This window comes from Ictidomys tridecemlineatus, chromosome 5, assembly GCF_052094955.1.
Source record: "Ictidomys tridecemlineatus isolate mIctTri1 chromosome 5, mIctTri1.hap1, whole genome shotgun sequence".
NCBI classification, from domain to species: domain Eukaryota; kingdom Metazoa; phylum Chordata; class Mammalia; order Rodentia; family Sciuridae; genus Ictidomys; species Ictidomys tridecemlineatus.
In genome coordinates, this window is record NC_135481.1 from 108048482 (window position 1) to 108120570 (window position 72089).

General features: G+C 36.2%; 1 long non-coding RNA gene across 1 annotated transcript; it reads left to right on the forward strand.

Moving 5' to 3' along the window:
• The first annotated feature begins 26562 nt into the window (after positions 1-26562).
• Positions 26563-32106, forward strand: LOC120886552 (uncharacterized). Its single transcript, XR_005729571.2, has 3 exons — positions 26563-26929; positions 29334-29372; positions 31815-32106. It is a non-coding gene; the product is annotated as an uncharacterized LOC120886552 (long non-coding RNA).
• Positions 32107-72089: the final 39983 nt, after the last annotated feature.

Genomic DNA, 72089 nt, shown 5'->3' on the forward strand with positions numbered 1-72089 from the left:
TGCCCAGCACTATATAAGAAAAAAAAAAAGAAAGAAATTTGCCGCCAGGTAATGTAGCTCATGCCTATAATCCCAGTGGATCAGAGACTGAGGCAGGAGGATCAAGAGTTCTAAGGCAGCCTTTTTAAAAGTGAGGCACTGAGCAAGTCAGTGAGAGCCTGTCTCTAAATAAAATACAAAATAGGTCTAAGGATGTGGCTCAGTGGTCGAGTACCCCTGAATTCAATCTCAGGTACCCCTCGCCTGAAAAAAGAAGATTTCTAATAATTATAATAAAATTAGTTAGCCATCCTGTTAATGAATATACATGACTCTAACATGAATTGTGTTTTCTTTTTCTATTACAATAGTAAAAAACAAATAAACAGAACAATAATCATTCAAGAAAACCCATGGATATAGAATGCCATTTTTAGACTCAGAAACCATGTTTTCTTTCTGCTTAAATTTCCTGAAATAATATGAAATGAAATCTGAACCATCCGTTGCAATCATGCCTGGATAGTTAATTCAGACCAATGTCTTCAACTTTTCCATTTATAGAGGCAAGGAAGGCTGCAGGAAAGAAAAGAAGCACAATTGCCCCAGAGAGATTATCCCATCTACAGATACTGACCAAGAGATAACACAGCATTGTTTTTTAAACCTTTGCTATCTAGGTCCTGTCTAACTGTATCACAAGTAGATAGAGCTAATAGATTCAAGGCTAATAGGCCTCTGATTTTCAGAAAGTATGCCCCAAGGATGATGAGAGATAAGTGCATTGTAGGGACATTCTAAATCATTTTAGTGCAGATGCATCTTCACTCTACAGGTCTATTTTTAAAAGTAGCATATGCTACTATGAGCATTCATTCTTGCAAAGGATGCCTCCTGAGATTTGGCTCTGTGTCTGCAAGAGAATTCACATTCTTTTCAATCTTGAGTATTTCTTTGACTTTCCTTGGCCTGTGAGAAGGAACCAAAATTTTCCAACACAAGAATAAACACCTTCAAGAAAAAAGGGTCTAGGTCCTAGGACAGATTGTCAAGCTGAGCTGCATATTAGGAAAGATGGAGAAAACTTTAAAACCTGTGAATGCCCACTTCTAAATCATGACCAGTTAAATTGGATTGTCAGGAGATGAAGTTTTAAAGATGTAAATTTTCATCAATGATTTTAATGTGCACCAATTTAGGAGGCTAATTTGGAGACAATCAAGGTATATAATTAAAAAATAAAAATAAATTCAAAATAAATTGGCAACAGAATTTGGATGACTCCTTTCTAATCAAGTCCTATTTTTGTTCCAATAAGGATTATTTCATGTAAATTTAGAAGATATTACAAATTAAATGACTATTTAGCAAATTGCATCTGAAAAAGACACGGGTATATGTTTCAGTAAGGAAGGGCAATAGAAATCAAATTTAAACCCCCAAGGGGAGGAAATCACCAGGGTCAGTGAAAGTTTGTAGCCAGGGGAGATTATGTCACATATTTACATTATTATTTAATTGTATGTTAAACAGGATTTGTAAAATGAACTCCAAATCCAAATACCCCCACAGAGGCAGAGTGCTAACATCCTTCATCTCGGGTTGACACGGATTAGAGATTTGAAAGCCCACTTCTCCTTTTACCATGTCAAATTGTAAAAGGAAAAATAAAATGCTGATTTGAGTCTCTAATGAAAGGTAACTGTGCAGTTATTGGAAACACACTTTCAAGGCAGGGGCAGATCTGGTTACAGCACAGAGCGAGGTCTGCCTCTTCCTACCTATAGGTTTTGATGGAGAGATGGCTGTTTACTTTCATCTGGTTTTCATTTGAAAAATCCCATCTGTGCTGAGCCTGAAAGAATTGTAAAAATACTAAAGTTACAAGCATTTAAGTAAGGTGAACAGAATTTCCTGGGTTTACTTTGCTAAAATGATGTTTAAAGAAGATTTGGTAATGCAGGCTGTGAGACCACTATAATATACCTGCTACAACTAATTATGTGTCTGGGATGAGATGCAAAGCAGAGCTTCAACCTCAGAGAGGAGGGGGGAAAATATCCTGGCAACATTATGCATTTAAACTAAGTATGGACATTTTCAAAAGTGAATGTATTATACTTAAACTAATTATGCAAATCTTTGGATAATAGCATATTTACGTGCCCTTTTATATTGTAATCTAAATATTGCTAAACACATAAAAGATGGAAATGATGGAGTGAAAGAATGTTTTCATATTTCAAAAAAGCTAAAAGTAAATAAAATAAAACAGAAAGTTCCCCTTTTAGACATACTCACAAAGATCATGTTAACTATAAAAAACAATGTGTAACTTCACTGCGCTGGCATGAGCAAAGAAACGGTGTCTCAAAGAAAAGAGGACATAAGAAAGAAGTTAAAACGTTTGTAAGGTAGATGGAAATGTTTTAAAACATATCTTTAGACTAGGCACTATAGAAGTAAAATTGAGCTTTTGGATCCCACATGACCTCCGGGCAAGCAGTATTCAGTGTTATCTCAGACACACCATGTATATTAATGGAAATCATTTAAGTCTGGATATTTGAAAGGATTACTGAGATATCTCTAAGGTGCCCATTCTGGGGTTCAAAGAAGTCAGGAGGTAACCGCTGGCCTCGGTCCAGCTTTTAAGAGGTCATTCATTCATATAAAGAATCTAAAACCAGCTACTGGTCCAAGAGACCATCTATGTTAGGAAATTTTAACCCAATTATTTTAAGTTACTTGCAAGTTTGATGTATGAGTTGTTCTCACCACTTGTGTCTCTAAAGATGCAAATACAATTCAATCTTCTAATAGAGACCAAACTCAATCTCATACTATTATCCCAGTACAGAATTTACAAAAGTTCCTCATTTCCCTTCTCGTTTCTTAGCTAGTCATTATTCTGAAAGTTTTTTTAAAAAATCAAATGACAACAACAACAAACTAATATTGTAGAAAAGTAGAATTCAGATTTATATCAGAGGTCTTTGCTAGCTGAGTGTCTCTTACTCAGAGCAATGTGGGAATATCTATTCAGAGATGACATTCATTGAAAGTTAAATTCTATAGACACTTTTTTTTAATAGTCACTACTCAGCTGCATCATAGCCTCTAGGTAAACTGCCCTGACCTCCAGATTCTGATAAATTATAATCTGCATATTTTCCAGTAAACTTGAATAATGACATAAGCATTAAAAATGAAACATAAACTCCTTTATGATTATTTAATGGCTACTTTCTACACTAGGACCATAGGATCCTTGAGGGAAGAGATGATATCTTACTTGATTATTCAAGAGTAGGCATCAATAAATATTTTGTGAATAAATAAGAATGAGAATGAATATTTAAATTGTATTGATCTAGACTACTTTTAGAACCTTTAGGTTCATGGTAAAATTGAGCTGAAAACACAGAGAATTTCCATATGCCCCCTACTCCCACACATGAATACTCCCCATTATCGATATCCCTCACCAGACAGGTATACTTGTAACAATCCATGAACCTATAATGACACATTATTTTCACTCAAAGTCCCTCGTTCACATTTGGATTCATTCTTGACGTGAATGAATACAACTTTATGTCCCCCAAAGCCCACATGTGAAAGGTTTATTTCCCAACATGTTGCCATTGATAAATGGTGGGATCTTTAAGAGTGGGGTCCAGGTGGAGGTCTTTATATCATGGGGTCTTGCCCTGGTAGGGAATTGTAGGGCCCCAGTATCTCTCTGTTCTTTCCTTTGCTTCCTGACTCATTATGGAAGTGGGTTTGCTCTGCCACATGTTTCCATCATGATACCATGCCTTCTCATAGGCCCAAAGCCATGTGGCTGACCAACCCTGAAACAGAAACTACAAAGCTGTAAGCCAAAATAAACTCTCTTTCTTTATAGGTTGATTATCTCAGGATTTGTTATAGCAAAAAAAAAAAAAAATCTCACTAATGGTACATCTTAGAGGCTTTGGAAAATGTCTATTGCCATATATATATATACTGTGGCACTATCATAAAGAATATTTCACTGCCCTAAAATTCTTATGTGCACTTCCTGTCCATCACTCCATCTCCTTAACTTCTGGCAACCACCGATTGTTTTACTGTCTCCATAGTTTTGCCTTTTCCTGATAGACACACATGAAATCATACCATATCCAGCCTTTTCAGATTGGTTTCTTTCACTTGGTAATATGCATTGAATTTCTTTTGTGTTTTTTTCATGGCATCTGATTTCATTTCCTTTTTTAACACTGAAAAATATCTCATGAATGGATGTTCCACAGTTTATTTATCCATTTCCTTACTGAAAGATATCTTCGTTGCTTCCAAGTTTTTGCAATTATCAATAGAGCTGATATAGACATCTGAATGAAGGTTTTTGTGTGAAAATACATTTTCAGCTCCTTTGGATAAATACCAAGGAGTAGGATCGCTGTATCATACTAAGAATATTTTTAACTCTTCCAGAGTCATCCAAAATGCCTATACTATTTTTCATTCTCACTAACAATGAATGGGAGATCCTGTCATCCCATTCTTTCGCCAATATTTGTTGTTGTTAGAATTTGTCATTTGAGTCATTTGAGCCATTCTAATAGATATTTAATGTTGTTTCCATTGTTTGCTTTTTTGATTTGCAATTTTCTAATGGCAGAATCTTAAGCATCATTTTAGATACTTGCTTACCATCTGTATATCTCAGTGAGATGTTTTCGGGTCTTCTGCCCATTCTACCCATTTTAAAAAAAAAAAATCACACTCTATATCTTATTATTGTTGCACTATATTTTTAAACTTGGAATATTTATCTGAAAAATACCATAGTTTTAAAATAATGTCAAATCTGTAGTCAATGAATTGCTCAAACAGTTCTCAGAGATACTGATCAATAGTTATATTTAATTTTCAGTTTAAATGTTTATAATCTGTGCCTATTATACTGTTGAAACTCACATTTCAGTGCAAAACATTAGAGAGTAACCAAACTGCATAGAGACTACAATTATGTTCATCCTGAGTTGTAAAATTATATAGAAAGCAAGGGTTTTAGAAAAAAGTGATTCAACAGATCATTGAAAAAAAATACTATAGAATTGTTTAATTTGCTTTGCTAAAAATTAAATAAGTGGTAATGTGGATTTAATTGTAAGAGCCAAATCCAAAAATTGTATAATAAAATCAGGTGGCACAGAAGCCACATGTCCCAGCATTACAATCTCCCAAGCAATATCCAGAAGGGGAAAATGTTGGCAATATTTGGTACTCTTATTCAATGATGCTTCCATGCTTATAAATGCTATTTTGGGAAAATTTAATAAAACAAAATAAAATCAGTGAACTTTACTTACAGTTTTCTACTTGACATCTTATATCCTTGCTCCTAGATTTCCAAATAAATTTTCTGGAGGATAAACAAGGCCTTCCTGCCATGACTCACTTTCTGAAATAACAGCTTGTTAGAAAATGAAAATGGAATTCTCAATTAGAAATATATACATAATGCTCAAGTTATGTCCAGCTCTGCAAATGAAAGGGATAAAAAATAGCAAATGCATTCCATTTACATAAAACAAACAGATTTTCCTCGGTAGAAGGCATCTATTAAAATACAACTCTGCCCAGCCAATTAGAGCTTCATGCAAATCTAAATAAGCCAAATGTCAGGGATTTCTGGAAACCAATCTTGACTTCCACAACATAGAATTTAATATTTTAAAGGAAAGAGGGAGAACAAAATATACCATTACTATCTGTTGTTTATACTACCTGAAGCTTAGGGAATTATTTGATAACTAAAACAAGTTTTATTGGTCAATAGTGGAAATATTAATACCTCTAGGGAAATTTTCAGGATATTTGAATCATAATTCGAACATTGTTGCAAATTTACAGCTATTGGGGGGGGGAAGAGGCATTTTGTAGCACACTGGAATTTATACTTAACATTAATCCTAACAAAGGGAAGTGGGTTTTTTCCTGCGAATAAAATTGAATGACTCTAGTCTTCAAATCTGATATTACTCAGTCAAGATCCAGGTTTCATGAAATATCCGGTACATTCAGTTGATTCATTCTGGAATCTTTTTGGAAGCAGATGTTTGCTTTGCCTTCCAATCAATGATATTTTACTGGATGTACAGTGTGTTTGGTGGAGTACATGGTACTGTCCTCCTGAGCCTCATACTGTGTGATTGAATGTCTTGATTTGTTTATCAGCTATACAAATGAAGAATTCTTTTTGTCTGTGTGCTAATCCCTATACTAAGCAGCTCTTCCTCCCTTCAGTACTCCCATGTGTTGTATGTCTTTATTGCCATTTCACAGATGGGGAAATAAGAACTCAAAATCCAAGTTCCTAAGATTAGCAGTGCTAGCATTCAATACCAGAATGCCTTGTTCCAAAAGCCAATATGATGAATTTCACTACTTTCCCGATATTGGGTTCCCTTAAACTTCTTCAAGAGGCTTCTTGTTCACTTTCCCTTTTGTTATCACATTAAATCACTTCGTATTGTAAATTTCTTTATATTTGTCAACAAAAATCTTAGTGTATTTTTAGGCAATAATATTGTTAGTAGAAACCAAAAAAAAGTGAGGGAATTATCAAATATGTTTAAATGCTCAATATGCAGACAAAGGCAATTTTTGTTGGGTGAATGTTTTGGGAACCTTAAAATTTTATGATGGAAATAGACTCTCGAGTGAATAAATGTCCATCACAATGACAACAGCAGTCACACAAGTCATTTTACAACCTCTTTCTTCTATAAACGCTGTTCCCAAGGAGCAGATGCATTAGAATGATGTTTTGTTCCTGGAGAATTAAAAATAATTTATTTATGGCAATATCAATATTATATTTCATGCCATTAGATTTTATTGAATCATTGACTATAGATTTGAAAAGAAGAAGAAGAAGAAGAAGAAGAAGAAGAAGAAGAAGAAGAGGAGGAGGAGGAGGAGGAGGAGGAGGAGGAGGAGGAGGAGGAGGAGGAGGAGGAGGAGGAGGAGGAGGAGGAGAAGAAGCTAAGTAGGCATTATCATACTGCTCATACTCTGGTCTTGGAGGAAATCCTCTCAGCCAGACATAACTCCAAAGGTTCTTGCCTCTTTGTGTGTGGTTCAGTGAGTTGTTCTCTGTCAAGGATAGTATGAGTGAAAACATATTCTATGATTGGTATATTCTAGGACATATTTTATTTCATCTAGATTTTATTATATTTTTTAGTAAGAATATTTATTTTTAAAAGTATACAATTTAGCCACCCATGAATATTTATTAACATACTCTTAAATAATTAGGCAGGAACTTTTGTAACACCTTTTATTTGAGAAGCATGGCCCAAAAGTATTCACAAATAATGAATTATGTATTCTTCTTAATAACCCATATCCCCCCTTAGTTCTTAGTGATATTAAGTCCTGTTAATATCAATTTCAAATGTGATGAAATTGAGACACTACAAGGCTAAAAACTCAGGCAAATCTTGTGAGGATACTGATTATGAGGAAAGCCATGCTTATATGGGATAAGGAGTGTATGGGGAAAATCTCTACCTTCCTCACTGGTTTTGTGAACTTAAAACTGCTATACAATATTAAGAAAAGAAAAGGAAAAAAAAAAACACCTAGCCAAGAAAATTTAGCACTTAGCCAAAGTGTATTAGCAAGTAGCAGAAATCTGACCCTGGAATCCATGTTATTAATCATTATGCTACATGACTCTCGCTTTGTAGGGAGATTATTCAGAGTATTCAATTTAAAGAAATATAGTGGAATGACAATTTCATTGTAAAGATTTGATGCAAAAGTATATTTCTAGCAGCATTTTTAAAATTCATGATAAAAGTAATTTATTGGGTCACATAAAAAATTAAAGATTTAATAAATTTAGGGTCAGACTTATGCTTAGAGAAATAATTGTGAGAAAACCTGCCCTGGTTTTTAGCCACTGAAACGTTAATATTGAAACATGTTTGGGAATAGAAGTAATTTGCATTGTATTCTGTCTTTTATTTTTGAAATTAATATATGTGCATTTTTCAAAGCTCAACATCGACATTCTGCCCACCGGTGTATAATATTTATCACCCCAGATCTCAAAAGAGGGAAATCTTGCCTGCCTAACCCATGTGTGGGATTGTCTCAGTTCTCCACTTTTCTGAGAATCAACTTGGCTGGAAACTCACAGAAGACATTCCAGTCAAAGTTGTGTGCCATTTCCTGCTGCCCTCATATGAAAGCACAGGTACAGTTGAAGGAAATTGCTTTATAAACCTGGGGAAGGCAGCATAGTTTCCAGTGTATTGGAAGGTCACAGCAGCAATGTTCGTGTCAGATGGGCCTTCTCAAGGGTTTGTTCATGCTTGACTAAAGTCATGGGTTTAGTTTGAGACCCCTGTGTATGAAAAGTAATTTGTAATTTATAATTCGCTATTGAATTAGCCAGAATTATTGATTTTCACGATGTCCTTCCAGTTGAACCAGTCTACATAGATTATGTGATTTACAGACAAATCAAATTGGTTATTCTTAGTCTACTTTTTTTCTTTGGTTCTCCCAAACCTGGGGTTAAGTTACTTAATAGTAAAGAGAAGTTGGTTCAACAGAAAGAATGGTATCCAGTTTTATTTACATAAATAAGCCTGTTCCTTATAAGAAATTCTGTAACACTTGTGATGGGAAATGACTACTTTCTCACCCAATATACTTTCAAAAATTATATCAAGGGGCTAGGTTTCTAGGACTGGGATTTTGAATAATGCAGAGCATATGTACGAACATAAGCAAAAATATATTGGAAGTACAGGACCAATATTTTAGTTTTTTATTGTTTTCTTACTTTTTTAGGAGAGAACCAATAAAATAAGTCATATGTTTCAATTTGAGAGAATAAACTGTCTCTTCAGAAAATATATTATCTAGCTAATCATATGTAATCATGTATTCATGTGTGAAGGCTGACATATTTTTTTTCTGTGGAGAGCAACAAGTGGTGTGGAAATGTCCTGTAAGCATGATGTGTTACTATATGTTACACACATATACCCTGTGATTATTTGACTGTCCACTGCCTGCTGACTGGAGACGACAATCAGACATCTTTGAAGTACTTACTTACTGCCTACTAATTTCTGAAGCTCCCCTGCTGTCTTTCCTTCTACTTTCCTCTTCTCACTTGCTAGTGATAGAGGACAGGCCAGATTTTTGACATGAATGTAAAACAAAAAAATGTATTATTAAATACACCCTTTCAAGACATTCCAGCAGTAAATGCAATCACATTGTGGTGAAAGACCTCTTTCTCAACAGTTTCTAATTTATTTAATAGCAATTGGCATGTTCACTTTCTCTCCCCTCCACCCCTCCACCACACCCCCCGGAGCCCTGACTTTTTTCAAACTGGTTTGCAAAGGAGAAAGATACAAACGTTTTGGACTCAAATAAAACTGAGAAAGATGGTGGAAAGTGCTCAGCTGTGAATTCTTTAAACGTTATAATAGGAATCAGATGAGCCAGTGACATCACTATGGCTCAGTCGCTGCTTGGCAAAAATCTGTTCTTAATTTTTGAGTTGCCTAGAAGCAAAAATAATATTTAAGCAGAATGGGTTATAAAACCAGTATGTTAGCCAGTATCATGTAAGTCAGTCACGTTATCACTTTAAATATCTAAAAACATTCATGTATGTTAATGAAACATTAGGATTTTGAGGAAGAAAAAGGACAGTGGAACATCAAAATAAATAGTTGATGTCCCCATTACTCATGCACCCTGAGGGGTCAAGACCATAGTTAGCTCTTAATATAGTAGTTTATTATGTGCCCTGGACACCGGGGGCAGAAGCTTGGGATACTTTCATTTTTCTTGAACTTCAAGTCTCCAAACTATGAGACTGTCCCTCTTCCCTGGTTTGTTTGTTTAATTGCTATAAATTTCTTAAGCCAATCTCATGGATTTCCTACGTTGCTGTGCGACTACAGTTCCAATAAAGTCGAGTTCATTATTCACATCTCCCTTTGGACCTTCCTCAGGACTAAGGCCACCATTGTCTTGGTGAACTGAGGATGGGTGTTTTCTAAGCAAGTTCTTAGGCAGGACTCCTTAAAACAGCGTTCCCCTAACTAGAACCAGACCCTCAGTTTCTGTTTTTCACTGTGATCAACCACATTGGTGATGTGGTCACCTCACCAGGTAGCTGACCTCATGGATCAGTTGGCAGCCCAGGAGCAGATTCTTGCTAGGTTCTCATGTGGCAGAAGCCAGAGGCATAAGCTAAGCTAATGGTTGGTGACACTTCTTTTCAGAGGGTCTTAATCTTATTACTAAAGCGGGTAGCCCTCTGGACCTGATCACCTCTCAAAGGTCCCATCACCTGTGGGTACTATCATATCGACTGACTGTACCTATAATTTTCAAAGAACTGATACATTTATAAGAAAAGGAATAGAGCTATAGCAGAGCCTTTTGGGGGGAGCGCAGGGCACCAGGGATTGAACCCAGGGGAAACATGCTAGACAAAAACTCATTCAAGCTACCTCTGCAGCCCTTTTTTAAATGTTATTTTGAGACAGGGTATCTCTACATTGCCCACTCCAGCTCAGACTGCCGTCAAATTGAATATTATTGCATTGATTACCTCTTAATGGTGATCTAATGGTAATACTAATACTATTGTATTGGCCATATCATTCTGGAGGGAAAACACCCCACCATCTCTGTAAAACCAAAGGTAGAAGTATTTCTTCCTTCCCCACTGGACCCTCCCTGTGCTCAGGAAAATCTCCCACATTTGTTCTCCCTAGATGAGCTAAGCGCAGAAAAATTAAACAAGGTTACTACCTACACTTATATCTCATGAGAAAAAGAGCACTCTTCCCTTCTCACAAAGCATCTCCCTGTTTGTAAGCCACTGTCTGGTTCCATCCATTAGATATGGCAGTAGTTGTCACTCCTTCCAGGAGGCATCAGATGGAGAGAGGAGAGATGTAGCTCTCCTCAGTTCAACGTCTCCCACACCTGCAGGCTCACTCTCCTTCTCTCCTATTCCCTTGTAAAGCCTGGGAGGGCAGAAGTTGGAGTGAGCATGAAGGCATCAGAGTCGTTCCATCAAGCCTCGAGGAAAGACTCTCAATTGGGGCATCTCCCTTTTAAGAATGTGGGCCATTTTATGCCTATATATCCATATATTTAGCCATTTCACCATAGCATCACCTGGAATGCTTGCTCTTATGACGTCAACACTTTCAGCAGTGGAAGTAACCAAAAGTACTATTTATCGTTGCATATAAATGGAATGTGAATGAATACAAAATTTGTTCTCATACTATCATTTCTTCCCACCAATGTCCCAAGTGGGCCAAAGAAATGGGGTTCCCCTTAGTGGAATGGGCTATCTGAGAAATAAAAGCTAAGAGAAATAAAACAGCCAGAAAACCACAGAAAGTAGTTTCAAAAATAGGGGCAGGACGGGCAAGCCAATCAGAGGGATTGAGCTTCTGGCAAAATGGTACCCGTGCCTACTTTATTTATATGAGGAAACATCAAAGTCTTCCATAGAATGTTCTTTTCCAAAAAAGGTTAAAGGTGGGCTGTTCACTTCCTAATGGGTTACATCCATCTCCGGAGCTAGTATGAGGAAACTTCCTAGCAGAGATGATGGAAAGGAAACATGCATTGGGCAATCTATTGCCACGAGAGAGCCACGGAAGGTTCCCAGTGCCAGGCCTATCTCTCCCTGGCTTCCATGCGGAGAGAAGGTTCTCATGTATTTCACGGATGGCTTCCTGCAATTTCTATCATCCTTCCTGTTCCTCCTGCTCAGTTTCACTCTGAATTAAAGAGAAGGAAAGTTGTATTTTTTCAGTTGAAGTATTTCCTATCCATTCTGAGTTCACAGGGCAGTTAAAACAAACAAACAAAGTGAAGTCTAATCATGGGACATCAGGTATTCTAAAACTCATAGAATGTTTATCGACTCCCCTGTTATAGAAATAACCAGAAGACGGAAGAATCAGAATCTGTACTTACCAATTCATTTTCTAGAATCAGAGAAAGATGACAGCATTAAAAAGTGATACAGAAGAATGAAAACAGAGGGACTGGGGTTGTGGCTCTGCAGTTGCGTGCTCACCAAGCACATGCGAGGTGCTGGGTTCGATCCTTAGCACCATATAAAAATAAATAAATAAAATAAAAGTACTGTGTCCAACTACAACAAAAAAAAAAAAGAAAGAAAGAAAGAATGAATGAAAACAGAGATGCCTTTCCCTCCAAAGACTAAATAGCTTTGTGACAGCTAGTATTATGTTGGCATACCCTATTTCCTATGGAATATTTTGTTGAAATAAGTACTTTTCATTTTCATATTTTGTGGATTTCAGATTTGACAAATTGATGCCCACAGTGGCTTATCCCCCTGCTTATATTGTCAGTGGCTGAGGGAACCAGCTTCAGGATTTGTTTGGAATTTCAGCTCCAAAAGGCGAAGCCACGAGAACTCAGTTTGAAGGTGAATATCTTGGTTTATTTCTGCTCCAGCTTAATGTCAGATTCCTTTAACCTAGAGCGACCTGGCACATTGAAGAACCTCAAATTGCATGAAAATGATTGAGGATGTCTTGTTGTGATCAGTCACTTCATACCCAAACCTTACCAGGTTGGTGAGCTATGGGAAACAGCACCACCGAATCCTAGCCACTGTGATTATCTGTATGGCTAGTTGATTGTATTACTTCAAACCTCAAAAATGTGTAATGCAGATTTTATGCAAGGCATATGTGTTCAGAATTTTTCAACACAGCACCAAGTTAGTGTGAAAGTCGAAGCTATGCAAAAATTCCACACTCTGCCTATTACGAAGCATCCTCAGGAATTTTTCACCTGTACATGCAGATTCTTCTGAAGACAGCATCTGGGTTTTCTTTGTCTTGTTTATGAGACGGGATACTGAGATGAACCATGTCTCAAAACCCTGGAGTAAGTTCTGACAGGACACATATTTTCTTCTGCCAGGTTTATTTTGAGGATTTTTAAACTTGGCTTCTGAAAAAGAGTAGCTGAATGTACACCACATAACAGAGAAGTAACAGTTTCTGAACAAGAGGAAACTTGTCTTTCAGGCACAAAACTGTACATCATGCAGACAGGTTTATACAGAAGCACCCATGCATGTGCTGATAATAAGATTTATTTTTTTGCTTTCATTTTAATGCTAGAATAGAATTTGGCTGATACTTTAGAAACATTTTATTTGCTTTCAAAATACACATGTATACACACACACATACACACACACACACACACATAAACTCTTAATGCTATCAGGTAAGAGTAAATCAGGATATGATATTTTTTCATGTCATGTTTTTAAAATTCCCACATTCTACTTTCATTTTAGTGAATATAAGTAGATTCTACATTTTTGAATTATATGAGCTATCCCACTGTGAAAGGCAACTCCCTGCTATCTGAGAATAAAAACAGCATCCATTTTTTGCTATTGGTTCTGGGTATACTGGTAACTTAAACTCTGAGAAAGAGATTTCTCTGTACTGATGAAGCCAGTGTTCTACTTGGAGTTGAACAAATTGTCTTTCTTGCTGGTACTGATTTCTTCAACAATTCCTGCAACTTGTCAAGGACAAGGAGGGTCAAGAATAACTTTCCCATTTTAAGCTACATGACAAAACAGCAGAGAGTGTCCCATTTCAGCAAGCCTGCCATGAAGTTTATTCCTATCATTGGTGCAATCAAATCAAATCTGTTCACCAGAAATCAAATGCATTAGCTCCCTTCTCCTTTATAATTCAGGAATTAGAGAGCCATCTACTGGTCTAATCTTTCCAAGTAGTTTTCAAAAACAACTAGGAAACACTCCTACATAATTGGCCAAAATTTTAAGGGATCATATTTGGGGGAATGAAGTAAATATTTTTCTTTTCTGAGACTGAAGAATGTAATAGAAATTAGAGCTTCTACTGGGAAAATTAGAGAAAATAGAGAATACACAATAAAAGCAAAATGAAATGATAATTTATATTAATTAACCAGTTAGTTAATAAGCATGCAGTTATGGAAAATCTGCCAAGCGTTTAGTTTTTTTTTCCTACAATAATTATTATAGCTGCTAAATTCAGTCAGATAACTTATGTGTTAATTTTGAAATGAAAGAAAAAAACAACAGAAAACACTGAATAAATGGTACAGAACACTGAATAAATGGTACAAAACACTGAATAAATGGTACATCCTCATAGAAAGGATATGGGACTTAGAGTTAGAACATCTGAGTTAAAATGTTGCCTATCTCACTTATTAACCCATGAGTTGGGGCAGCTCATTTAGCCTCAGTTTTTAATGTCTGAAAATTAAAGAAAACAATATCTGCTTCATAAAAATTGGTAATAATAATATACAATAATTTAATAAAAGTTATATATACATGTCATATGTGTAGTATATGCAAAGTATAAAATGTTGAAATCACAAACTCTAATAGAGATTCATGAAGTGCATAAGTCTAAACACTTTGGGAGGCACAATGAAGGCCAGAATATTTAGGAGTCAGTTTACAAAGGAGGTTTGAATGATGGATCATATTTTTTTAGGTGAACGTAAGGTGGGAGGATATTTTATAGAGTGCTTAAGTATTCTAAAAATAATGACACATCATTCTGAGGGAATAAAAGCATTAATAATTTGATTTCCTTATAGCCAGTAGCATTTAGTTTATATCCAAGTTGAAGGTTGGGAAGGACAAACTCAGCTGAAATTTTTATCTCTGGCTATCTGAATATTGGTTTTAAAATTTCAGCAAGGAAAAGAATAGGAAAACAAGTATTGGGTAAAATGAAAAAGGGAAGGAAGTTGAGATAAAGAGTTTCAGAGAGCATCACATCCAGTAGGGAGAAAACAAAATATGTGAGAAAAATTTGAGAGTAAAAATAGCTGAAAAAAACATTAGTAATGATGAATATCTTTTGGATTTGTGGACATTTTGTGCTAGCCTTAGTTAAGACTATAAGGTGAAGGTCTTAGCTTAAGAGTGAGACAAGGCAAAAAAAAATTGTATTATGAGAGCCTAAACATAATCAGTGCATTAATCCACTGAGAGATTAACAGGGTGGTGACTGTAGGTAGGTTGGGTGTGGCTAGAGGAGGTGGGTCATTGGCAATGTGACTTTGGGGAATATATTTTGTTCCTGGAGAATGGAGCTGTCTCTCCGTTTCTTGATGGCTACTTTCTTCCACCACACTTTTCCACCATGATGTTCTGCCATACCCTGGGCACAGAGCAATGGGGTTGGCCTTCTATGGACTGAGGTTTCAGAAAACGTAAGACCCAAATAACTTTTCCTCCTCCAAAATTGTTCTTTTTAGGTATTTTGGTCACAGGGGAAAAAAGCTGATAAAACAATGTGTCCACTGCAGGGTTTTAGCAGTCTTCTGTGACAGCTAATTAAGGAAAGAGACTCCTAAAAGAATAGCACTTCTTTGTCCAAAGCCCACTGCAGATTTGAACTTAGTAGCTCACTTAGACCAAAAGTTCTGAGATTCCTGAGGAGCTCAGCTGAAGTTCAGTTAGTCAAAATATGAGTGGTTTCTCCTTCTCTGTCATCTTTAACGGAATGTAATTATCAGAAAGAAATGAAACAAGAAAAATCAGACACCACCATTCCATGTCTTTTTTAAGCATTGCACAATGAAAATGAGCAATATAACTATTGTTGATTTTTAGACAATGAAGGTAAATTAATACTGGATAATCTTATGTATTTTCCAAAGCCTTTCATATTTCAATATTAAATTACATATTGTAGTATATAATTAAGAATTATATTCTCCCCTGCAGTTTTTCTATTTATTTAAATCTCATTAACCACGATTTATATTAACAATTTAATGGACAATTTAGGTTGCCTAAATTTTTTAATTCTATTTTCTGATTCTTTATAAGATTGGTTATTTTACTTTAGATAACATATTTAACCATACACAGTCAATGTGTTTGTAATTCAGAATTTAAATAAAAACCTCATTGTTTCTCATGGGTATACCTTGGAAGGCCAGAATTTCACCGGTACCTCCTTCCTGAAGCAAGTTGATTTCCAGGACGGTAAAAGCCTGAAGGCAAAGGGCACCTTGTCTTCTTAAAGCACAACCCCACTCATTTATTGGAGCATTGTCTCCTACAAAGAGCTAAATGCATCTCTCTCCCTCCCCGACTCTCTCTATTTCCTTCTTAACTGCACTACAAAATGTCTTTTCCACATGAAATGTATGTCTCTCCAATGAAAATCATTTCTTTGTCCTGCAATCCCTAAAGTTTAATAGATTCCTCACTTTAGAACATTTCCATTTCTTCTGCATCTTAATTATTTTTGTCATTATAACTCATTGTGTTGCTCAAAACTGGTGTCACTCTCTGTGAGGAGTCGATAGATAGATGGGCTATCACCCCTGCCCCCAACACAATACACACATCTCTTATCCCCTATTAGGGAGGGAGCATGGGTAAGAACAAGATATGCCAGGCAGTTAGAACCCTGCTATGTGGATCAGGTCAAACAGGCTAGGAAGGGGGTCACTTGGTGATTAAGGTTCTGGACTATAGTTGACAAAAGTAGCCAGATATCAAAGTAAGTGGGAGATATAAAATTTTAACCCTATTTTAAAATAAAAGTTTATTTAGGTCCTAATGCAGAATTTCTAAATTATCTTCCACAAGATTGAACCCTATAAGTCTCATACCTGTGAACCAGCGATTGTTATGTAATCAAGCTGAAGCTGGTTTCTGGGAATCAATGAAATAGCTAGATCTTGAGATACAGATTATATTAAAGTTAGTTTGAAGGTATTTAAGCTTTACCTACAACCTTGTAATCTGGCATTCTTTATTGTACTTAGAGCTCAAATATGAAAATCTTTTTGTTTTCCTTCCTTTGTATCATTTCGTGTATTTCTACCTCAAAGACCTTCTGAAGTAGAATTGTATTCTCAAGTAGAATTCTATTCACTGTGCTAGAATTCAGGGCATCTTGGTGTGATCCAAATTCTCCTTTCCTATCCCATCTCCTCATTATTGCTAATACTTATAACCTGATATTGGTTTAATGAACTGAGCTTAATTGATATAAAAATAAGTTTAGAATTTGAGGTATAGATATGAAATCATCAAGGTACACTAATGATTAATACATTAATATACTGAGTGTAAAATCATAATTCAATCCATATTTTTCACTCTTGGGAATCTTTGGAAAGCGATGGAATGCTGTGTCAATTTTCACATCAAATCCTGGGAATGCAAAACACATCTTCTATTTACTTGCCTGAAATCATGGCCCATATTGTTTAACCTAAAATTCAGCTTCCTTATCCATCAAGTGGAATTAATTACACTCTCTACAACCTTGTCCTGAGGATTGCTTGATATAATCCATGTATGGTACGTAGGGCCCAGCATTAGCTGACATTATTTTAATATGATCATTATCACTCTATTGGAAATATATGGAGTATGTACCCGATGTATTTCACTTAGCATCACAGTGCTCTAGGTTCATCCATGTTGTCACAAATGATGGGGTTTCCTTCCTTTTTTCAGAATGAGTAGTGTCCCATTGTGCTTTATTCATTTTTTTTCTATTTATTGGTCGATGCATCTGTACAGTGACTCCACATGGTGGCAGATATCTCTGTGACTTACTGGTTTCATTTTTGTTGAATACATACCCAGAAGTGAAATTTCTTGATCATATGTAGATCATATATAGTTCTTGTTTTAGTTTTTTGAGGAACCTGCCTACTGTTTGCCCTTATAGCCACATTAATTTATCTTCCCATCAATGGTTTGCAAGTTTCCCTCTTCTACATATCTTTGTCAATAATTTTCATCTGAGTCTTTCTCATAATTCTAACAGATAGCTCGTTTTGACTTTAATTACATTTCCCTGATGTCTAATGATGTTGAATGTTTCTTCATATAACTCGTCACCATTTTTATGTCTTCTTTATGGAACTATCTATTTAGGTTCTTCTCTCATTTTTCACTGAGTTGTTTGTTTTCTTGCTATTGAGGTGAGTTCTTTGTACATTGTGACTATCAACATCTTATCAGATGTGTGGCTTTACAAGTTCTCCAATTGCATACCCTGTCTCTCCACTATTGATTGTTTCCTCTGTTGTACAGAGTTTTCCTTTTTCTGCTTTTATTTTGGGGTCACATCTGCAAAACCTTCACCAAGATGAATGTTAGTAACTAATGTTACCTATATATTTTCTTACTAATTTTGCAGCTTCAGTTTTTATGTTTTTAAACCACTTTGCATGATTTTTGTCTATAATGTGGAACAGAGTCCAATTTCATTCTTCTGTCTGTTCAATTTTTTCCAACATTTCCTGAAGATAGTGTCATTTCCTTATTGTGTATTGTTGTCAAATTTGTCCAAGATCAATTGATCAAAAATGAGTGAATTTCCTTCTGGGCTCCATCATTGCTCCATTGGTCTGTATATATTTTTGCCAGTAGCATGCTACTAATTACTGTAACTTTGCAGTAGATTTTGAAATCAGGTAGTGCAACTCCTCCTGTATTGTTATTTTTGCTCCAATATTTTCTTAACAACTTGAAGTCCTTTGCAATTCTATATGAATTTAAGGATTTTTTTTCAGTTGCTGTAAAAACTGTCATTGATAGAGATTTAAATGAATCTGTATGTCACTTTGGATAGCATAGAAATTTTAACAATATTGATTCTTACAATCCATGAACATAGACTATCTTTCCACTCATGCGTGTCCTAAATTTTCTTTTATCAAAATTTTACGGATTTCTGTGTGTGTATCTTTTAAAGAGGTCTGGAAGTTTTTTCTGCAACATCAGTGACTTGTTTTGGAATTGTGGGAAAGTTCTTTAATCTTCCTTTGTATGCAGCCCTCAATAAAAAAGTATAGGGAAAATATGTGTGTAAAACAAGGTTATTATAAACACTGAATTGAGGTGCTGCTTTGAGATGAATTGATTAAAAGGATACCCTTTAAGAAAAAAAATATCCACAATGAGAGTAATGACTGAGACTTTTACCTCTAGCACTTAGCTAGGTATAATTGCTGACTTCTTCATTGTAGTTGATTGAAAAAATTCATCTCTCAGTTATTAGAGCTACATTGTGTACATCTCAGATAGCATTTGGTTTCTGTGTGCTCTGTAGCTTCTACATCACACTATGGGATTTTATCTGTACATGTTTATGTCTTTGAAAGTCATCTCAGCATAAGCAGTTAAATGTGAAATGATTTGGTCAATATTGCATGTGAGGTGGTAAGTACAGCTGAGCTGTATCACCTGACAAGTCCCTGCAGTTAAGGATTTAATTTATAACACCTCCCAGAATAAGAAAATAAAAATAAAGTGCCACTCTCACTATATTATATGATATATCTCATGCATCTTGATTCCTCTAGAGGTTGAAGCTGTTGAACCAGATAGACAACTGGAGAGAGTCTTACATCTTTTATAAATGGAAGATCCTAAAATTTTCCTTCCATGAACTACAATAAGGACACAGCGTCTTTTTTGTTTGTTTTTGACCCAATCATTGCTTTAAAAAGATGTCCATGCGTTTGCTATTGCCATGAAATTTTAATCACACTTGCAGCTTTCAGTATAAAGTCTGAAACATTTCTTCAAACGTAAGATAAATCTCTCAGGTTTGAAGGGTAAACACTTTAAGAGATGTGATAATTTATACAAGTTGAGGTTCAGTGGTCTGTACAGGACAGTTGACAGGATAAAAGAGAGTTAAGTTGGGGTTTCTGGAAGCCAGTATTTTAATAATTGATGGCTTTCAGATATGTCTGATGTGATTGAACGAGTTTCTACAGAAAATACAAAAGGAGTGAGAAGTGGAAGACCATTGCAGTTATTCTCAGAGTCTACAGGCCTCCCCCTGGTTGACAGAATCAAGCTTATTTCACTTCTTTTATGTGAGAGGCATGGAGGGAATATAATAATCTGAGAAAATAATGATAACAGTGATATAAACATGACATTTCATGTCCAGTGATCGAATGTAAACATTCTTCCATCACATTTATATTTCTGAAAATCAAGCAAGTAAACACAGTCTTTAAAATAATAGTAAACATACTAATTGCCTCAGGAGTTGAGGGTTTTATAATAAATCAAATAATCTCAAATAAAGAGAGACTCTGGCTTATCTTGATTTCATCTCCACCAAATAAAGACTTGCTACTTGGCAGTTAAGAGACCCTCTGAATTATCTGGCCTTTGTCTCTTCCTCCAGGATCTTCTCAGCTGCACTTCTCTTTGTGATCTGGTTTACATTCTTCATTACAGTGATAGGGCATGTTGCTCTGTAATGTGTCTCTGTTTAAGCTGTTCCCCCATCTGTGGGTGCTTTCCACTTCCCTCTTGTCTATCTGCCAGTCTCCACTTTGTCCTTCCTACAAGGACCAGATCAGATATATGCTTCCTTTGTAAATTGTTTCTGCAGAGCCAGGAGGAAGATGAGGTGAGTGAGGCTTGAACCCGCCAAGCTCAGGGTCAGCCTATGTCTTTATTAAAATTATTTTATATTTTATTCACCATAGATTTTTGCATTAATATTGATTTTTTAAAATATAGCATTGAAAAAGTATTCATCTTAGTTATTAAATGTTTGGTGCCTCTTTTATTTAGTGCCATGTGTGAGTGCCTCACCCTGATCATCCACCATGTGTGGATGGGGTAGCTACTTCAGGATGGGTAATACTGGGGTGTTACCTCACTGGGCTGCAGAGTATGCAGGTGAAACATTGTTTCTGGGCCAGTATATGAGGATGTTTCAAGATGAGCATTTGAATTGATGGACTCAAGTAATGCCACTGGCCTTTCCTAGACAATATAATCTGGTCTGATGAGATCTTGAATGAAAAAATTTTAAAAGCAGGAGAAAATCAATCTCTCTCTCTCTCTCTCTCTCTCTCTCTCTCTCTCTCTCTCTCTCTCTCTCTCTCTCTCTCCTTCTTTCTTTCTTTTTCTACCTTACTGCTTCTGCTGGAACATTTCATTTCTCTTGCCCTTCAACTGGGATTTATGCTATGAGCTCCCCTGCTTCTCAGGTCTTAGTACTTAAGAACTAATTACAAAATTACACCAGTGCTCACCAACTTTCCCAATTCTCCAGCTGCAAATGGCACAGTGTTGTGTATCTCCATCTTCATGATCATGTAAGCCAATTCATTTTCATGTCTGCCTATCTATTTATATACATATAAAATAAAGATATATAATAAAGATGTATATATATGATGTGCTGTATATAGTCTGTGTATATATACATACATATATATATATGTGTGTGTGTGTGTGTGTGTGTGTGTGTGTATATATATATATATATATATATATATATATTCTATCTACTATCTACAGGGAGACATATAAACATGTATTTAAAGAGATGCTTGGGTTCAATAGGAAAAAGACCCTTATGTCTGTATGATAGTCCATAGAAGGAAATTTTTAGAATCCTCAATTTATGAAAATGTAGGACTCTTCAGTTGTCTAGCTGGCTCAATAGCCTCAGTCTCTGGAGGAATTGAAATGCATGAGATATACCATGTAATGTAACATAAATGGCACTTCAACATAAAGAAAATGGAGCCATGGAAGAATGCTTATGTGTATTCATCAGTCACCAAATGTTAGGTTTGGTATCATCATGATCAGTATCTACTATTTTTCAGATTATTATCTTCTGTGCTTATTAAAGATATGAAATAAACTTCCCACCAATTCTTTTTCTCTGGAAAACCCATGGCACTACATGGCCTCTCATTCATTTTCTACAAGATCATTTTATTGCAAATATTACACAATGTTTGCATACCTATAAACGTTACCTATACCCATTTAATTCTCAAAAAAAAAATATGAAGAGGGCACTATGTCAACAAGTTTCGGTTGTTTCACACTCTGTTTTTCACAGATGGGAACACTGAGACTTGGAGAGGGCATGTAATTATCCAATGCCACACAATAGTACATGATCAACCAAGGAAGGGAAGCCCAAGGCACCTAATGGCGAACTTTCCCTTTTGAAACAGAGGACTATTGTGAAAACTTTTTTATTTTCTATTGAACTCTGGAGGAGGAGGAAGAGTTAACTGGGTGTTTTGTTGCACTTGGAAAGCTAAGGGGAAAGCTTGCTATTCTCTTCCAGCAAGAGCAAAACAAACCCATAGCCACCACCTTAGGAACAGCCTGAAACCAGTTCTTACCAGGACATTTATAGGTCAGCTGTTGACAGCTAGTTTCCATCTCTGAGGTTGCTCCCACAGGTTAGGGCTCTGATCTTCCATAGTTTCTGGAAAAGGCTACTTCTCCTGCTTCCTGAAGAAATATTTAACTGCCACTGTCAAGGTAAAGTGGATTCTTATTTCCCAATATTTTAGAATAACTTGTTCCTGCAAGTCACCATTAGGTTTGCATGGTTTGTTTGGTCAACATGACTTCAAATGAAGTTATTTCAAGAGACAATGGAAGTCCTCCAGGCTCACAAGACAGGAAGACCTTAATTAAAATCAATGAAGAAAAAAAGTCTGTAAAATAATTAAGCACTTAAGTTGACTTCTTTTAATTTGGGATCTGAAGGACTTCTTGGGAAATTACTGAATCTCTGGGTGATTTAAATTGGCTGCCTTAAATTAAGTTTTGGTGAAATCGAAATGGTTTCTCAAACCTTGTATATGTATAATACCAAGAAGCAATACATGACCAATAAAAATCCAAAGAAAAAAACAAATTTTTGACTTAAAGAAACATGCAAAAGTCAGACCTCCTCTGGAACAGATTCCTTTTGTTGCATTACTTAATAGGCTATAGTTTTCTTTTTTTTCCCCAGGAAAAGCTTTTGGGAACCACTTTCTCTGAAAAAATGAATGGAGGTTTTCATATAAATTCTACCCTCGAAGAGTAAAAGTCTCAGACCTTTTCTAGAATTCAGTATTTGTTGAAATAAAAAGGACAACAACAAAAAATAATAATAATAATAGGATTTAATTTTAAACTGTCATTAAAAGTAGAAAAAGTCAGAAAGGATTCATTGAACTGGTGGTCCTCCATTTTGATAGGCATCTGTTGTCTATCCTGCTGCATCAACTGAGTTTTCAGTTTACTTTGGAAAAACACCTCTTTCCTTCTCTTTCTTTAAGGTTCTTGGGGGTTCAGCATAGATCCAGAAATAGACATATGATCTAAGTCAAAGCCAATTGGCCACTTTATTTGCTAAGATCAAGGATCAGGATTGGTCATATGATTCAATTCAGTCCAAAAGTTAGCTAAGCAGACAAAAATCAGGTATGAGTTTTTAATGTTCAAATGAATGGAGGAAATGTCCAAACCCCTCTCACACCCACACTTTTTTTAAAAAAATTTAATTGAAGGCTTGAACTTGGGAGAATATAAGCTTGAATCTGTTAGAAGCACCATGTGAAATCATTAAAAATACATAGAATGGGAGAGATGGTGCCAAGTCCTCATGATGTTATTTGGTCTTCTTGATCAAACTGATTCTGAAACCTACCTCTAAGCATTTTGGAATTTCTACACTCTCCACACAATATATTTGAAGTTGTTTTCCCCTTGTTTTTAAACTGACATATTTTTGTTAAGAGCCTCATTTTCTCTCATTTCACGTTCAAACATGTGATACCATTTCATGACAAAATGAACTCATTTTCTCAGGTCACTTTCTTTGGAAATAATTAATTTCCATTCTTCAAAAAAGAATTATAGTAACTTGGGGCTGGGGTGGTGGCTCAGTGGTAGAGTGCTTGCCTAGCATGTGTGAGGCACTGGGCTCGATTCTCAGCACCACATATAAACAAATAAGTAAATAAAGGTGCATCAATAACTAATAAAAATTGTAATAAGAATTATAGCAACAAATATATTTCAACTCCTTGAAGATAATATGTGACCTATTTGGAGAGTTTTCTCATTTACCTTGAATCTGTACTTATAATCACTGACTGGACTTACCAACATTTACTCCTTAAATTTTATGAAGATCCCTCTCTTCTGTCAGTATGGTGTTATGAATGGTATGTTTGTGTTCTCTCAACAGTCATCTCAAATGTCTAGGTATTTGGAGATAAGGACTTGGTGAGGTGATTAGGTCACAAGGGTGGATCCCTCATGATGGGATGAGTGCCCTTATAAGAGGAGAGAGGGGAGGCTTCGCTTCTTCTCTTTCCATGTGGAAAAAAAAAAAAAGAAAAAAACAGGAAAGAAGCCCTGGGCAGAGCACAGTCATGCAGACAACCTCATCACAGATTTCCCAACTCTTGACCTCTGAGAAACTACTTCTCATTTAAATCCCACAATCTGTAGCATCCTCTTATAGCAGCCTCAGATGACTGAAAACACATGACTTAAGCAAATAGGGCACGATAAAACACAATAATAATATGTAATTTCACAGTTCACTAAATAGGACTGATCTTTCTACAGTCAATTAATGGTTATTAGAGGCAGAAAAGGAAGAGTAGAAGAAGCTCTATTCTAGAAACTATTCTAAAGAGAGGTTAAGGTTAAATACTTCACTAATGGATGAAGAATATTACCAACGGAAACAAAGAAAGTTTAAGTCACCATGTGAGTATTTAAATCTGAGTGATCTGGTTTCTTTGGCTTCTTAAATCTATGAACCATTTTCAGGTAAGTAACTATTGTACCAAGATCAAAATGGATTCAGTCTGTTGATTCAATCTCTGTCCAAAATGTTTATATGAGTTAAAAAGAGAAAGACAGCCAAGCTAATGACATCAGTTGTGTGAAATTTTACTTCTTTGGCTGAGTTGGTCTTGAATGGGACGTCTTAGGAAATCTGTGCTTCGACCTTGTAGTAAGTGATAAACTTGTCCTGCAATAGTTCAGCTTCCTTGGTTTTCCTCTCCCATCTGCAATGGCTGACAAATCCCCCACTGAGGAACTTCAGATTTTAAATTATGAAACGATGCCAAAGCTCTTTACAAAAATACAGTGTTCTGTACGTGATTCATAATCAAAATAATGATGTTAACCTCTACAGAGTCTCCTAAAAATAAGCATGCTTCATAGACTCCAAGTCAGTACAGCTGTCTTGAATTTCATTTTCAAACTCACTTTGAGTTAGGAGTGTTTGATCAAGTAAACTTAGCTTATAAGCAACAGATATGCCAAGCAGAACAGAGTACCTGGTAAAAAAAAAGAGATCAAGAATGAAGATTCTGGGGGCTGGGGCTGTAGCCCAGTGGCAGAGTGTTTGTGTTCCTAGCATGTGTGAGGCACTGGATTTGATACTTAGCACCACATAAACATAAACAAATAAAACAAAGTCATGCTGACCATCTACAGCTACAAAAAATATATAAATAAAAATAAAGAAGGAAGAGTCTGAATTTGCTTTTTCGTAATGTATGTACATAAACACAGGCCTAGCCCTAAAAGCAGGAAAGTAATACCTTATTTTAAAACCCCAGAAGCTGGAGATATATTTCATGGTAGAGTGCTTGCTTAATATGCATGAGTCCCTGGGTTTAATCCCCAGCATAAAAACAAAACAAACAACAACAAAAGTACCTTAATAAAACGTTGATAAAGCCAGTAATATCTGGTAATATCCTTGGAAAGAACAATGGTACTAATACCAGAAATTGGCTAAGCTAAGCACAAGTATTTTCACAACTATTCCATATAACAACTTACAGTTAGATATTATTAAATTCCATATTTTACAAAGAAGCAAACTGAAGTTTAGGGAACTTAAGTAGATTTTCTAAAATCACAAACCAGTTAGTGACAAAATAGGTACTCACACCAAACTGGGCTAGTTACCAGGAAGAACTACAATATATTACAATATATAACAAGAAGTACATATTCCCTATTTACCTGGTGTGCGTCTGAACATAACAGTTTTTCTTGCACCTGACATGAACAAAGTAATATAGAATGTTTTGTTAGAGCAGTTCATAGATGAAATTTTTCTTTTTTCTTTTTCTTTTCTCCCCCCATTGTTGTTGACCCAGTGATAAGGAAAAATGAATGAGAACAGGGAAGATACTGCTCACAAAGCCTTCTAAATATACCAAAATGTAATTGAAGACTGTACTTAGGTTAGAAGGAAGACAAAAAGTGTTCATAAGGTAGTGATTGTATGAGCCAGAACTTGTTACTGTCAATAAAGAACTCCAATGTAACCAGCATAAGTAATGAAAAAGAAAGACTGAGCAACCTATCAGATGGTGATTACAAGAGTAGATGCAACTTCAGGACCACAAGAACCAAGAATAGAAATGATCATTAACTCTGTCACCTTCTTGCTTACCACACCCATACTCCATCTATCATCTGGGCTTCTCTATGCACAAGTCTCACTTGTTTGAAGGAAAGATGATGGACAGCCTAGAATCACAACCCCAGCTTACTGAGTTTGTACTGTTATGAAGGTCTTCTTTCTTCCCAGTAATTGTGGATCAAATGCATAAGGAGCATGATTGACTTAACTGTATCAGATGCTCAATCTGCACATTGATAAATGCCATCAGGTGTTGGGAGCCGGCGACCGCACCCTGAAAATGGCGCTGGCTTCCTGCTTCTGATGACTCAGCGGTTAGAGTTGTTAGAAGTAAACAACTCCTTGTAAGGCTGTGGGGCTGGGCTCTGGCCTGCTTCTGCTGCGCTGTACCTATTAGACTCTTCCACGTAGTGCTGGTTCATTGGCAAGGCTGGGTACTTAAGCTAGGGCAGACCAACCGCTGGCGCATGCGCTTTCTTCTCTTGTTCCTGTTTTCTCATCATGATTCAAAGGTCCTGAGTAAACTGCTGAAAGAAGAATCCTGTGTCGTGTTTCCTTTGCCGGCGAGGGGTCGCGACAATCAGGAGGTGAGAATTGGGGAGGTATGGATTCATAAACAATCGTTCCCCATTCTAACTTTAACTGGAGAAAAGGGGTAGACAAAGGTGGTAGATATTCATCGCAGAAGTTGTGGTTTGCCTATGCACCATATACAATACCTCACTTAAACCTCCATGAAGCATTTAACAAGGTGATATTATTATACTTATTTTAGAAAAATTGAGGTTCTGAAATCTTAATATTAGTCATTAGAACATACTTATTGTTACCTTCAAAACATGTACATGTTCTATGACACAATATTATATCTCCAGGAAAGACAGATGTCCTTTACTTATCAAAGAAGCAGAATATTTTATCACTTCTTGTCAAACTATGAAGACAAAATAAACCATGCTAGATACCTAGAAATTGGTAGAATTCTCATTTTTCTTTAAATTTGACCTATAACTTCCAAAAATGTCTGTTATCAGACTTAAATATAAGAGATAGCATCTTGCTCCAACTGAGATTAACAAACTGTAATGGGAATCTCCCAGCTACTTTATTATACATGAGGAAAATTTAAAAAGCACAGCTTTCTGATTTCTACTTTCCTTACCAACCACAATGAGGCTGATTAAATTAAATGTAATGCAAGATTTTTAAAGAATGAACTCATTTATAAGAAGTTAGTGTTTAAAATAGTGAATATAGACTTTTTCAACAATTCCTTACCTTTCTTGAACATAGGGATAAATATTTTACTCTGATATGGGTTTATAAGTATATGCGCTTCTCTGAAGTTGAAATTGTTGCATTTATTGGAATGAGCCCCTGGATATGAATGATTTTCCAAATATTTATTTTAAGGAAGTAGGACAGAAAAGGAGCAAGGTTATGTTCGTTCCAAAGACCTTATTTTAATAAGCCAAGAAAAATTAGACTTATTTTTTTTTCATGTTTAGAAGATAGTAGTATTTTGGTCAGTTTCTAAATCTCATAATGTTTTCCAATTTTAAAAATGGTCTAATTTTAAATGTTCTTTTTGTTGTTTTATTCTAAGTTTTTTTTGCTCTAATATCCACCCTTTTTAGTTGGCATGCAAAGGTTGGGCATTCAATAACCACCCCTGATGAGTAGTTTCACTTTCTGCAGTTTCAGTTAACCACAGACAAACATGGCCTTAATATATTAAAAGAAAAATACCATGAATAAAAATAATTCATAAATTTTAAATTGTTCACCAGTCTAAGAAGCATGATGAAATCTTGCATTTTCAGGCTTTGTCCCATTCTTTCTACCTATGACATTATGTCATACATTTTTCCAGTGTGTCCGTGCTGTATACACTACCCACCCATTAATCATTTAGTAATTGCCTTGTGTATCACACTGACTGCCAAGGTATCACAGTGTTTGTGTTTAAATAATACTTATTTTACTTAATTATGGTCTTGTATTACAAGAATAGTGATGCTGGAAACCCAGACTTTCCAAAGACCAGTCATGAATAACTCCTTTCTAAGTGAAAAGATGAAAGAACAGTAAGATATTTTTAGAAGGAAAGATCACATACACATTTTTATAATATACTGATATAATTTTTATTTTATTGTTAGTTATTGTTAATGTGTTAATGTGTCTAATTTCTAAATTAAACTTTATCACAGACATGTACCTATAGAAAAAACATATATAGAATTCAATACTATCCATGTTTTCAGGCATCCACTGGGAGTCTTGGAACATATCTCTTGTGAAAAGGGTAGACTACTGTAATTAACAGCACAAGGTATTGCAGAGCAGGTATTAATATACTTTTACTAATTCTTTCCAAGATTATGTATAATTTTTTATGAGCTCACACGATCAAGAGATAATAACATAATAAATAAGTAAATGATGTCATTGTGAAGTTTTAAAAAGCACTGGCAATAGTGTTAAAAATAATTTTCTGACAGGGAATTTTGTAGATTGATCCAAAAAAACATTTTTAAAATATTTTTATTTTATTTATTTATTTTTTATGTGGTGCTGAAGATCGAACCCAGGGCCTCGCACATGCTAGGCGAGCACTCTACTTCTTGGCCACAATCCCAGTCCCCCCAAAAGAACATTTATTAAACACTAAAATAAACAGAATTTTTTAGAATATGGACCTCTCATGGTTTTGATGTAATGTGCCCCCCAAAAGCTCATTCATAAGACAAAGAAAGAAGGTTCAGAGTTGAAATGATTAAAGTTTCAACCTAATTGATGAACTAATCCAATAATATGGATTAACTGGGTGGTAACTCTAGGCAGGCAGTATGTGACTAGAGGATGTGGGTCACTGGGGGAATGCCTTTGGTGTTTATATTTTGTTCTTCTCTTCTTTCTCTTGCTATATTGTGAACATATTTCCTCCACCCTGCCCTTCTGCCATTAATATCTGCCTCACTTTGAAAGATATGGAGTCAACCAACTGTGAACTGAACCTCTGAAACTGTGAGTCAAAATAAACATCTCTTCTTCTATGATGTTTTTTTCAGATCTTTTGGTCACAGCAATGCAAAAATTAAAACAATGGTCACCATCAAAAGACACAAGGGATTTCCCATCTGCTGAGGAGGCTCTCATATAGTCCATGCCAACCATAGCCCATAGAGAGGTGGAGAACCTTTCCATTCTTGACTACATATGCACCTTGACCCTGCAGTTCCAGGATGCCATGAGTATTGCTAAAGTTCTGGAATTTTAGTCTGGGATATTTAGAACACCACATCTTTTGCAAGTATTCTTTTCCAAAGACTCTCACAGTACAGAGATTTTTAGGAAGAGACTTGAAACAACGGGGTGAACATCCACAAGTCTCAATATAGAGAAATGTGACAAATGGCAACACCCAGGTGCCAGGTGAAATCCTAAGTATCTCCTTAAGTGACTAAGTATTTCACCGACCCACATTGGATTTGGTTTTTGACACTTCTGAGGGTTATAGGTCCTTAATATAATGCAGTAAGTACCTGTTAGTACTTCTTTAGAGAGCACTAAAGCCATTCTCTGAATAATGAAGACGCTGAAAAACCCTTTCTACTGGTTCCCCAAACCAGTATTAATTATAAAGGGATGTCATCTTGTTCTTTATCCCCTTCATAGTTAATCTCAGAGTTAAGGAGAATTTGTAAATAAAAAGATTAGGTTGAGTACTTAAGGATTACATAAGGATTAGTGAGCATTAACTCTTTCTCAAGCTCTCTTCTTACCAAAATCTTCGTAAGACCTCTTATTCATTCTTCAAGAACTGGTTGCACTCAAATAAATTATTGAATTTTGACAAGCACAATGGTCTAGTCAATAAGCTAACATACAGAAAAATTAAATCTCCAAGTTTAATAGCTTGTAAAAAACAAGGAGGTAAAATTTCCTTAACAGGTCAGTTTCACTGTCTTCTTAGAGCCAATTTAGATGATGACTTAGAGAACATCATACACAAATGCAATAAAAGGTTCTCCTTTTATTTTTCATAATATTATTTTTCAAGTGAGCAACTTTTCATTTCTTATTCCCCAATTTTGTTTTTAAGCCTATCTGATCAAAGTATGATTAAGATATTGACCGACTATCTGGGTTGATCTTCAATTGAGAAAATAATGAAGATGGTATTTAGGGAACTTTGAATATTTGCTTTAATTATACAGTAAATTAATTTGTAAACTACCTTTAAGTAACTATAATGATTGACTATTTTCTGCTTACCTATGTCCTAACTATAATTTAGAGATGTCTCCATTGACTCTAGTTCCTGATTGTAAAATTTTATTCTAGTTGCTGATATGTAAAACCATTTACTCTTTTTTTGTTTGTTTGTTTGTTTGTTTTAGAAGCTGGTTCACATACTGAGATAGACAGGTGACAGGAAAATATAGTGGAAATTACCTGAGGCATTGTGAGCAAAATAAAGCCTCCTACCAAATTTTGCCTGGAGACAGCTCTGGAAACCCATCACTCAGGCTTCATGATCTATGTAACTTCTGTCAAAGAAGTTTAGCCTACTTTAATAGAAATAATGTTGGGCTTTGTGTCCATATTATGGAAAAAATATTGAGAGAAATCAATTTATTCTCACTCTTCTTGAGGAGTTTACAATAAGCTGAGATTTGTAAAAGTGCATCTGACTTGATAAACATTTGAGCAAACATTTTTCACACAAAAAAAATAGTTCAGATGAAAAAGAACACAACTTTGATGTTAGGATTTGGAAGGCAAAAATTCAATTTAAACACAGAAATTGTAAGGATTGCATTCCGAATATTTCTGAATATTTCTGGGGGATTGAACAGATGTCAACATGAGAGCTGTTAAATAGGATTCACAGAGCCAAATGGAATAGACAAGGAAGAGTGAACATTGGGAGCTGTAGTAATACTGAAGATGACTTTTCATTTAGTCGTGAAATGTTAGTACTGGCCTGCCTCTGTCTGCATCACCTGTCTACCTAGTTACTTTTATTAGACAAAGTCTCTTATATTGCTATGAATTCCTTTCCCAAGCAGCCAAATGGTCTTTACAATCCATAATGTGCTTACTAGTGTGCTTTCATTTATAGACTTAGCTTCAAATTTATTAATGGAGGTAGAGTGGTAGAGTGGTAGAGTACTTGCCTAGCATGTGTGAAGCACTAGGTTCAAAATATTATTGGCTATTTTAAATTCAAATTTGAGTAGAATTTGTAATAATGTTTCCATTAGATTTATTCAATGAATATCATGTTTCTAAAATATTTTATCATCAGTGTAGTTTATAGTGTTTGTACAATACATTCTGATGTGGCTTCATTTGAACCCACGACAACACTGTAAAATGGATAGGAAGTATTTTTTTATTTTGCTGTACAGTGGAAGAAATTTGAGCTTTTAGGTCTAAAATAACTGTTTTCATTTTTCAAAGGTAGCAAAAGACTAGTAAGAAACTTTGCAGAGAAAAGGGAACTAGACCAGCACAGAGTGGTAATTCGTCTCTAAGCCATAACTTCACTTCTGGAAATCTGCAAAATCTATAACTCCCTACAGCAATTGACATGGATAAAAGAAGCCCTGACCAATCAGAGTAAGCAGAAAAGTTAAAGTATTTTATTTTCATTTATTCATTCCTTCCCTCATTTATTTATTGTCAATGTTGTAGTAAATAATCATGGAATTAGGTACCAGTTCTAAAACTAAAATATTTCCAGGAACTTAATATGCTCTCAACCTCCCCACTCCCTATATTCTTATTTTCCTTAGAAGTTTCCACTCTTTAGATGTTTGTACTTAAACACACAAAATTTTTTTAAACCAAAAATAAAAATTTGTTTTTCTTTAATTTTCTTTCTTTCTTTTTTTTTTTTTTTTAGGGTGACATGATCTTACTATTTCACCCAGGCGTGGCTCAAGGGATAAGTGATTCAGGAACCTCAGTCTCCTGAGTAATGGGTAACACTGATGTGTCCCACCATGTCTTACTATTTAATTATTTTTCAATTATCCAATTATTCCAAATTTTAGTTTAGTTGCAATACATTTATTTTTTCCCTGCCTTACAATATTGTATAGTGACCTCAAATTTTTAATTGGTTTTCCCATTGAAATTTATTTTTTGTCCATTATGAAGTGAAATACCATGAACAATTCTTGGAAATGTCTTCTGATACACATAGCTAAAATTTATCTTGGGCCTATATCTAGCTCTAGATTTAGTGAGTCACAGGCTATGTGAATATTCAACTTTGTGAAACAATGACATATTGTTTTCTGAAGTTATTATACTAATTTTCACTTACACCAATAATGTAAAAGATTATCCTTTGATTTACATGGGTATTGTCAAACTTCCCAGCTTTATTCAGTGAAGTGGTTGTAGAATGGTCTCTCATTATGTCCTGAATTTAAAATTTTCTGGTTACTAGAAAGATTGATGTTTGTGCATATGGCTGTTCAATACACACTCAAACCAACATCTCTTGACCTTTTCCTTATTGATATGTAGAAGTTTTTTATAGTTTCATACTAGAAATTCTCTGTTGATTAAATATGCTTCCCTTATTTTATCCTGTTTTTATCTTTAATATTTTTAAAGATGTCTTTTGATAAACTCAACTTTCTAATGTCAAGATAGCCAAAAGTATTATTATTTTTAGATATGGTCAGGACTTTCTGTGTTTCCTCAAGTCCTCCCTATGTTCACATGAGATAAATATTCACCCATTTTATTTATCAGTTTTAAAATTATTCTTTTCATGTTTAACTGCTTAATCTGTCTGGAGCATTTTTCTGTGCCTGGTGTTAGAGATCTTATTTTTAACATAGGTATAGTGAAACTTTTACCTACATGTCTTGAGTCAGTCCTTCATAATTTGTTTTGCTACGTCTCTGTTATCTGCAGTTCTTATTAAGTGACTCTACTTCTGGGTCACTGTTCTTATGGGTCAGAACCTCCTTCCTCCATAAATGCTGCACTGCCTTAATTAACTGTGTGTTGTTGTAAGTTTCTCTGTCTTTTCAAATTTTTTCCTCAAAATTATATTGGATCTCTTTCCTAATTCAAAAATTTATACTCATTTTGTAAACATTATTTTACTCTGAAATACAGAACACAAAGAGGTGCATAAAATATAAATGTGCAACTGCTTAAAATATTATAATGTAAGCAAAAAGAAATAGAACAAGTCTTTACCCTCAGAGGCAGCTCAAAAGTCTATTCTCAGTCATAATCTCCTTCTGTTACCTGAATGTGATCAGTGTGTGACTATTATTGATAGTCACTACCTTGCTGTACTTTATATCAAAGTGTGCTATAACAAAGTAGTGTAATTTTGGCTGATTTTGAATTATTTTATTAGTGGAAAATATAGAATTATTTTGTGTCTGGCTTTATTTGAACAACATTATATTGTATAGATTAATCCTTGGTGTGACATATAAATTTAGTTCATTCATTTCTATTTCTATATAGTATTCTACCATGTAAATAAATACTACAATGAATGTGTCTGCTAGACATCTGGGTTGGTTCCAATTTGGAGTTATTAAGAATAGTATCCTGGGCTGGGGATGTGGCTCAAGTGGTAGCACGCTCACCTGGCATGCACGGGATGCTGGGTTCGATCCTCAGCACCACATAAAAGTAAAATAAAGGTGTTGTGTCCACCGAAAACTAAAAAATAAATATTAAAAAACTCTCTCTCTCTCTCTCTCTCTCTCTCTCTCTCTCTCTCTCTCTCTCTCTCTCTCTCTCTTTATCTCTATCTCTAAAGTTCTAAATATGACTGTAACAAAGTCCTTCATCTTTTCCTTTGTGGATGATACGTATCCCAAGTATGAAGATATTTCTGCATTATATTCTAAAAATTGTACATAGTTTTTATATTGTATATCTGATACATTTATAATTAGATTTATATTCATTGTGGAATTGCTTTTTTGGCATATGGTGTCTCCTCTGCACTTAGGATATCAACTTGTTTCTAAGTGTATACTAAAAAGTTTAATTTCTGTCCAATACTCAACATTCCTACTTTTTCTCAAATTAAGTGCCAATATAGCTGTGGTTCTGGTTTCTCTGATGTCATACATTTGAGTGTGTGCATACATGCTCTAATACTATTTCATTCTATACATTTTTTTAAGAAAAAGGAAAAAAAAAGAATATTTACTGCTTTGCTATCAAAGGAGAAACGCAAGGGACTCCTGTCTCAGAGGCTGTGATTCTCCCCCTCAGCAGGAATAGTTGGCTTTTAAAGAGGTGATTCAAAGGACACATTCCAAGTGTTCTCTGTTGGAGTTCTTAATTTGGGAGATAGTTATATCTGAGATCTTCTGGTACATCCCCAAAGTCTGGATTACTTCATTCTTACGGTGGGTGTGTGCTCAAGGACAGGTAAATCTGCCTAAAATAGGAAAGAAAGGTAATCCTGTTTCCCCTGAGATTAAGGATGGGGAGAGATTAGGGAGGAGCAGGGAGAGAAGAAGAGAAAGAAACCTGTCCATTTAAAACTAAGTTGCAGTGGCAGAGCACCAAGGGCTACGTTCAACACATAAAGTGGCCCACTGCTACATTTCCCCACTGTCAAATCTCACATTCCACTTCTGTGGAAAAGGGGGCAAGGACTTCTCCAAGCTGCTTCCTGCTGAAAGAGGGCAAAGTTGGGGAAAGTAACCCAAAGTCCTTGATCTCTATCAGGTGCCATATGGACAGTTAAGGGCATTCACCATCAGAACAGTCCAGAGGTCTATAGCGGCAGATGACAGGTGACTGGACAAGGCATATGTAGGGCTGGGAGCATGCTAAGACAACAATACACAAGACAGCAAAACATTACTTTTTTTTTGTAAACAATTAGCACAGTGGGGAAATATAACAGTGACTTAATCTTTTCTCTCCCAGGTGGCATTCAAGGGGTTGGAGCATAGGATATTTTTGAGCCTGACCTGTCTGCCTTATCGTTATCAAGATGCCATCAATTTTATGAGCTCCCCACTGACAATTGTACACAGAGGCTCCTTTGGGGGTCGTTTTCTTATACCAGGCATATCCATATGCAATGGAGGAGGCCTTTTCCATCCTTTTCTTTAGGCTTCCTTGAAGATCCCTTTGCAGAGGCTGCCTGCAAAACATGGTGGGCCTTAGTTTCTCTCTTTTTCTTTTCTGGGTTCACTTATTTATTCTGCCAGTCTCCCCAAGCATTTAGTTGCATGGAATACTGTTACAGTAAGAACTGCTCTGCCCCAGTGATTAATATCCCTTGGCCATGTGGAATGTCAAGGGAGACTATTCCTGTCCCCAGGCCATAAATTAACAATGCTGAAATCTCCTGCCACATCCTTGTGGCCCAGAGCCTCCAAACTCCATGGGCAAAATGGGTTGGAAGGTGGGGCAGAGGCCAGATTCTCTTTGACTGTTTTCTACAGCCCAGGTAGTTTTACTGTTTTTTTTTTTCCCCCCAATTTAGGGCTAGTGTCCATGACTACAAGGAGAGGATCTGCGGCTGCCTGGGGCCGGGCTGAGAAGCAGGGCTGGTAGTGCCAGCACTGGGTTTAAAATACTTAAGTATTTTTAACCTCTTCTTCTGGTGTTCTCCTGTCCTTGCACACAAGAGGCAGAAGAGGCAGTGCCTTTTGACACCTTCAAATTAGTTCCTGATGGTTCAGACCTCTTATCATGCAACTGCAATAAATGCCTTTACATACAGAATCTCTTTCATATACTTTACCCCTGACATACCAACTACAATGTCAAGATTTTATAATAATTCAGAAAAACCATTCGAAGTTAAGATTGTGTTACAGTAAACCAGATTGGCTTACACCTATTCAGCCAAGATCTCTCTGATCAAGAGACTACTGGTAAGACAAACACAGCATGGCCCATGTCTTAAAGGACCAGTAACAGACACAAAAATACATAGAAAGAGGATCACTGAAATCAGGGCTGACAGATAGGAACATGCACATACAAATTTCTTCCAGTTACTTTACTGTTGACAGACCAACTCCAACTGCAAATTTGTATAATAATCCAGAAAATTATTTCAAAGCTAGATTGTTACAGCAAAACATTATTCTAGACAGGTTTATAACTATAGATGGTCCCTCAACTTACTTTACCTCTGACAGACCAACTCCAATTGCAAGATTGTATCCAAAAAAAAAAAAAAAAAAACATCAGAGAAAGAGAGACAACCTGAGAAGAGCTCCAAAACCAAGGGAACCTTTAAATTGACCAGCCAAGATCTTACACAAGAGACTCCCTACAGTATCAATGCAGTATTAGCCATGTCTTGAAAGAGGCAGTAGCAGATACAAACAAAACAAAAACATAGAAAACCAGAAGGAATTCCCAAAGCCGAGGCCAACAAACAGATAAGAACCTAGAAGAGGTTTATCCTTACATTCTCAAATCCTGCTTAACCATGACTTTTATACCCTCAGAGAGGGACAGATGTTTCCACGAAGAGGAACCAGATGTTTAGAGTCAAGGATCTGGGCACGCACACTGGGGGACCTACAAAATAGCCAAGGATGTCTCCGCTTTACTGAGTTCAATTTCCTTTTTCTCAATGTAGATCTTGATGGAGAAACCTGTATCATTAAAGGAAAGAAGGTGGGAGTTTGGGGAACCAAAGGAGCTGCTAGGAAGATCCCTTAGTCCCTCCTCTTACCACAGAAGTAGCTCCTCTGCTTTGACCCAAGGCAAACTCATTTGTCTCGTATCTCTCCTGAATTTGGGTCTCAACAAATTTGTTAGCTCCTTGCAACTTCAGCATGGAAGTGGGGGGTTCTTTGGGGAGTCAGGCCTGCCCAAGAAATCTGGAGCAGGAACTGCTCTCAGGTCCCATCTGGGATGTCAAGTTTGTTGCTGAAAGCTCATTCCTTGTCCCCGAAGTCTATCCAATAACAAAAACAGTTTTGAGAAAAAGAAGAAAGAAGATATATTGCTTTGCTAGCAAAGTAGAAACACAAGGGACTCCTGTCTCAGAGGCTGTGATTCTCTCTATACAAACTTTTATAAGTCATTTTTATATGGTTCTCATCTTGTAAAGCATCCATTCTTTGATCTTTAATTTTCATGGACTATTTTGAATTATCTAACCAATATATATGTGTATGTATGTGTGTGTGTGTGTGTGTGTGTGTGTGTGTGTGTGTGTATATATATATATATATATGTATGTATATATATTTATGCACATATGTACATATGTGACCATTGAGTTTTGATTATGATTGCATAAAAATGATGAACAAACTGCAGGATATCTGTATCTCTACAATGTTGAATCTTCTATTCTTTATTTTTCATTAATGTTTCCCAGTGTTTGATGCTCTTCTATGTAGTAGTTTTTAAATCTTTTCAGAAATATTCTATTTTATGTAAAAATAGCCTATAAATTTATTGCTATCTATTTGCTATTTGAAATACTATTTTAAAGACATGTTTCTAATTTCAATATTGGTTTGTGTTAAGAATTTAGAAAAAAGAGATTTTCAGTAGAATGAATTTTTTTATATCTAAATAAATACATACATAATTATCTTTGTGTTGATTTTGATTTGAATTATATTAAACCTTTACATCATAATGATGGCTTTATGATATTCTATATGATATTAAGTATTTCTGTACATGACCATAAGCTTTATTAAGTTTATTTAACTGATTTTTGATACAATTCTATAATTTTTATATGTCTTATACAGTTAGTTTTCTGTGGATTTTTGAATAAAACTGTATTGCAAATGTTGAAACTGATCTATTTTTACAATTGCTTTCTTTAACTTTTTGCTTGTAGTATATGTATATATATATATATGTGTGTGTGTGTGTGTGTGTGTGTGTATGAAATATATAAGTCTATACATATTTATGTGTGTGTGTGTATATATATATATATGTGTGTATATATATATATATAGTTGACACTTGTATGTTAAATTTATCTCCACGCAGACTTAAAAATGTTTCACAATTAAAATAGGCTTATATTACTAAAATAGCTCAAATCTGTTTTTTATCCCCTGCTGAGTTACGGCTGCTTATATGTTTAGAAGGCATTTTGATTTTTCTTTTCTCTAAACTGTGAAGAAATGGTCCTTTAGATTTTCCACTCTTTTACTATCCCTCACTGCTTTGGGTTTACAAAAATATGCAGCTTACATTAAAACAGCTGAAAAATATCCTTTCCCTCTTTTTTGAACCACTTTTATGTTTAGAATATTATATTATATTATATTATTTAATCAAAATTACATATTAATCCTTCTGGCTAAATGAGAAAAATGATTCCTCTAATTTCTGAGATTATGGTTTCTATTGTTCTTGAGTATATTTTAGCAAGATAAAAGCCTTCAAATTGATTCGCAGTAAATTTACAGAAATTTTCTTTCCCTTCTAGCATACTTATTTTCCTGCAGTAATAGACCTGTTTTGCTCATAACGCTACTTCTGCTGTGGTTCAGCTCAGATTTTCTGTGATTACAAGAGCAATACCCATATGGGACATGCTAAACCAAGCCACATAAACAAATGATTGTTACCTCTTGATCCAATTGTGCTCACAGTCTCTGGTCAAATAAAGTCATTTGACTAATATTGACATTGGGACATGGACATACATTCAGTCTGTCTGGAGGCATGACACACTTGGGAATAATATTCTTACAGGTAAGGAATCATACAATTGAGAATTGTGAAATGTATCATAATGTTTGAAAAGAATGTCTCTTCTGCGGTTGGGATTGGGGCGTAGTTGTAGGCCATTTTGCCTAGCACGTATGAGGCACTGGGTTCAATCCTGAGCACCACATAAAAATAAATAAATAAAGGTATAAAAAAATTTCCTTTGCAAAACTGGAATGTGTTCATTAGACCAAGTTTATTAAATTTGTTGTTCAAATCTCTATGTCTTTATTGATCTGTCTGCTTGATACAACAACAACTAGAAGAAGTTCACTAGGAAGATAAAAATGTAGATATTCAGTAGACATTCAGTGAAATAGCCTCATTTTTATGAAAGATAATTAGATATATTGAAGAATTTAACAAAGCTATCATTATAATAGAACATTTCAAAATACTTCCTGTCTCTGGCCAAAACTGAAATAAAATCTTGCTGTACAGTTAAGCTTTTACAATTTGCTTTTGTGTAAATGTTTAAAAAAACCTTTTATTGTTTTTAAGACAATAAAATGAAGAATTAAGAAAATATTTAATTTAGAAGCCCACCTCTGTAAAGATTAGATCATCAGACTACTTTTTAATGAAGTGGTTTGTATTAGAAAAGACAATTATTTTTAGGTTTGCTTATTTATTTATTTATTCATTTATTTATTGTGTGTTTGTGTGTGTGTGTGTGTGTGTGTGTGTGTGTGTGTGTGTGTGTGTGTATGGTGTATTGGATATTTCACCTAGGGTGCTCAACCTCTAATGATGTGCTACACACCCAGCCCCTTGGTTTTAATTTTAATTTGAGGCAAAGTCTTGCTAAGTTTAGAGTCTGGCCTTAAACTTGTGATTCTCAGCCTCCCAAATTACTAAGATTATGGATGTATACTATTTGTAAATGTAGAAAAGATTATTGCATCTCAAATTGTATTCAACACAGATTTTACTTTACATTTTTTTTCATATGTAGCATGCTTACATGCAAAAATGCAGATTCTCCCCCAAAGTTCAAAATTCAAATATGCACCTGATCCAAAGGAAACAAAACTAAGAGAGATTTAGCTTTGCTTGTGATAAAGTAAGTCCAGAACTTTAAATTCTGGTTACATGTATGGTAAACCTGTGAATTAAAACATGAAAATAACTTAAAAAAAATTGCATTGAATAGATCAGTGTTTTCTCTATGTGTTGCTTTGATAGATTGAGTTGGAGAAAAAAACATGGAGGAATAATAACAAGCAGCAGTTGAAATTGACAGAGCAAGTCAAAGTTCCCAGAAAATTAAAAAGAAAAAAAAATTAGGGACTGAGAGCTTGTGTGTGGCTGTAGGTGTGTGTAGTTTTGTTGTCCCCGTTAAAATTAATCATCCTGTTTCCCAGCAAGAGTTTTGTCATTAACATCAAATAGAATTTTCTCAGCCAGAATCTCCAAGAAGTTTTGATTTTTAACAGAGTTCTTATTACAATGTGAAATTCCAATATGTGGCGGAGGGTAAAAGTTGAGACTGTGCCTGTCCTGGAGGAATTTCATAGTTTCTCTGTTGACATGGTTCATGTTATAGTAGAAAGAAGTAACTCTTCTGGGTTCTTTACAAAACTTTTGGCACATCACCTTCAGTGTATAGAAAAAAATATATTTCAGTTTACAAAACAAAATTCAGACGAAATTCTCCTCAGGCATGAATGAACACAGCATCTTTCCCGTATCAATCTGAATTCTTCACGGTTGGTCATATTCTGAACAAGTTCAGTTTCCTGTTCGTTAATTAATTCTGGCTATTTTTGGATGCTGTCTTCCATCAAATTGTTTATTGACAATGAAGTTATTATAAGATTCTCCATTTATTCTACCAAATAAAAAATGTTCATTCATTCATTTAATAAATCACATTGCAAATATGATATTAGGCACTAGAGCTATATCCTGTGCTTGACAGCCCACCCTACCTGTTCTCATGGTGTTATTTGAGTATGTTTTAACTTCATTAAGTATCTGGGAGGAAAAGTTAACGCCAACTTTGATTTTCATTTTCATCCTTTAAATGCCTGATTTTTTTTTTCATTTCTAATGGCCCTGAATAGGTTACAGGGATAATTTTCCTCTGCTTATGCTTAAATGATAAATTAAGGGTTAATAACAAAAGCCACTTCCATTTCGAGGCACAAGTTATGACTTGATGGGACCAATTCCACTCACCTGGACATACTTAGCATAAGTCCTTTCTTAACAAGTGTTATGGTTTAGATTAGGAATACCCCTCCAGAGGCTCATGGATTGAAGACTTTGTCACAAATAGAGCAATGTTTAGAGGTGATGATTTGGGGAAGTAAATAGATCATCAGGGCTCTGACCCCATCAATGAATTAATCCATTGAAGGATTATAACTGAATAGATTATTCAGAGATGGTAGAACTGTAGAAGGTAAAAACAATCAGGAGAGAGTGGGTCCTTGGGAACATAACATAGAGGCCTATATATTGTTCCTGGCCCTTCTCTCTCTCTCTCTCTCTCTCTCTCTCTCTCTCTCTCTCTCTCTCTCTCTCTCTCTCACACACACACACACACACACACACACACACACACACACACACACACACACACTCCTCGATGCCATGAGGTAGTGAGTAGCTTTCCCTAACTATGCTCTCCTGCCATGATGTTCTACGTTACCATGGAGTTAGCCATCTTTGGCTTGAAATCTCTGAAACTGTGAGACAAAATCAATATTTCCTTTTTAAGTTGTTTTTATCTGGTATTTTTTTCACGGTGATGAAAAGTTGATTAATACAAGTATCTGCAAATGCCAAAGTTTGTGCATGGTGCTGAATAAATTTCCCCATCAAACAATTAGAATTCTTAAGCCCTTTCTTTCCACCAGCACCAACAAGAAAAATGGAAGATCATCTCTTTTACAGACATTTATGCTCCTGACATTGAAATGTCACACACCTTCAAGGATGTGCTGAGTCATGACAGAGACGCACAAAGCTACATTGTAACCATTGGGAAATTTGTTGGGAAATCAGTTTTGTTGAGGAGCCAATAATTTAAACATTCATTTTTCCCATCAAAGCAAATAGGATTGTATTATCAAATCAAAGTAAATTTCACATAATTTTAAGATAACAATAATTGCTTGTATAGTGTGTTTTCTATGTGTCAAGCCTCATGTTAACTATTTCACATGGGTTATGCCATGCTAATTCTCCTACTAATGAAGTAGGTACATTTTACAATTGAGGAGACAGGAAAATGTTCAGTAATGCAGAAAATCTGACCTGAGGATTTATGCCTTTAACAACTGGATTTTATAATAAATAAAAATCTGGAAGGAAATTCAATACGATTCTCTCTGTCAAAAAAAGTTTGAGAAACACCAGGACACTGATCAAACACTGCTTTCCATGATCCCACTGCAACTTCTTCCTCTGTATTATCTACACAGCATGCAACAGCTCTTTTTGGAATCAGTCACTTTCCTGATTTTAATCCATCTTTTACTGGCTTCTGGTACACAATTCCAGGACATGTGATCTCCTGACATCTTTTCTCAGACAGGAAAAATGACCATTGCTACCTCTCCCATTGTTGCTCAACTTAACATCAAGGACCTTTTCATCTGTCCTTTCCCAGTCTCTTCTTATCAGCAAGGTCATTGCTCAGCTCTAAGCAGGAAAATCTCTCCTCACGTTCTTACAGCATCCCATGCAGTTTTGGCTTCCTGGGGGCTTGCTTCAGTTTTAGCAGACCCACATATTTTTTTTTTCCTCTAACTAAATTAATGCAAGAAAAAGTACAGTGGAAAATTTCATTTAGTGATCTCGGGAAGTCGTAGGACCTTTTTTTAGGACCGATCTTCACTTCAAATCCAAACTGTTTTCCATGAAGGAAGATTCCATTTTCATAATGTGTTTGAACCAGTTTAGCTCATCTCAGCTTGAAATTGTGATTTGTCTTGGGAGTTAGGTATGAATGGTGAAGACTAGTAAAAAGGTAAAGGTTTTCATAAGCACTAGATCAATAGAAAATGCATTTGCAAAGGCTTGGAGTTGTTTTCAGAAGCTGAGAAAGGGGAAAACCCTGATTTATGAGCTTGGAATTGAGGGTGAGTTACAGGCAGTAAGAAAGACAGTGTTAGGATTTTTCTTTTTCTTTTTTTTTTTTTTGAAGATGAGTCATCTCTAAAACCAAAGCAAATAGACACCCTTTGCTGAGATCAGTATGAAGACTTTTACTTGAGCTTAAGACTGAAGTTATCGCTAAGCCTTTCCAATTATATCACAGAATATTTTTATTATTAATGTGAGATTAGAATCATGAATAATGTGAATTTCAGTGCTCCAGAGTAATAGATAAATTATGATTGGTCTTACAAAAATAAAAAGGGAGATATTGTGTGACATGAGAGAATAGAGACAACATTACTTAAACTGTAAGCAAATCAATTAAGGAAAAATTTCCTTACAGTAATGGAAATTATATTTAAACATTGAAATTGTTTTTTGAGAGTTTTAAAATTCTTAACATACATAGGTAGGACAATTATTTTGATAAAACTTCTTCCATTAAATCAATTAACTGAGAGGATAGGAAAGGTAGCAGAATACAACAGTTACTAATAGGGCATTATGTAAAAATGTGGATGTGTAACCCATGTGATTCTGCAACTGTATTTGGGGTAAAAATAGGAGTTCATAACCAACTTGAATCTAATGTATGAACATGATATGTCAAGAGCTTTGTAATGTTTTGAGCAACCAATAAAAAAAAATAAATAAAAATAAAAATAAAAATAAATCAATTAACTGTCAGCCTACTCTGCATTATTTATATGGGTTGGCTGTGAAACTATTAAGGAGATACTTCTGGCAAAACCAGCTAGAACTCTTACCTAGCTTTCTAATATAAAATGGACACAAATAGGTTCCTTGGTATATAACATTTTAAGATATGATTATGTCGTGTTGGAATGAAGATAGGATTAAGCCCTTCCAAAATCTGTTTTCTGGCAATAATTTTATTAGACATTGAAGGTAAAAGAGACTTTTTATTTGATAGTGGATTAGCAAATAAAAATAATTGCAAGATACATTTTCCTAGTCTACAGTAAACTTCTGAGACTCCAAGCATCTAATCAGCAGAAGCACATGTATACTGAATAATCAATATTTATGCAGGGTGAAATGGAGTCATCTAGTTTGAGAAACAACCATCCATCAGGCTTTTGTCTAGTTTCTTACATAGATGTCAGCTGGTCCCACATCTAGTGCCTCCCACCTTTATAATAGGACATCACAGTTTAATTGCTTGTAGGTACATTAATGAAAAGTTGACAATAAAGATGTTAAACTGCTAATCTACTGCTTCACAAATCATGTAATACTCATAGAATGGAGACAGGGTTTTCCTTAGGTTATAGTTGACTGTATGAATATACTCTGACTCCACAAGGGTTATTAATATTTTTTTCTGATTATGGTTTCTACAACAGAGTACCAAAACATTTTTTCTACATTGTTCATGGTGTGATTAAGTATGCTTCATCTGAGAAGAGAAAGGAGAGATTGCAATGTCAGAGCTCCAGCTAACATTTGGATACAAGGTTCAGAAAGAATGCAAGATTTGGAGCGTGTGGCTGTGGTTTCTACTGACACACAATCTATGAGGAATGGCTACTTCTTAGACCTCAGATTTCTCTTTTCTTTTTTTTTTCCATGAGGAAAATAAGAATCAACACCCTTTTAACTCTTGACAACTCTGTGAGGCTAGAAGGACGTAATCTATGGATATACCTTGTATTTTAGTTGCTTATTTTTATGTGTGTCAAAAAATTGAAATTTTTTTCTGTGACTTTTTATCTTTAAATTACCTCCAAGCAAACTTTGAATTAGATTGAGTCATAAGGCTGCATCTCTTCTCCCCAAAACACTGAGTATTCTTGCCTTGGTCTCTGACTTTTCCATTCTCCATTCATCTTTTCCTTTCTCCTTCTCCTCCTTACACTGCTCTCCTCAATTTCTGCTGTGGTCATTATTTCTGATTGGATCGTGTGGCTTTCCACTTAACACAATTCCTTACAGAAAATAGCAACAGCATTTAAATACTTAGAAATTATGAAGATAGCACATTGACCTCATTGTTAATCTTAGCAAAACAAAAATTGAAGTCATCATCCCCACTTCTTGATTTCTTTTTTTTCTAATTTTTTTTATTTTTTTAAAATTGTTGATAGACCTTCATTTTATTTATTTATATGCAGTGCTGAGAATAGAACCCAGTGCCTCAAACGTACCAGGCAAGTGCGCTACCACTGAGCCTCAGCCGTAGCCCCTCGATTTCTTTTTTTGCAACGCTCTTTCTTTGCAAGCTGAAGTCTAGGAACTGAATTCTTGACTGGCGTTCAGCTGTTGAATTACAACATGTATGGAATGTTTCTCCAACCTTGTGTTCTTCTGTAGGAGTTAAGTGACATCTGTTTGGTGTCTCTTTCAATCTGTTTTGGTTAAGGTAACTATCTTCCTTGATTATATTTAAGGAAATGAAAGATGAGACTGAAACAAGCTATAAACTGCCAGAGTACTCAAGGCTGTGCCTACACTAATTGTATACAGGTAATATCAGTCTTTTCTGGATCACAGGATATTACCTCTTGTAGAAATGTAGTTGTACTCGGAATCCAGGGTGCATCACAGTATAGCTCTTGTCTTTGTCTGAATTATCAAGTTTCCAGTTCAAAATATCAAGACTCTTGAATGCTCCTCCCTTATTGAAACTGAACCCTATTTTCAGTACATAGCATGTTACAATTGATGTGGTCTATGAATACACACAATCCTGTCAAAAATCCTCCAGAGAATACAAGGTCAGTATTGATGTGTCCAAATGATGAGTGTCACTTTTCCACAACATAAGATCCAAGACTCCTGGGACCATCAATAGTGTTGGATCCAAACTGTAAACTGTGTAGATATGACCTATTAAGGATGTCAGATAAACTAAACAGAGAAACCCAATCTGACAACTGAATAAATGTGCCACGTATTATATTGCACTGGAATATTGAGAATTATCTTGTAAGGCACTATTGATTTCAAGGTTTATTTTTCTTTAAGTGAGTATTTCAGATCTCTGTTATGTAAACAGAGGCAACACTCTTACTGGCTGCTCAGCTAGTCTCTGGATGGTATTAATCAGTCTCTAAAAATAAGTGTTGAAACATACCCATACATGAATCACACCTGATCAAAGCATAACAGTTAGTGCTGAGCCACATGGCAGGAGAATGTGTGTGTGTGTGTGTGTGTGTGTGAGTGTGTGTGTGTGTGTATGTGCATTCATGTGTGTCAGAAATAGAAAATTTAGGTCTAAAGAAACTAAGTGCTTTGAATCAAAAGAAACTAAAGACACACTTATATGTTTTTTCTTAAAATGTGTTTTACATTTCTAAGCACAAACAATGATAATATTTCTTTATACTGCACATGATGTTTTACATCAATTTAACGATATATGACCAAATGGTGTTAAGAGCAGAATCTTGCTCTAAACTAAGTATAATGCAGAAAATCAATCTACTTTATGACAGAATCAAACTAGAGATGCTGCAGTAGAGAGAGGTGAGCTGACTGAGGCAAAGGCTAGAATGGTTACTCATAACCCCTAGAGTCTTGAAGGAACCTCAAAGATACTTTCCTTGGGAAATCCTTAGGCTTTTGTTCACAGTAATTTTTAGACTACTGCATGTGAATTTAACAAGCTATCCCCAAAGCGTCTATTATCTCAGAGAAAGTTGAGCCTGAGTAACACATGAAGGGTTGCATGAGTTCTGACAGAAACACTCAGTTTCTAAATCCATAGTGTGTACCTATTTTATGACACATATTTGGTCCACAAGAGAAAACAGTAACTCATGACAATCAAATAGGGATCACCAACACAAAGGTGATTAGAATAAACAATTGTTGAATATATAAATAATTAATTTGACATAATGACTTCCAAAACACCTGTAAGTGCTTTTGGACTTGTGAAATATGAACAATATACTACACGAAAACCTATAAGATAACACCCTTCTCTAGATTGTTTAAATGAGGGGAAGGTGATTTTTTTCCCTAGTTGAATAATGTCAAAGTTAAATAAATATATAAATTTTCTAATAAGAGTCTGACTCCCAGTGTATGTTGTGATCAATTTCATTAGTTTTATGTTCAATGTGGACTTTTCTGCTTGTTTCTGGCAAATCTACCCTTTATTGACCAACCATGCACGTATATAACTTCCAGTTAATGAGTGTTTTAAGACCATCACTTTGTGGGAAGAAAGAAATCAGTATCTTTAATCATTCACACTTATATGGGAAATTCAATATAAATGGGAGTATTTTAAAACTTTACTCCCACCTTTCTTTTTTAAACCAATATAGTATTTTAGTTTAAAAAGGTAAAGAAAAAAATCAATGTTCTTGAGAGACAGATAACCTAAAAACTTCATTATATGCATGACTTATGAACCCTGGCATCTGTGTTCAGGGAAAAAGAAACAAAGTAAATCTAGAACATATCATTTTTGTCTGGCACCTGCCTTATAATCATCAGCACTTATAATGTTATGGGTGAGATTAGCTAGTATGATTAAGGTTAGTTCAACTTTTTCATTGTAAAATATCTGTTAAGAACCAAATAATTACATTTAGGCTTCTTCTTTTACCAAACAAGGTCAGTAAATTTTTTTCAGTGGGTTACATAATATTAACTTATACCACACATATTTATTTAAAAAAAAAAAAAAAAAACTCTTGTTCACCAGGCACAAGAAAGAAGGAAAACTTGCTACTTCAAGATCCACAGTCTAGTGCACAGGGCAAGACATCCCCAACATTAAACACTAAACATTACTAAACAATGTTTTCTAGGAAGTAATTTTCTCTCTTTCTCTGTGGTTTTCGTGCTATCTTATCTCAAGCATATTGTCAAGCAGAAGTCACAGGTGATTACTAAAGCTTTGGAGGGAAACAAAATCCCATGCTAACCGTCACACTTCCAGGAAAAAATTCCCACATGATAGCAGGACCTGAAAGGAGAATGACTCTGACATGAGTAGGGAGGTAAGACAGTGATTTCCCCAAATTTCTCCATGCCCTTAGTATGTAACAGAAGATATACCAGGAAAAAGAAAGATTAGGAAAAGAAATGGTACATGAAGTGAAGAGTCCTCCCTATAATTTGTAGTTAATGAGTAATGCCCCTAGTATTTTGTACCATTGCATTACCCCTGGAACTCTCCAGAGTTCTTGGGGCAGAAAAGCTGAAGTATTGATAGGGTTAAATTTCTCTCCATCTAAGCTGTGTAAATGTTTAAGGTCAGAATTAAATTGATATAAAGGGAAATAAAAGTGGTTATCTTTTTCACCTCAAACTGAAATGCATATCTATAAAGTAGAAAGCCTTTTATTGTAAGTTGTATGAAAAAAATGCAAATGGGCTGTTCAAGGAGGTCTGTGTAGTAGTGATTAACAGGAGGGCTAGGTGCCTGAAGAGTTATTTCTAGGCAAAAGTCACCATGTGTACAACCAAATGGTCCCTTATCGTCCTACAAGAGTGGTGTGATTTGCATTACTGTAAGATAAAACCCACACTCCTGCTCCAGACATGGAAGACCCTTGAGGACTTGGCCCTAAGGGAAAGTTGATTTTCTCTGCCAATTTAGCAGTTTGAAGGGATATTCAGATAACTGCTCAAACATTTCTGGGTATGTCTGAGAGGGTATTTCTGGAAGAAATTGTGAATCAGTAGACTAAATAAAGAAGTTCTGCCCTCAGGAATGGGGGGCGGTGGGATTCATCATTCTATCCATTGGTGGCCCTATGGGACAAAAGGCAAGGAAAGGGTGAATTCACTCTCTCTTCTGGAACTGGGATATTCATCTCTTCCTATTCTTGAATTGTCGCGACCCCCTTGCCCGCAAGGAAGACGCAACTCAGGAATCTTCTTTCAGCAGTTTATTCAGGCCCCTGATATTCTTCTAATGATTCTTCTACTACCCGGAATAATAATTGGATGCCCCTCCCAGCCTTAATAAAGCACCTCGAACCCCAATGCAAAGCTGCCACGTGTACCCTTCTCACAGGGTGCTAGAAAATGACACGCCAACTTTCTCTGATAAGGAGCTGGGAACACGCCAACTCTCTTTGATATGGAGTTGTCCTTCACAGACCACAACGGAGCCAGCGCCATCATGTAATGGCGACCACAGTCCGCAGGAACGGCTCACCACATTGAATATCAGAGCTCCACGTTCTCAGGCCTCCATTTTCAGCACTTACATCAATGACCCCAATACTTCACAAGACTTTGGCCTTGGGCTTAGAGTGATACCATTCACTCCTCTGTTATTAGGACTTCAAACTCATCCTGAACAATAGCAGTGGCGTTCTGGTTTTCCAGCCTGCAGATTAAAGATGGCATGACTTATCAGTCTCCATAATTGGGTGAGCCTTTCCATAATAAACCGCCTCTTATAGATCTGTAGATATCCTATTGGTTCTGTTCCTCTGGAGAACCTTGATCATTACACCCCCAGTCACATCCACATGTGCATGCATGGCCAGTTCTCACACTGTACTTCCCACTTTCACTGAGATGTTAGCAGATCCCCAAACACAACACACTTTCTTGTTTCTAAGCCTTTGCATGACAAGATTATTTCTTCCTCACATAGTTTATTAAATTCTTACACATTCTTCAAAATTAGACAATGTCAGCTCTCCTGCATGGTCTTCATCACTCCATCTTGTTACCCATCGAAAGCATCAGCATGACTTACTAAGAAACGGGAGTTCACCATTAGCTCATAAATAATGTGAGAGAAGGGACAACTTTGTATTAGAATCTAACCCAGACCCTGTCACTATGGATCTCTCATTATGTGCTGGTCATTGTGTGGTGTGATGTATGTCCAGCCTGTGCCTGTCCGAACAGCTCTCCTTAGCCTGTTGTTCACAGTCATCCCAACTTCAGACACCAACTCCATTAGTAGGTCAGAGTTTGCTCTTAGTAGGTTTATTGCACCATGGACATCATCAAGTGCTACAAATCACAGACAGATATAGACATACACAAATACAGCTAGACAGAGCTAGAGATGGAAACAGCAGGATAATTGAGAAAGGGCATTTTAAATTAAAGCTCAAAGAGGTTATAAGATCATGTAAATGCCAGAGCCAGAGTTTAACCACAGGTGAGTCCTGTTGCTTTATAGTGTGCAATCCTCCTCTCATTTCTTGGTTAAGCTCTTTTAATTTTCTCTTTCCCAAACCCTTTTGCTCTGCATCCACAAGCTGCCCCAAACTTGCATGATGTTATTTTGCCAAAGGTCAGACCAGAACAAGGGCTGAAACCTACTTAGTTTACTAATCAGATCAGAAGGAGACAAGAAAAACTTTCTAGAAGAACTCCTTTGATTATCCTTGACCATAGCCACTGAACACGTAGTATCACTTAGTAAGAATCTGATATGCTACACTGATTAATACTGAAGAACGTGTCTTGACTTGAATATCTTGTCCCCCTTGCACTATGAAGTGGGATGGGCTCCAATGGCTGGGAGGTGCATTTAAAAAAACAAGTGCATGCAACCAGAATTTTCATGATATGAACTATTCATCATACTTGTGTCATACGAAAACACAAAGTGTGACCAAGAAAACCCTAGTCTCATTTTTATCTACCTTTCAACAAGATAGAGTACACTTATCTGGTGGACTGTGTGGTGCATTTGTTTATCTGGAAGATAGACCATAAATACTCTCCTTGGACATTCCCCGAAGGCCTGGTGGCATTGCCTAAAGCAGAGTGCAGAGCAACCTGAGTGCAGGAACCTGAAGGCTTGTAGCAGCTTCCCTTTTAAGGTCTGGTAAAGCCTCTGTGTGTTTCTAAATCAAGTTTAAAACAATGACTTAAGGAAAGTGTCAGGGAAATGCCTTGCACTTTTAGAGGTAAGAAGGTCCGAGACTCTGAGGTAAGTTGACTCTTGACACCCTGGTGACTCAGTCGAATTACCAAGGAAACAAATGGATTTGCCCTGTAACCCTAGTAGGAAGCTTTTTCTACCATAGGGAATGAGGATTTTAATATACCTGTTAGGAGGGAAAACCTTGCCAAAGCAAGAAACAGGTGCCAGCGTCTAAGTTCCCAGAACTTTCCTCAAACTTCAAATTTGAAAATTTCTGGCAGGCACTAAAAGGAAAAATAAAAAGACCTTTTCATTCATGTACCTAAATGGGAATCATAATGCTAAAACATTAGCCCAGCAATCATCCTCTGGGATGAATATAGCTGGGTGAGGTCCTTCCTTAACTGGGGGACAGTGAATTCACCTGACCAGCCCCTCAGGAATTCAAAGCTTCACATTCTGCTTCTGCACAAGGCTATGAAGTGTTTCCCTTGTATTATAAATGAGAAAAAAAAATACAAATAGTTCGTTGGCAAATTCTTGCTCATTTCTTGTCAATATCTACCCCTCCCTCCCATCATCCTGTGTTGACAGGACCGATTTGCAGAAGGAGAGTTTAACATTACAAACATCCTTTCATCAGCTTAAAAATTGAGGCGAGTCAATATTTACATCATGTTGCTGATCTTTAAAGTACAGACCCTGTTTTCTGTCCTAATAAATAGCTGTCACTCTCTCCTCCATCAGAGATTAGCTGTGAGTGGGTTGGCATGCTCAGTGGTCCCCGCATTCCGGGAACGATCTAATATTTCAGGTCTCTCATGTGACAGCAGGTCGATTTCTTTCTCTTGCTTCTTGGTATTGGTTTCCAATGACAGACCTTATAAAACCATTTAGGTCTGCTTAAATAAAAAAAAATCTATAAGCATGCTGGGTTTATCTGTCTGCAGAAATGCACGAAACCTAATACTTAATGAAAGAAGGTAGGCAGTGTATTTGTTATCAACTTTGCTATGCAATTTTCAGAGCATAAAACACTGCCTGAACTTCCTATGTTCTGATACTTTAACAATAAAAGGGAATAAATGATAATAAAAGAGAGAAATAGAAAAGCCTTCCATGCTTTAGTCAGAGAGCTCATAACCATAGTTCACAGTCCTCCATACTGAGTGCTCCCATGGGTACCTGGATAAACTTAATTGGGATTTACTAAGGCACAGTTCTTCCAAAGGACACACACTGAACACGGAGGAATTGTAAAATTTTCTTATTTTTATTTTTCTTAGATTTTTTTTCTTCTGTTATTATTGCCTTTTCAAAGCACTAGTATGGTTCAGGAGCACAGAAGTATCTAGAACAGAATTAAACACTCTATCTTTGGGACTATCTCACCCTGCAAAAGGCCAACCTCAAAGAACCTGGTAAGTACACTTTTAAAAAACAAAGCAAAAGGGACATAAGGAGAGATGATTTGAGAAAAATACAGGTGTCTAAAATACTTGAAAGAATGCTGCCGTTTACATGGGTTGATAGATTAAGGACTCTATCATCAGGAACAAATGAGAATAAGAACTGTGTTCCCAAATCCACACAGAATTTCTGGACAGAAGTAAGGAAGTATTTTGATTTGTTATGATTGCTTTGTTGTTATCGTTGTTGTTGTCTGATTTTCTGTGGTACTGGGGATTGAATCCATGGGTGCATTTGTGTTATATCCCCAGTCCCCTGAGTTGCTGGGAGTGTATAGTTGTGTACCAAAATACCAGTGTTGTGTTTTCCTGTCTATGTGTTCGTGTGTGTGGTCTTGAGGACAGAACTCTGGGGCTCTGCATGCTAGGCAAGTGCCCTACCGCTGACCTATGTCCCCAACCCAAACTTTTAAAGATACTTTGTCATTCTAAAGAAGCACCTTAATTCAGTAACAAAACAGCATGATGTATTTGCCTAGGTTATTTTGCTAAAATATGCTTAAATCTCAATGTTTGATTTTTTTAAAGACTAGAAAAGTACAAGCATTCCAGAATCATCAGGTTCAAGTAAGGCAAAGCTCAACTCCTATTGTCCTCTGAAAACTATCTCTGAGCTTAGTACCTGCTGGATGATGTGTGCCCTTCAAACTTCAGGTTGAATCTTAATTCCTATTATGGTTGCATTTAGATGTGTGGACTTTCAGAAGACATTAAGTCTCCCAATGGGATTGGCACCCTTATTAAATCACTGAGGTTAAAGGGAGTGCCCTCTTGCCCTTCCACCACATGAGAACAGAGCAACAAGCTACCATCTTGAAATCAGAAAGCAGCCCCCACCAGACGTACATCCTTGATCTTAAACTTCTCAACCTTCAGAACCACGAAAAATAAATTTCTATTGTTTATTAGTTGACTAGACTCTGGTATTTTGTTATAGACCATAACAAGGCAATACCTCAAGGTGAAGTGCATTGAAGGAGCATTTCCAGGTGGCTGATGACTCAGCTCTTGCCATGGATTAAATGTCAGCAGGTATTTCTGAGCTTACCTGGTTACAAATGACATCTAAAGTCATTTCTGATCCCTTGTCAATATCAGTGCTCAGACAAGCAAGCTGAAAAGAAAAATCCCGCAAATAGGTGTGCAGAAGTTAAAAATCTTCAAACGGCAATAAGAGTAGGTCTAAACCATCAACTGTAAATTAGGTTGATACATATTCAATAATTAATTAGGCTATTGATTTATCAGCAACTGGGTCAATTTCAGTTCTTGACCCTTTATTTTTTTGGGTATAACCCTTAGCGGCTACTTGGTTGCTTTTGTTTTTGTTTTAGCTTGGCAGAATGGATCAGCCATTATATGATAGGCTTTTTCTTACTATATTTCTAAAGTATGAGAGGAAATGAGGTAAATGATTAATGGCAGAGTAACTCAATGCAAGATGGAATTATATGAAGCTATTGAAAAATAGATGGGAAAGGCTGCCTCCCAAAGAGAATTTGGTCCAGCTCCAAGGGTAACAGGCTCGCCCAAGGTGCCACAGGATTTTATTCATGATCCCGAGTAGAGGGGCTCTCAGTATTCAATCTTGGCAACTGCATGATACCTTGAAACAACAGGCAGCTTCTCGGCCCTGGCATGTGATCCATCCTGTCTCACAGGGAGGCCCTCCTTGCTCCAGGGCTAGCATCATTTTATACATCAAATCCTCTTTATTTTGACTTTCTACAGCTGGAGTTCAGTTCAGTTGGACATCTTTGTAGAGACCTCGAGTATATACTCCAAACGAGGGTAGTTTTGTTCTTTCTTTCTTTTATTAAGGATATAATATAAAGAGTTTGGCGGATTGAGGTTGATCATGGGACCTGGAAGTCTAAATTCTCATTCTATTTTGGGTGAGATTTACAGCATAAACAGAGGTGACTTCATTTGAAATGCAGCCCACTGGGACTTTGGGAGATTGTCTTGTAAAGATCAGTTGTGTGAGTAGTTCCACATGAAAGAGAGGTGACCCTATCAACTCAATAGAGAGCGCTAATTTTTTAAAGTTCCACATTCTCTCACATATATGAAAATTAGAAATGATAAATAAATCTGAATTGTTTTCCTTTTAAGGGGACAAGTGAATATTCTTATACAAGACATTGCAGATAACCCATAGCAGCTTAGAGAAGAAAGTCCACTTATAAAAATCTTTGTCCTTCACTAGTTCTCACTGGTCCTGTCCCCATGATGATGCCAATAGATTCTGTCATTTTTAACTACTATTGCTAACTAAAAATAACTAGGGGGAAATTTTCCAGTGATCTCTGTACATGCATTTCCTTGTATCCTCACAAGAACCATACGAGAGGCATCTTGTTATTTCTATCATGTTTTACAATTGCTAAAGCTGAAATATCAGGTTAAATTCTTTGTCCAAGAGACTCAACTGGGTCTTGAATTCATGCTATGTTTAATGCTCTATTGCTTTTATGATAGATATCGGGGTCCTCACTAGAAACATACTTTTGAAAACCTAAAGTTTCTTAAGCTAAGGTTTTCCAAAGCAGCTCAGAGAAAATTTTCAGTATTGAGCTGCCAATTCCCTTACCTCACCTTACTACCAAGATGATTCCTTTCAGAGGTAAAACTGAAGATTAAAATGTATTTTTCCTCCCTGCCCTTCCTACCTGCTTTCCCCTCACCCCACTTCATTCATGCTGTTTCCTTAGGTGGCAAAACAAATGGGATCAAGCAGTAAATCCTTTCCCAGGCAAAATTCATCAGGCCAGAGAGAAAGATAATTTAGATTAACCAAGTGCTGTGAAAGCAAATTCAATGGCAAAATAAAGATTAAGTAAAAACCTAACAACGACTTAAATTCCATGTCCACCAAGCAGCACACACAGATAAATAAGGCCTCATAAAAAGAACCATGCAATGGCCTCGCATTTCCCAGAGTAAAATCAGAAAGTTCTAATCATAACTGTGATATGGGATTCCATTTGCTTTTAGCTTTTCTTTGTCATATATATTTTTGAAGAAATAACTTTACACTGCTCAGTCTTATTCCACAAAATGTTGATATAGATTCTTTTCAACATCTCACCGTTAGTCAGTTCATGGGCAGTTTACCCAATTTCACCTTTTAGTCTCACTTCATGGTATGCTGCCTGAACTTCTCATAAGGGAAAATTCCAACTCAGATGCTGGCTAGACGTGGCTGCATGTGTTACCAAGTGATTTTACTTTTTCAATAATACTTTCAGTTTGGGGTAGCTCTATATTGCCATCTCATTAAAGAATCCAAGGGGCCACAAAGATCATTTTCAAAATGAACCGTTGAGCTTTTCAGAGTTGTGTATCAGGGAAGCAAGACTTTGATGGTATAGAAAGAGGGCTTACAAGAGACTAGGGAGAGAGAGGAGCAGCTCTCAGTGAATGTCCAGTCAAGACACATTGCCTGGCCATGAATATGAATGTCTAACAAAGTGGAGATTCACTACTGGAAGAGAGACCTGTCATTGCTATAACTTACTGCTTCCTATGAATTTATAGAACTTTGCTATTGTACAGGTGGTTGAATTTATACTTTAATTACATGCATTGTGTCCAACTAATGGCTGTCATGTAAAAAATAAATCTGATCTTTCTGACATGCTCTCAACAGAGCTTGTTGTTCAGATAAATTTAGATACAATTTTAATGCTAAAAGATGTGCAATACAGAGAAATACTTCACTAGGAAACAACTACAACTCTACCCTGTTGCTGATGCATGTGTTTTATAGAAAAAGTAAAGTATGATCTGATGTCTGATACTTTTTTAAAAAATATATTTATTTTTTAGTTTTAGGTGGACACAATATCTTTATTATAATTTATGTGGTGTTGAGGATCGAACCCAATGCCTCCTGCATGCTAGGCAAGCACTCTACCACTGAGCCACGATCCCAGCCCTGATGTCTGGTTCTGAAGGAAATATATATGGAGAATTTTAAAATAAAATTCTTCCTCTCTACCTGGGTTAATTGAATAGCTAGTTTCAATTTATAGTCATGATTTCAAAGGTTAATTCAATTAGGGCTTCAGAAAATTCATTGAAATATAAGCTCTGAGAATTTCAGAAATTGTATTGTTATTAAATCTAGCAAATAAGGAAGGTGCTAGTATTTCAGGAAAATTGTTAGTGTTTTTTCTACAAAATACTTCCAATGGGGCTTGGGTTGTAAATTAGTGATAGAGTACTTGCCTCCCAAATGTGAGGCATTGAGTTCAATCCTTAGCACCACATAAAAATAAATGAATAAATAAATAAATATAAAAATATATTGTGTCCATCTACAACTAAAAAAAATACTTCCAATATCTCATTTCCTTTGTGTTAAACCACAACTGATTTGTCCTATAATTTTAATCTTAGCACCTACCATTATTCTTACTCATCATCAGTCTTTTCTGTATGTATTGCGATTTTCAAGCCAATATTCTTAAATAAGCATGCATATAAGACTAGATGCAACCATTATACAATATAGATGAAACACATTCATTTTGCTGCTAAATTATTTTCAATGGTTAAAAATAACTATAAACTCTTACATTATTTAATATTATTATTTGCTGTACAAATTCATCCTGTAATCTTGGAGCCATTATTATTTGGACGCATGAGATTAAACTTAGAAACTCAGCATGAAATAGTTGCCAAAGTTCTTTAAAGAAATATTTAGGACAGTCTCATTAAGGCCAAATCGGGAATGTCCTAAATATTTCTTTATAAAAAATCACTCTCTATAGCCACTAGCTACATGTATTTGTTGAGCACTTGAAATATGAGCAGCTTGAATTGAGATATGCTGAAGTACAAAATAAACAGTGGATTTCAAATATTGTACAAAAGGAAGAATGTAAAATATCGCATTAATAATTTACATATTGATAACATTTTGAAATGATAACACATATAGGATTAAGTAAAATATATTACTAAAATAAGTTTTGTATGCTTCCTTTTACTATTTAACAATTTTAAAATTAGATGTACAGTTTTCCGTTTGTGTCTCATTTTATGTTTCAGAATGTTTCCCAGACAGAAATGATGACCAGTGAACCAAATTCAACTTGGAATAAAATTCACTTGGAATACAGCCATATCCATTTACTTACATGTTTTATATATGGCTGTGTTTCCAAACTGTGTATGACAGAGCTGAGTAATTGAGATATATGGCCTACCAAACCCAAAATATTTACTGTCAATTTTTTGTAGACAACAATTATGTACAGTTGCTATAACCTCAGTTTCTATAGAACTTTATTTGCTAATAGTCTCGTGTTAATTTTTATTTTTAAAACTGGCTTAAAAATATATAACACATAGGAAAGATACATTTTGCAGAAGACTGTGTTTCAAAGTGTAATTTTTTTGTAAAAATCATTTTCAGTTTCTAATATTGAAATAGGAAACTCATATCAGTAGACATGAGACACCGAGGTCAGAGACAAAAGTATTTATGGCTTAAATAAGTAGCAGTGTTTATTTAGTTAGATATTTATTTCTTAAATCACAGCAGTAGCCATGTTTTCTGTCACCCTAACTCTGAGCCTCAGTTACCACAGAGTGACAAGCAGAGGGACAGATGACGGTTGCAGTGGTTGTACTGTTACGGTGTGAACTGATTTGTATAATCAATAAGTCATAGATATAGGTTAAAAGTATAAGGCACGATAGAATAGACAATTAATAAGTGGTAGACATAGATTAAAGACTATAGGAATAAGGTAAGATAACATAGATAAGAGATAGTAAGACATAAATTCATCAGGAATATGCGTAAGTAATAGAAGAAAAATTATGTAACTGTAAAACATAGGATTTAAGCCATAATATATATAAGTCAGTGTGTCTGTATAGTTATAAATAAATATTAGCAAGTAGGTTAATATAGATAAGGTTAGATTAACATTACAACTTGATCTCTTAGCCTTGCATAGGATAAAGGACATAGGGTTTATAGATATTAGCAAAATGACAGATGAAACTGTGTGTAGGCCATAAAATAACTGTGGTTTTAAGTAGGCATCAAATAAGTTACTAGAACTGAGTGTGTAAAGCAATTGCTCTCGTGGAGACTCATTAATCACTAGCAACAATTCTCGCCCTGCTGGGATTATGGGAATAGGGTCACTGTAGTCATTTGAGTAAAAGGATGTGACTATAGAAACTCCATCTTAGTTTCTTTGTTACTGTCCCCATAAAGAGAAAACTTCATGACCCATTTCTAGGAAATAGAAAGTATAGCTGTTTTCTTTCTTTTTTAAAAAAAATATTACTTTTTAGCTTTAGGTGGACACAATATCTTTATTTAATTTTTATGTGGTGCTGAGGATGGAACCCAGTGCCTCATGCATGCCAGGCGAGTGTGATACTACTTGAGCCATATCCCCAGCCCCTATAGCTGTTTTCATATATATTGCCTCTCTGTACTTTGTACTCCACAAATTGTACCCTACTCAGGATGCTGTGGTGTTCGTGGTGAGCTACATCCTGGGTGTGAATGCCCTTATGGGACTAAATGACTTTGAAGTAGCTTCTCACCCCATGGACCCCTGCCCAAATTAGGATAAGACTGTCTAGCACCTGCTTGAACCTGGGACTGTGGTCAACTGAACTGCAAAGCTAATGCTTTTTTAGCTTCTCTTTATGGCTTGCTTGCTGACTGGAAAATTCTGGTCCTGCCTAGAGCCCACAGGTCCCACTTATGAATGTTTTAATTTCTGTGATTGGCTAGCTTACATGACGATAAGCAAGTCAATGAGTTGTGGTTTTTGTGTTTATATTCTCCTCGGATGGACCAGGAAGCTGCTTTCCTCCCACAGAGTTTGAGTCTCTATGGTGGGTGACAGTCCCTGCCTTGATAGATAAAACTCTCTTTTGATTTGAAAGTTGGACTTAAACTGCTTTTTGGAAAGGTTCCCCATAACAGTATTAAAAGGAGAGGTGCCCAGAGCTTAGGAAATAAACTTGTACAGTGGCGTAAGCATGCCCTCCTTGTCTCCCAAAGGCAGACACTGACTTTATCTGCCCGTTATCTTTGCTGTGTTTACTTCCTTGAATAAAGTGCTTATATTCAGTATTCCTGCTAACAAGATAAGCTGAAATATTAACTGTCCAGGATATGCAAGCCTCAAAAATAACTAAGTAAATAAATAAATATCACATACTTACAACACACAATGTATATTTAATTTTACCCTTTTGTCAAATTAAAGTAGCAGAAAAATACAAAGCCAGCCCATCTCAACAAATTGCTCACTAACCTGACTTATGTTTATTAATTTATATTATAATAACACAGATTTACTGTGTTGATCCAAGAACCAAAGTTCACTTCTGCTTGCTCCATAAAGCTACATTGAAGATAATGTTAGTTCTCGACCAGAATGATTATGTAACAACCCACATGTCAACTTCTTTTTCTTTAAATATGGCATCAAGGAAAAGGTGCCCTTTTTGGGAAGACTTTTGCTTTCTTTAAACACAAGGATTGTTAACCTACTGTGTTTCTCTTGTTTTTAAATTCATTTTGGCTAAAAGCTGAATTTTAAATTCAGGCCTAATCATCATATCATCATGTTCATTAATTGTTCCTTCTGCCAGAATGAACAAACAGGATACAAAGTGTGTGCATCTCCCCTGTATATGTAAGCAAAGAATACTGCCACCCAACAAAGTCCTGGTTGGCTTTGGTCAGTGCATATCAATAAAGGAAAATAATGGCAGATAAATAAGGTGAAAGATCAAAATATATCAGAAAATATGAAACCTTCAGTATTCGAGGGGTTGCAGTTTTTGATGATAGGTTTCCCTTGTCCTAATGCTCTAACTGAATTACCTTCTCATTCAGGTATTATATATTTGGGTTTTATTTATTTCTTTGAATTTAAACAATCGCTCTGCCTTTTTTTTTCTTTTGTTTTGCTTATTTAATTTCGGATCTGCTGTGATGACCAGGCACTTATACTATCCTCAAGAAATTATTTCTCCTGACAAGTTCAATTTAAACCACTTTCACGTCTCTTATCTGAATACAATAATCTAAACATCATGTACAAACTCCCTAGAGGATTCCCAATCATTTTTGACCCATCCTCCCTACCTACCATAAAATGAATCCAAACTTTCCTTATGACCAAGATAGTGCTGGTAAAGCACATGTGTTCATTTTTTCAGTCATTAAAGATATACTAAGATCCAGGTCCTGCCCATTGAGTATGAATGAATAAATCACAGTCACTATTTTCAAGATACCTTAAATCTAAAATAGTTTTATTCCACATTTATTTTAACTACAATGAAAATAAATTATGGATGGAGTCAAGATTTAAACATAAAATATGTAAGTTTGAAAACACTAGAAGAATATATGATTAAAAACTAGAACTGGGAGTCAAGGAGAGCCTTTCTACAAATCCAAGTCATAGCATAAAAGACCATGTAAAGAGCAATAATTTAATACATACTAATTTTTAATTCCTGGACTAATTCATGTACCTTCATGAACATTCACATGACTATACAGAAATCCTCAATCCTATGATGTGTCTGCACAACTGTCACCCATTGATTTCTTCACCAGCAGTTGTTTGTATGAACTTTTTGGGTGAAAGATGTTTATTAACAGATGGAAGGGGAAGAAACAGGATTGGAGAAAGGATGAGAAACTGCACAGTCCCACCTAAGCCTCAACCAGTGGGAATTGCAAAGAATGTATTTTCCATCAGAGTACCCTCCCCTGGCTGCAAATCTCTGGGTGTCCATACCACTGCCTTGCTCAGTCACTACATGGAGGCTGCTCTAGATAAGGTGTGGCCTCCTTTAGGGTATCCTTGTGCAATTGAGGGGCCGATAGCTGCTAGATGGCCATTTTCCCTACATCTGCACCAAATGTCCTTCCTGGTAGAGAGGTCTTTGTGACCAGCAAGCCTACCCCTTGAGCCCTATAATCCACTCCTCTATATACATTCATAAGGCAGCTTCTCAGGAAACCCACTCTGCCTCTCTCTTCAGAGGAGCATTGAAAGACGGAATGTCTCAGAGAAATTGCTACCCACATTACTTCAGTGGGTCTCAAGGGTACAGTTACACTCTGTTCTCCTTCCTTCACTATCAATTCTGGATTCTTTAATGCAGCTTCCATCTCTTTTGGCCTTAGTGACTGACTTGGCACCATGAGCATCATAGCCTGAACCCCTTACCCTCACAGTCTTCTAAGGCTGAAGTTTCTATCTTGCTCAGTTACAGTCAAAATTGTGCATGAAACACATACATGAATTCCTTGGGTCTTACGTTTTTCTCTGCTCCTTCCGTGTGTCAACAGCCCTAAACATTCTTTATATCCAGGGTCAGTAACACCAAATGAGTCAGAGTCATCCTCTTCTGTTCTCTTTCTGTCTGGAAATTCAAAGTTTTCCAAAGTGCCAAGAGGCAACCATAGCTTATACTTCAATAAAACTCTTTTAGTGTCATTTGGTGAAAGAGTTCACAGTCCAACATGCATGGTGGGTGACAGAAAAGAAAAATGAAGAAGAAAAACGATAGTTAATGCTGCAGTAATGGGCCATCCTTATACCTCATCTATAGTAAAGTACATTCCTTTTTCAGATATGACCTTGGGGAAATCCCATGTTAATGGATTCAGGTTCTTCAATAAGGAATGATGCTGACTAAAGCCAGGCTTTGAATGAGTCTTTGAAGCCAGGAAAGGCAAACTCTAACTTCAATGTTTACGTATATTTAGGCAAAAGCACAGGATATATATTGTTAGGTATTAGCTGCAGTTTCAGGCATCCAGTCGGTGCTTTGGAATTTTTCCTCCAAGAATAAAGGTGGTACTGCATAATGCAATGATCCGCACACTTTGGTTGCCATAATCAACCCAGACTGCCATAACGAAATATCTTATACTGGGTAGCTTGCAAAGAGTGGAAGTTTATTTCTCACAATTCTAGAAGCCGTGTTTTATTAACTTTTGTCACTCTGAACAAAAAAACCTGACGAGAATAATTTTAGAGGAGGAGAAGTTTATTTGGGTTCACAGTTCCAGAGGTTTCAGTCCATCGATGGCTGATTCCATTGCTCTAGGCTCCAGGTAAGGAAGCCGAAAGCAGCTCAGAACATGGCAATCAGGAAGCAGAAAGAGAGTTCCTCACCAAGGACAAAATATGAACCCCAAACTCAGACCCCCAGTGGCCCATGTCCTCCAGCCATACCCCCACCTGTCCAGTTACCATCCACCTAATCCACATTGGTGAATTGATGCACTTAATAGTTTACAACTCACGATTCAACCCTTTTATTCCTGAGTATCCCTGCATTGTCACACATGAGCTTTTGGAGGACACCTCGTATACACACCATAATGGGGTTGAAGGTTGCGATCAGGAGTGTGGTTAGGTTCTGATGAGGATCCTTTTCCAGGCTGCAGACCACTGACTTTTCGTTGTATTTTTTCGTAGAAGGAAGAGAGAAAACTAACTCTCTGGTCTCTTTTTATAGGGACACTAAAACCACTGGTGAAGGCTCTATCAAATTACTTCCCAGAAACCACACCTCAAAATATCATCTTATTGAGGATTAAATTTCAACACATGAACTAGAGGTCGGGGGGACACAAACATTCAGGCTATAACATTGTTCCATTCACAGGCCTGAACCACAGACCTCCTTGTCCCCAGTCTTTAATCTTTGTCTATGCATACAAGATTTTTCTACCAAAGCACCCTCCAAAACCAGGTCTGTTAGATCACACAGTCCAAGGTGCAGGGTTGCTCTGCACCTTGCTCTCTCTTGTCCTGGGCCCATGCACAGAGTCACATTGTGTGTAAGCTGAACCATTGTCCTTAGGTGTGCAGGACAATGTCTCTAGAACCCAAAAAAGATCCTCAGTTATTTTGCTTATTTATTCATGGTAGAATGTACAAAATGCAAAGGTAAGTGCTTTATTTTAGAGAGGCTGATCTAGACTATCTTTAGCTACAAAGTATCTGAAAGATTTTCTAATTTGGTAGTCCCCTGGGTCTTCTCCCCAAGGAATACTGAATATAAAATCTTTGGGTACATTTATGAAGTTGTCCTCAAGGGTCACAGTAATCATATTTTTGTTGTTACTGTTTTCCAAATAGGGCCCTAATCTTGACCTAATGTGTCTGTCTTTATTTGTGCATTTAGCTCCAGTCTAAATTAATGTACTTTGAATAATAAGCCCTAGCTTTGGTCTTTAACTTCTGTAACCCTGTTAAAGGAAATGAAGGATTCTATTTATTTGTTTATTTATTTATTTATTTATTTATTTAGTAGCAGGACACATTCTATTTTGTGCCTGACTTTCAATTCTAGTTAACTCCCTCAGTTTTTCATTACCTTTATGGAGAACCAAAAATGTTGCTTAGCCACCAAATGTCTTGTCAATAGCTATTCCTTTCTTCACATATCTCAATGCCTTAGACTTCATGTCCAATTCTGTGCCCTCTCAATACACCATGGGCCTACATTTTATCAGTTGGAAGGCCACTGTGTACGAGGGCTCTCTGTGTTCTCTTCTGTTATGGTTAAAGATATTAAGTGTGCTCCAAAAGTTCATGTGTGAAAGTATGCAAGAAATCTTAGAGGTGAGATGATTGGATTATCAACACTTTGACCTAATCAGTGAGTTAATGCCCTCATAGGGTTAACTGGGAAGTAAATGTAGGAGATATGGTGTGGCTGGAGAATCACTGAGGGTGTGCCTTTGGGATTTATATGTTGTCTGAAGCAAGGAGAGCTCTACCTCTTTTTTCCTGGTGCCATGTTCCCAGATGCTTTCCTCCACCATGATGCTCTACCTCACCCTATCCCCAAAGGAATGAAGTCTGCCATCTATGAACTGACACCGCTGAAACCAGGAACCCTCCAAATAAACTTTTCCTCTCCTTACTGTTCTTGTCAGGTCTTCACAGTGGTGAAGAAAACTGACTAAATCACCCTCCCTCCAATCATGGGCTCCCCTTTGCTGGCAGAGCTGTGAGTGAGCTAGGTCTTACCCTATTTTCTTCACTGCTCTCTTGGATCACCTTCAATCCCGTGTGCTGAGAACAGACTTCACAAGAAATAGATAATCCGAGGGGTGAGAAGTTAATGAGAGACTGATGTGAAAAGAACAGAGAGAAGTAGGATGAGACAGAAAAAGACACTGAGATTTAAAGCAGGCCTGGCAGAGCCTGGGTTCATCTCACTCAACCTAGTTGGCAGCCCTCAAACAGGACTTCATAGCCCTGCTTTGCTCAGTCAGGTGTGGTCCCTGTCCTGGGAAGAGCGTGAGCTCAGGCAAAGCAGCTCTTAGCAGATGAAGCTGACTGGGAAGCTGCTGAAAACTGGAAGGTCCTTAGCGACCACATACCTTTCATCTGAGGATGAAGACCTTCCATGATGGTTGATCTAAGGCCATGCCTGCCACAGCAAACACATACGTAGAATCCCTCCACATATGCACACACATATGCATGCATGCACACACATGTATACATGCATGCACACTCATGCTTGAGGAAAGCAAATCTCATCGACTGACACCTTAATCCATAATGAACAGAGTGGCTGACTTGCCCCCACATCTCCCTTAGAGCTCTACATCACAGACTTTCAAAGTTTGAGATTTTAAATGACTGTCATTCACTACCTGTTAGATTGAAGAAGCATCAGCAAAGTGATTAGGTTTTCGGCTGGAGACATGAATAAAGTTGTCCATGTGGATCGATGTCACCCTGCCACTATTAGCCAACCTGACAGTGATGACCAGCTGCCTTCAGGGCGTCTGCTCAAGTGCAGCTATTACCACTGGAACAAGGCTGGCAGAGCACTTACAGGCAAAATGTGCCCCCGATTCCCATCGCAATAAGCTTCAGTAGGTCGCTTCCAACAGCACAGTTAGGCTCAACTATTAATTGTCATAAATATTTAAGAATTCTGAAAGCATATTTCACGATTCTTTCAAAGTTAACAATCACATATACTGATGCCTTAGAGCCCCCCCCCCCGAAAAAACAATTTCAGGCACTGGAGAGAAACTGGGGATGAGTAAGAGTAATTTTACCCTTCACTGGAGGCAGCGAAAAGGGCTAAGATTGTGATACAACTCAACATTCTGTGGCTCTTCTCTTTTTTCTCAGGTGAACTGAAACTATTTAAAATAGCTGCAATTTCAAAAATGGGCTGTGTGCCAGGCATTTAAGATACTTCATCTATGTTGACTTCAGAAATAACATGAGGAGATATAGGTGGACACTGAGGCACAGACCAGATAAGGGTGTTTTCCAGGGTGGCATGAGAGGCATGTGCTATTAGAATCCCTGTCTGTGAGACTCCAAACCCATCCTCAGCCACTCAGACAAATATCCAGCCAGATAAAAGCTTTGCATTTGGAGCAGAAAGGGAAACACATTAAGATTAAATAGCATGTTCACATTCATTTTCAAATGTGCATCCCAATAAGGATCTTTTACTGTGGGTGGGTGAGCATTTTATCCCCTTGTTATGGATGAAGAATTTAAGGTTCATGGGATCAAAATGACTCAGAGAAGACAACGTGGTTAGGAAACTGAAGATATGGAAATTGAATCCAAATGTGTGTGTGTGTGTGTGTGTGTGTGTGTGTGTGTGTGTGCGCGCGTGCGCGCGCACACACATTTTTCTTTATTTCTTTTTATTTCCTCAAAAAGGCAGGCACAAATGATGCACAGGAAAATATTAAATATAAGCTTTTAATAAAAACAGTAAGTCCAAATTGGATTTTGCTAAACTATACTAACAATCTTCCACAAACAATGAATTTTGTTTGAAGAAATTTAAATGCATTTTATTGGAAAGGGCATTCAGCTGAGGACTAATACCTGAATTTCAGGCTTAGTTTGTTTCCCAAATTCCACCATAACTGAACCATTGCTGCAAGCCATAAAAATCCATCACAGAGCTCCCATCTCCTATTATGTGTTCAACTCCATTTTTCCCAAATATTATCATGTTGCTCCTCCCATAAGCCTAGTACATTTGGAGTGATTGTTCCCATCTTCCAGATGGCAAAATAGAATATTAGCAAAGTTCATTGCTCAATGCCAAGGAATTAAGCTTGTCATTGATGAGTCCTTGCTTTGAAATCTTAGCTCAGCTGCTTGTCAGCTGTGTGAACTTGGAAAAGTGAGTTAACCTATCTAGTCTCAGTTTAAAATTGTAGAATTGGTACCAAAAGGTATAAATTTAGGCAGACACCCTCTCCTATGAAACCAATAGCAATTTAACTGCAGTTCACAGCAGCAGACAATTGACTCAATACTAAATCTCAATGCCAGCAAATTCCATGTTTCTTAAGTAGAACCTCTTCTCCTAAAGTTACCTATAATGAACCTAAGGTAATCAGAATTACCCTAATTGTTCAGAATAAAATGTGTTAATGTGGTAGCAATATGGTTCACTGGGTGGGGAAAGTCATTAATTGTCACATCTATTTGTTCTTTGTCTCCTAAGTTCTATTTTTCTATCTTCATAAGTTCAATATTTTTTCCTCATGTTTTTATTGGTTGTCTGCTTTATTTTCTGCTAAGTGGGCTACAAGAAAGGGGATTGAGAAATCAAAGGAATGAAAAAGACATAAAAAGAATTCATTTGAGATCATCGATTACTGAGTTTTTTTTACTTCCTTTCTGCTTCTGATAAAACTCCCAAACTCATGTAGAAATTACAAGGCTTAAGAAGTCATTCAACTTTTGATTACTAACACACAGCTCTTAGAGTTGAGGAAACTTTGTGGAAATGGATTTTGAGCCATTGTAATCCCTTGTGATGAGAAGGAATTGTATGCATATTTTAGAAATATGCTAAAATATGGGGGAAAATCTTCCAAATATAGAGTTCATTCCAAAATTCTAAAGCAATCTCCATGGCAAATTCTTGGTATATTGAAAAGGGCTTGAGCTTTCAAGTAAGAGCAAGATATGAATCCCACCTGTAACCTCATTAAAGCATGACCTTGGGCAGGTTACTTATTCCTTCTGGAGCCTGTCTAGTGACATATAATAACATTTACATTCAAAAATTTTTATGAGGAGTAAGTGGAATAACATATAAAGTGTCCTATGCAGAATATGACAAAATTAGGTTCCTAATAATTCTTGGCTTCCTCCCTTAAAGACAAGTAAAATGACATTTCTGGTTGCACATCTCCTATTGAATGAGAACTAAAGGGTGATATTTACATTGGAGAGAACAACACTATTGGCCATTCTTGAGTGAAAGGGGAACTGTGCTTTATTATTTAGAATTGTCCATGCCAGGAACTGCTGGATAGATTCCTTTGACATAGGAACTTTCATACCTGAGCCACTGCCCAGAAATTATGGCACCACTCCTGGAAAGTTCTGAAAACTCTCTGAACTTACTTTCTACAGTTGCTTTGCATTGCAGGCTGCTGGGACCCACTGCATATCCATAGCTTGGCTAGAACTGGTGCTGACTGTGCCAGCTATTTTCAACCTGATCAGGTCATAGAGCCCTGAACATTTCATGAGATTCTGTTTGAGATTTCAGGTTGATACCAAGCTTTGCAAATCCCAAATGGATACATAATTCAGGAAAGAAATAGTCTACCAACTCTGAAATACACCAGCTGACATGCTAAATTCAGGTTGAATGAGGAGCTGCTTGGGAACATGACTTATTATTTCATCCTTAGTGAAGAACACTTTGCATTACTTTACAGGATTTTTTTTTAATTTAGCGAGTGGAGAAAGTTCTTGGAAATCAGAACACAATAGTACCTGAAAACACTGATCGGAATTTAAAATCAAGTCTTGGACTGATCCAAACTAAGTATGTGCTCTCCTAGCATTTCCATAAATTTCTTCCTTCCATGCCATCTCTGTGGAGTACTATCCAAGGCATGAAGATTCAGTAATTATTTGTAGCAATTATCAGACATGTGTTCAATAAAGAGCTCTTCCTGATTCCCCTTGGCTGTTGTTTCAATGCATTTGTATACAATACATTCATTCACAAATAATAATACAATTTATTTTTTCCCTTCTTCAATCACTTCTGGAAAGATTTTTCTATTCAACTACTATTGATTATGTAACAACCAGTACATTTCCTCCTTTTTAATCAGACCAACAAGAATCAACCTGAGTTTTTGTGCAATATGAGGCATCTAACATGCTACATTGATCTGATTCAATTCTAAGCAAAAGAAAAGAAAAAAAAAACAGGATGATGTAGTTAACTTAGATCAACAGAACTGAAGAAAAAGGTTCAGCTTCTATCAGACTTCTCATACTGAAAACAAAACAGAAAAATCGTCTTTGTTCCCTTTGCTGTTTTATAATGAGGGTTTCTAGGCTGAGAACCACTTTTATTCATTCATTCACCTGCTCATTCATCAGACAATTTTTAAGCATATATCATGTAACTAGGTGCCAGATGGAGATACAATATATTCATTATGTGAATCTTCATATGAATATTTAAAAAATAGGCTCTAGTCTCATAAATGTAAAATATTCTTTGTGACTCAGTAACTACCTTACAAGGATGCATTAATTATCAATGGGGTTACTCTGAGAAATGTTTCATTAGGTGATTGTGTTATTGTGTGATTACAGGGAATACTTACACAAACGAAAACCACTACAGTGTCACCAGGCAATGCAATATTATGGGGCCAACACCATATATGCAGACTATTATTGATCGAAATATTATTATCTGATGCAAGACTGTATAGTCTACTAATTTCTGGCACTAACGCCTCCAACTTTGGTATCCTCACCCTAGTGAAAAGAAAAATTATTTTGTTCAATCTTTTCAAGACAAAAATTTTGAAAGTATCTTCAACCAAGAAAAAGATTGATGAGGGTCAGGTTGATATCACTTAAAAGCATGAAGGGAGACACCAACATGATACAACTGATGCCTCTTCTGTGCACTTGAGTTTCTCATGATCACTTTACTCAATTTTCATGATCAGTGAAATGTAGCTGCCCTGTAAAATTTTTAGGAGATTAGCCACGGACAGGGATGAAAGATGGCTAACGTGTTAGTAGAAGTTCAAAATGCAATCAAGATGGTTTTCTAGGAAAGGTTAGAAAGTCAAAGAGAAATTGCACATTACAATTGACTAGTTTGATCACAGCATCTGGCCACTTAAGGAGTTGGGATATAAGAATTCATCTTCTGCAATGAAGAGTTGGAATGTTCCAGGGCACAAGGTCAACCTCTGTAGCCAGTAGATCTGGATTGGAGTTCCATTTTTTTTTTTCAATTACTAGCTCATGATCTTGGGAAAGTCACTTAATCTTTTTAAGACTCAGAATCTTATCTATGAAATGAAGAAGATACAATTTTGAATGTTATCACTGACTCAGGTTCAGAGCTAAAAACATTATCATGTGAACATTAAACAAGTCAAGAGTTGGTTTAATAAAAGGAGGAGGAGTTCCTTTCAAGCCCCAGAGGAAGAGTAGAAGGACTAGAGAGACCATAGAAGCTTTATTTATCAGAATAAGTAACACCAGGTACTAAAGCTTGCAAATCCTAGAAACACAGGGCGTAACACACCATAATTGTAACATTCGCCCATGACACAGCCCGAAGAAATCTATAGAATGGGAACAGGAGATTCTGCTCTTAGGAGTATTGCTAGCCCCAAAGTCTCTGCATTTAGTTGGACAAAAAGTGAAAAGAAGACTCTCAGAGAAAAATAAATAAATAATGTGAATCTGAGACAAGGCTTAGAAGTTTTATGTTCATTCTGCCCATTTTCTTCTTTCTGAAACTAATCCCGCAGACCTTCCAAGATCAAAATCTACAACACTTAGTCTTTCACATGCCCCTCAGAAAACAGGGGAGGGTGGAATAGAGAAGAACGAGGAATACATCTCATCTGATGAATCAAAAAAGCCTGTAGACAGGAGGAGACTTATCAAAGGGATTCAGCAATATTTCTGAGGACAAAGCAGTTATAAAGAGTTCAATGTCGAAATCATAAATCAGAGAGAGGTTTTCTCATACTGTGTTCTCTGGATGACTCAGTGTTGATTATGAGAGCAACAGGTGTCTCCAAGTTATTATCCAAGGGAATCATGTGCTTACTAATTAAAAAAAGAGAAAACAAAAACAAAAACAAAAAATAAAGCACAGGATATCTAAATATCAAACATGTAATTAAACAAGGCAATTTTCTATCATTTGAAAATTGCTGCTTTTATTGCACACTGTGTTATTTTTGTCTTTGATTAATGCAAAATGAGAGGGCTCCTTATAGTTTCCTTACATACATTTGTTTGGTTGACAAAAACTTTCAAATATAGAATCCCTCTAGGAAAGCAGTAAGTGGAATTGGAAAGTGCTGGTGAATGAGCATTTTGGACATAATCATTAGACTGAATAAGTATTATGAAAAATCAAATTTTAATTAAGATCTATTGTGGTTGGCCCTTCACCATTCACTGAAACCATGGTACTCACAGACTGATTGAAATTTTTGGCTGGATCTTCAGTATTGACCAAAGCCACCAGGGAACCACAGAAACAGCTGTGTTTTTATTCACTGTAACTTAAATACCAACCATGCAATCGTTTCTGAAAAGTCATCCAAGTAAATGAAATCAACTAGTTAAGTCTTAAAAATGAGATTCTACCATGGCTATCCAATCCCACTAAGACTTTTTTATATGGCACGGTGACTTCAAAGTCCTTGTTTTATATAAGAAACATAGAAGATCAATCAAGAAATGTCCCTTTCTGTTTAAAAGAACGATTTCTGGTGTTCAAGCTCAAACTCATTCCATACTACATTACATGTGTCAGCCTCAAGAACCTGCGGTTCATTCATTGGCCAATGTAATATCAAAACTATATACCTAGACACATTATGACTCTTATCACTGCTTCAGAAATATGTCTGAAAAGAAAAATAACTCAGGGAAAGAAAAGACAAAAGGGAACTCAAAGAATTATGATAAATACACACAAACGTACACACATGTATATATAATACACATGTATGTATGTATGTATTTATCACAGTTCAGACTTATTTCACTTTTCTTCCTTATAATTACACTCTTTACTGAAACTGACCAAATGTGTCCATTTTCCTTTTTCATTCTGGTATCTCTTTAGAAACAAAGCAGATCGGAAGTTCTCTGAAAGGAAAATGTTGAAAATCACTGGCTCTATGACCCTTAAGTTATTTATTATTTACTTACTTATTTTTCACAATCACATTGGCTGCCAAAAATTTAAAAAAGAAAATCTGGAAGTCTGCACAGATAAACAAATCTGCATTTCTGACTTCTTTTGATCAATGGGTTGAAATAGGAAATGAGACAGCATTTTTGGACACCAGCAGCTGGGAAAATTTTTGCACAAGACACACACTCTGTCATTCACTAGAGACTCCACCACTTCTAATTATTTACCCATTGGAGTCCAAGATCACCAAGTATCATTCCTCACCTGGTCTAATTTACTGAAGTTCACTTCCTTGGTCTCTGGCAGCTTTTGAGTTTCTGATCACTGTTCGAAACACTA